General features: G+C 50.6%; 2 protein-coding genes across 2 annotated transcripts; one reads left to right on the top strand and one right to left on the bottom strand.

The window, feature by feature from the left end:
• Nucleotides 1-26,890: 26,890 nt before the first annotated feature.
• On the top strand, nt 26,891-36,335 carry HAS1 (hyaluronan synthase 1; the record flags this gene model as incomplete). Its single annotated transcript, XM_080704687.1, has 4 exons — nt 26,891-27,605; nt 29,522-29,747; nt 30,436-30,568; nt 35,660-36,335. The coding sequence occupies exons 1-4, from the start codon at nt 27,000-27,002 to the stop codon at nt 36,333-36,335; spliced, it is 1,641 nt and encodes a 546-aa protein (XP_080560813.1). The 5' UTR covers nt 26,891-26,999.
• A 7,674-nt stretch (nt 36,336-44,009) lies between these two features.
• Nucleotides 44,010-54,900, bottom strand: SPACA6 (sperm acrosome associated 6; the record flags this gene model as incomplete). Its single annotated transcript, XM_080703701.1, has 9 exons — nt 44,010-44,043; nt 44,697-44,907; nt 44,998-45,154; nt 45,439-45,548; nt 45,659-45,736; nt 46,135-46,158; nt 46,796-46,864; nt 54,297-54,374; nt 54,687-54,900. 9 exons carry the CDS (start codon nt 54,898-54,900, stop codon nt 44,010-44,012), a joined length of 975 nt encoding a protein of 324 aa, XP_080559827.1.
• Between the last annotated feature and the right edge of the window lie 15,587 nt (nt 54,901-70,487).

Below are 70,487 nucleotides of genomic sequence, written 5' to 3'. Positions count from 1 at the left end.
TTCTCTAAATTATCATTTCTGACTATGAGTCGTTTTCACTCGAGAGACTTCTGATCGGGGCGGCAGCTTTTAGCGTGGAGTTTCCATGGCAACAAGTGGTATCCACTACCATTGGATACTGTAATTTTGTTCTGGTTTGAGGGGAGATTTCTGAGTTTAAACTGCACAGTGTGGTCTTCAGGAATGAAGCCCTTCTCTGGACTCCCATGATTTTGTACAACCCAGTGCGTTCTAGAGGCAGGTCTCGCATTACCACCTCTGGTACATTTACTTAATTTCCCCAACTAACCCCCGCGCTTCTGGAGGACATCTTTGAATGTTTACCTTCTCCCGGCCTAGGAAAGGCTTCAATACATGATGCTTTAACCACCTCTTTTGCTTCTGTAGCTCTTTTCCAATTACCCAGGTAACTTGCATAGCCAGTAACTCTGGAGATCACCAACCCCCTGAAGTCAGCTGTTTCATCGTTGTGACCAAAGTACCCGACGAAAACTTAGAGGAGGGCTTATTGGGCTCACGGTTTCAGAGGTTTCGGTTTATAGGGCCATTCAAGGCACACAGAGAGATGCTGCTCTGTTATTTTGGAGCCAGAAGAGGGAGTAGGGGAAGAGGCACGTGTGGACACATACAGCCCCCCAAATCACACCCACAATGGTCTACCTTCTCTAGTTATTCCTTATCTGCCTAAGTTACCACCCAAAAAATTTGTTAAAATCTTGTTTTTAGTTAAAGTTCTTTATTTTCATTCCAACTCGTTTTATTTACTTTTACTGGCATGTTATAATTATATATCACAGTGAGATTCGTGATATATACATGTACACAACACTTACATACAAACCTTGGCTTTCTGAGACTGGTTGATCTCAGCGTAACAGTTCTTAGTTCACGCAATGATAAATCCATTCAAATTCTTAAGCCAACAGTGGCTTTATCCACTGATGAGATTAGAACCCTCATGATGCGATTATCTCTGATGACCTCTGGTCATCTTTGTATTGCTGATACATGAGCTTTTCCAGCTTTTTGACAGCCATAACATTGGCTGGCTTTTTCTTCCTATGTTGACTCATGAGGAAGGATGTGGTAAGCTGAGCCCAAGACAGAGTTAGAAGACAAGACTGCCTTCGTTTATGACACACACTACAAGTTTGGAGGGTTCCCCCAAAGGCCCTGTGGTTTGATAATTTGTTAGAAAGACCCACAGAGAGGGTGGAGCAAATGACCTGGAGAAGAATCGAGAGATAACAAAGGAGCCTCAGATGGCCAGAGGCAGAGAAGCCATTGATAAAATCGATTACCCCAAGGCCTAGATTAAATTAGACAAGATATAAAAGGAGTCACTTTTCCCAGGTGTGGTGGCACATGCCTGTAATCCTAGTACTATGGAGGCTGAGACAGAAGGCTTGTAGGTTGGAGGACAGCCTCAGCAAATAGTGAGACTCTCATCAACCTAGTGAGACTCTGTTTCAAAAAAAAAAAAAAAAAATAGGGCTGGGGGTGTGGTTCAGAGATAAAACGCCCCGGGCTCAATCTCCAGTACCACAAAACAACACACAAGCACTTTTGAAAAGACCTCAGTCTTTCTTGGATGTATTCTCTGTAATTGGCTTCTTTTAAATTCCTTTGTTTCTCCCAATATGTATTTTTAGGGAATGGAGTACTAGGGATGAGACCCAGGGGCATTCTACCCCCAAGCTACACCTCCAGCCCTTCTTCATTTTTTTATTTTGAAAGAGAATCTCACTAGGTTTCTGAGAGACTCACTAAGTTCCTGAGGCTGGCATTGAACCTGAGATCCTATCTCAGCCTCACAAATAATGAGATTACTGTTAACTACCACCATACCTGGCTACCAATATACTTTTTTTTTTTTTTTTTTTTTTTTGGTGGTATTGGGAATGGAACCCAGGGGCCTTCTACCTCCGGGCTACACTCCCAGGTCTATTTTATATTTTATTTGGAAACAGGGTCTCTTAAGCCAGCTGAGGCTGGCTTCAAACCTGCGCGATCCTCCTGTCTCCGCCTCTTAAGTGCAGGGATTACAAGCGTGCACCACCACGCCTGGCTTTCCAACGTACATTTTTAACTTGAGCCAGCTTGAGTGGGTTTCTGTAAATTGAAATTAATGATGCATTCCTAAGACACTGATGATACCAGTCAGAATGGATACAGGCTAGTGTTTGAGACTGAGGTCGGCCACGATGAAGGAACTAGGAAGGAGATGTGGCCTGGGTGATGGATATCACTCCCCATGCAATTTGCTGGGGACCTCAGTCTTGCCTGAACCAGAAACAAAAGAGAAGAGGGAATGTCCTTTGACGGAATAAAGAATAAGGACAAACCAGGTGCTATAGTGCAGGCTTGTGGCAGGAGGATAACAAGTTCGAGGCCAGCCTCAGCAACTTAGCAATACCCTCATACCCTTGGTGGGATGCTATTTCAAAATAAAAGATAGAATAGGGCTGGGGTATTTCTCAGAGGTCGAATGCCCTAGGTTCAATCTTCAGTCCCCAAATGAATAAACAGTTCCTATTCCCAGCACTCCTAAAACCATTGTCATTTCCTGAGTTGTAGGTGTGATGGGTGCACCTTCTGCAATAGTATTTGGCCTTAGTCCCTGATTCCCAACAGAACAGCCTCTAAGACATTTGGAATCTTTGTAGTAAAGAGAGAGAGAGAAGACCACTGGTAAGCTCATGAGATAAATAGTGGCTGGGAGGGAGGGGGTCCCTAGATAGCTGATCCCCAGGAAGACCAAGACCAAGGCAGTATTAAAGGATAGAGTCAGCCGGGCGTGGTGGCGCACGCTTGTAATCCCCGCACTTGGGAGGTGGAGACAGGAGGATTACGCAGGTTCGAAGCCAGCCGCGCTGGTTTAAGAGACCCTGTTTCCAAAAATAAAATAGGTCTGGGAGTGTAGCCTGAAGGTAGAAGGGCTTCCAGGAACCCCAGTACCACCAAAAAAAAAAAAAAATAGAACCTCCATAAAACCCTAAAAGGCAGGGTTCAGATAGATTTCCTATTGGTAAACTTATCCATGTGCAGAGAGGCTGACACACTCCAGTTCCGCAGGGATGAAAGCTCCGATACTCAGGACCCTGCCTGAGCACTTCTTGTGTACCTCTTTTTTCTTTCTTTCCTTCCTTTCTTCCTTTCCCTTTGTGATACTAGGAATTGAACCCAGAGGCATTCTGCTTCTGAACTATACCCACAGCCCTATTTTTTGTTTTAAAACAGGGTCTCACTGAGTCACTGAAAGGGCTCACTAAGTTGCTGAGAATGTGCTCGAACCTGCGATCAGCATCCCAAGTACTGAAATTACAAGCATGCGTCACCATGCCTGGCTTGTGGACCTCATTTTTTACTTATTTTTTTAGTGTGTGTGTGTGTGTGTGTGTGTGTGTGTGTGTGTGTGTGTGTAAATAATGGGGGATTGAACCCACCAAGGGCGTTCTACTTCTGAGCTACAACCTTAACCCTTTTTATTTTTTGTTTGAAAACAGGGTCTTGCTACATTGCTGAGACCGCCCTCATACCTACAAACCTCCTGTCTCAGCCTCCTACATACTGGAATTGCAGGCGTGCACCACCACGCTCAGCTCCTGTGTACCTCGTTTTTTACATTTTATTTTATTTTATTCTTGCAGTACTGGGGATTGGATCCAGGGACATTCTACCTCTTAGCCACACCCCCAGCTCTGCTTTTTATTCTTTATTTTGAAACAGGGTCTCACTAAGTTGCAGAGGGTGTCACTAAGTAACTTAGGCTGGCTGTGAACCTGCGATCCTCCTGCCTCAGCCTCTCGAGTACTGAGAATACAAGCGTGTGATACCATGCCCGTCTCCTCTTTATGAGGTTGTTCATTGTATCTTTATGATATCCTTTATAATAAACTGGGTTTTTTATTTTTATTGGTGCATTATATTCATATATCATATTGGAGTAAAAAACTTGTGTGGACATACATGTACACATCACCCATAATAAACTGTTAATAGTAAAGAAAATGTTCCCCTGAGCTTCATGAGCTGTTACAGAAAATTGCTGAACGTGAGGAGGGGTGACCGTAGCCCCTTATTTGTAGCTAAGTCAAACAGAAGTGTGGGTAACCTGGGGACCCACTACTTACAATTTGAATGTAAAGGAAAAGGCAATCTTGTGGGACCAAACATTTTTTTAAGTTTTTTTTTTTTTTTTTTTTTTTTTTTTTTTAGGGGTAAAATACCCCAGGGTTCTACCTCTGAGCTGCTCATCTCTTTTTATTTTTTATTTTGAAACAGAGACTCACTAAGATGCTGAGAGTCTTGTTAGGTTGCTGAGGCTGGCCTTGAACCTGCGATCCTCCTGTCTTTGCCTCCCAAGTACTGAGATTATAGGCCTGCGCCTCCGCGCCCTGCAGAGACCGATCGAGCTTTGTTAACCTGTGGGGGCTTCGCTAACTCAGGGTAGTTAGTGTCAGAATCAAATTCAATTGTAGGACACCCAGTTTGGTGTCCACGGAGAACTGCAGGATGCTGTAAATAGACCAGGTCTTTTCTTCTTTTAGTTCCCAGCCCAGGAGATGACAAATTAACCCCCAAAGGACCAGGAGACAGATGTGTAGGTTTTCAGGAGACCCCAGCTTGCCCACAAATGGTGCTGACACCCTTGCACCACATCCCCGGCTGCTCAGAAACCAAGAGGAACCTGTTTCTGTCACTTAAGCAACCCCAAGTCCTGTTTCTTCAACTCTGCCCAGAAATCTAGGCAGGTAAGATTGCCTTTTGTTTCACATTCAAGTTGCAAGCTTGTGACATGCCCCCAAAATGACTGAAACTCAGAGAAAGCCCGGGACAAGGACCGCAGTAGGAAGGGGCCTGGGCCGGAAATAGCTGCCCCTCCCCTAGGTAGGGAACATAGAGGCTCAGGGTGCTGAGTGTCTGGGACTGAGGGCTCTGTCCCTGTGAGCTTATGCCTTCTCATTCTTAAAATGAGTATATAAACAATCTTCCCAGACAGGATCCTCTGTATAATATGGAAACAGTCTATTAGTCTACAGGGAGGAGAGGGGTCCATCCTAACTACATGAACAGACACAAGGTTGAGCGAAAGGTGCAAAAGAAGACACACAGTATGTAAGTCTGGCATGGTGGCACACATCTGTAATGCCAGTACTTGGGAGACTGAGACAGGAGAATCACAGGTTCAAGGCTAGCCTCAGCAACTTAGCGATACACTCAGCAACTTCTTGAGATCCTGTTTCAAATTAAAAATAAAAGCTGGGCATGGTGGCGCACGCTTGTAATCCCAGCACTTGGGAGGCTGAGACAGGAGGATCCTGCTTCGTGGCCAGCCTCAGCTACTTAGTGAGGCCCTCCGCAACTCAGTGAGACCCTGTTTCAAAATAAAGAATAAGCCGGGCGTGGTGGCGCACGATTGTAATCCCCGCGCTTGGGAGGCTGAGTCAGGAGGATCGCACGGGTTCGAAGCCAGCCTCAGCTACTTAGTGCGGCTCTCAGCAACTTAGTGAGACCCTGTTTCCAAATAAAATATAAAAAACGGGTCTGGGAGTATAGCCCGGAGGTAGAAAGCCTCTGGGTTCCACCCCCAGTACCACAAAAAAAAAAAAAAAAAAAAAGAATGAAAACTAGGGCTGGGGGTGTAGCTTGGAGGTAGAATGCCCCTGGGTTCCATCCCCAGTACAATAAATAAATAAACAAATTAATTAATTAATTTTAAAATAAATTATAAAGGGCTGGGAGTGTAACTTGGAGGTAGGATGTCCCTGGATCCAATTCCCAGTATCAAAACAAAATGATACTGGCTCCATTACTTCTTATGTGACAAGTCACCTTCCTCTTTGAACTTCAGTTTCTCTCTATCCCTATCTCTATCTCTATCTATCTCTATCACTATCTCTCTCTATATATGGTGCTGGGGATTGAACCCAGAGGCACTCTACCTCTGAGCAACACCCTATTTTATTTCTTATTTCTTATTTTGAAACAGGGTCTCACCGAGTTGCAAAGGGCCTAAGTAGCTGAGGCTGTCCACGAACCATGATCCTCTTGTCTCAGCCTCCCAAATGCTGGGATTGCAAGCGTGCGCCCCCACTTCCAACTCAGAGTTTCTCTTCTTTAACAAGATATGACGGTCACGTGTGAGGAGGTCATGAGAATCAAGTAGGTGGCCCCGACCCGGCACGTGTCATGAGCACCATTAACATTAAGGTCATTTCCACCTGCTGGAGGCAGCCCTGCCCGCCCTCTGGGATCCCGGCCACAGAGACTTGGCACTTCCTGTCTTACCCGCTCTCTCTCATCTTTCCTGTCTTCCTTCTTTGTCATCTCTCCTTTTAGAAATCAATGTGCCTCAGCTACTTAGTGAGACCCTGTTTCCAAATAAAATATAGAAAAATCGCTCTGGGAGTATAGCCCAGAGGTAGGAAGTTCCCTGGGTTCCACCCCCAGTACCACAAAAAAAAAAAAAAAAAAAAAAAATCAATGTGTCTGAGATCCATTCATCAGACTGTTATTTATTTATTTATTTATTTATTTATTTATTTTGATATTGGGGACGGAACCCAGAAGCCTCTACCTCTGAGCTGCACCCCCAGTCTTATTTTATCATTTTATTTTGGAACAAGGTCTCACTAAGTGGCTGGGGTTGGCCTCCAATCTGTCTCAGACTCCCAAGGATTACAAGCATGTGCCACCAGGCCTGACTTGGCAGACTTCATTTTTAAAATCCTCAGACCTGGGACTGAGGGAGAGAAAACCCACCTAGGTACCCATTCTGGTCCACTGGCCTTTGAAGAGGAAGATCCTGGTAAACTTATCTAAGGCAAAGGCCCTATCACATGCTCACGTGTGCCCGGTCTGGGCTGGTGTATTTGTCCGCTACAAGCACTGTAACTCCTTACCACACACCACGCGGCTCAAAATCACAGAAATGTATAATGTCACAGTTCTGAAGTCAAGAGGTCGGCAGGGCTGTTTCCTTTCAGAGGCTCCGAAGGAGAATCCCTCTCCTAGAGGTCCACATCCCTCCCTTAGTTTCAGGGGCTGTTGGAAACCCCTTGGTGAGCCACAGTGTTATACACACTGAATTGTACCCTTCTCATCCCATCCCTGTGTTGAAGTTCTAACCCTCAGGACCTCAACATGTGTCCTCCTATGGAAACTGGATCTTGCAGTGTTTTGTGACACTGGGGTTTGAAACCAGGGGTGTTCAGAGTTACATTCCCAGCCCTATTCTATTTATTTACTTATTTGGAAACAAGGTCTCACTGAGTTGCTGAAGGTCTTGCTAAGTTTCTGAGGCTAAGGTTTCTTCGAACCTGTGATTCTCCTATCTCAGTCTCCCAAATGTTAGGGTTATAGGCATGGGTCACCACGCCCAGCAGATATAATTATTTAAATTAAGATGAGGTCATAAAAGAGCAGGGTGGGCCCCAAATCCAATTTGCCTGGCATCCTTGTGAAAAGCGGAAATTTGGACATAGTCCCAGGCACAGGAAAAACACTGTGTGACGAAGAAGGCAAAGATGTCAGGGATGGGTATACAGGCCGAGGAGAGCCGACCTCGATCAGCAAACCTCCCGAAGCCAGCCGGGCATGGTGGCATATGCTTGCTATCCCAATCCTAGGGAGGTTGAGGCAGGAAGACTGGGGTTTAGCAATTTTGAAAAGCCCTCAGCAACTTAACAAGACCGTTTCAAAATAAAAAAATAAAATAAGGCTAGGGGCATATGTCAGAGGTTCAATGCATTCCCCAGTACCACAAAAAGGAAAAAGAAAAAAATAAATAAAATAATGAAACCACCAGAAGCTAGGCACGAGGCTGAGAGTAAGTTCTCTGTCCCAGGCTGGGAAGGAACCGGCCCTGCCAGCAACCCTGGATGTCTTTCTTTCTTTGTTTAAGCACTGGGGATGGAACCCAGGGACATTCTACCTCCAAGCTACACCCCCAGCTTTATTTTTTTTTTAAATTGGAAACAAGGTCTCTCTAGGTTGCTGTAAGAGGCCCGCTAAGTTGCCAAGGCTGGCTTTGAACCTGTGACCCTCCTCTCTTAGCCTCCCAAGCATTGGGATTACAGTCATGCGCCACCACGCCCAGCTTGACATTGGATTTCTAACTTGTGGAACAGCTAGATGACACATTTCTGTGATTGAAGCCACGCAGATGGCAGTCCCGCGTTATTATGGATACCCCAGAAGACAAATACGCTTAGCTGACAGGTACTCCAGTCTCTGCCTGTCTTTTCTTTCTCTTTGGTGTCTAGAGGATAATTGTCATTGAATTTAGGGCCCACCCTAAATCAGGATCTCAGAGTCCTTGATTCTACAACATCTGCCAACAAGGCCAGTGATCAGGGGCTCTGGGGGTTAGGGCTTGGAAGTATCTTGTTGGGGGCCGTCAGCCAACCATGACATATGGGGACTCACATGCATTGCCATGAGTGAGAACTTGCTCTCGTGTCAGAGGCGGGCAACTGAGAGTTTGAGAGAATAAATCACTGTCCCAAACTCAAATGTTGGAGGTGGTATTAAGAAGCAAATCCTTCTGATTCACTGATATGTCATGCTCTGTTCCAGAGGAGGCTACAGGAACCATGATGAGTGAATGAATGAGTGAGTGAGTGAGTGAATGAATGAATGAATGAATGAATAAAGCAACTCAATTATAAGCAGGTAAGTTAATATTTCTTAGGAATATAAAATTATTGATGAAAGAGTTTGGAGTGGTGCATACCTGTAATCCCATAGTTGGGAGGCTGAGATAGGAGGATCAAAGGTTTGAGGTCAGTCTTAACAACTTAGCGAGATCCAGTTTCAAAATAAAAAATAAAATAAGGCTGGGGGTGTAGCTCAGAGGTAGAATGCCTCTGGGTTCCGCCTCCAATACCAAGAAAGAAAGAGAGAAAGAGAGAGAGGTAGGGTAAATGATTTTTAGGGGAGAAGGACGGGCCGGGAGAACAGATAAAAGCCAGGGGACAACGTTCATCTGAGCTCTGGACTTGGTGTCTGACTTGAGTCCCCTCTGTGCTCTGTGTCTAATTTTCCTTCATTGATGAAATAACAGGAGAGGTAAAAGGGAACTGCTTCCTTTTGATGAATCCTGACTTCAAGTAGATGAGGGAACTTCAGAGAAAGCCCTTCCTTGTGCTTAGTGCCCCCCCAGAACTCTCAGTTTGAAGTCCCAAGTGGTATAATTTGGAGGCTGGGTACTAAAGATCGAATCCAGGGACATTCTACCTCGGAGCTACACCCCTGGCCCTATTTTTTTTTTTTTAACAGGGTCTTGTGAAGTTGTTAAAGTTCTCACTAAATTACTGAATCTGGTCTTGAACCAGGGATTCTCCTGTCACATCCTAAGTACTGAGTGAATAGTTGAAAATAGGGTTAGGGGGTTTAGGAGGGAGGTAAAAACACCAACCGGGTTATCAGAGACCGCCGTTTTATTAGGCCCCAACCTTAGTACCCTCCGGAGAGTCAGCCGGCCGGGGGAAAGGGACCGATAGGCCACACGTCTGGAGAGTTGCGCATAGTCCTGATCGGCGGCTGAGTCACGTGGCGGATCGGAGGCACCGATGTTTTATAGGCATGCGGATTCTCTCCCGACATCTGTAGCATCGTGATGTTTGGATGTCTGGAGTCTCGCGATATCTCCGCTTCTGACTTCCAGGGTTCCGTTGCAAGATCACCTGGGGGAGGGACCCAACTTATCACTGAGTTTGCAGGCGTGTGCTCTTCCAAGCAAGCTTCCTGCTGCACAAGTTCCTCCAACGGCCCTGAGTAAGAGGGTCTCCTCGCGCCACACAGAAGTGAAGAGAGAGCTGAGCCCACAGATCAAGCACTTCTGTCCACTCATGTAACTGCAGTGATGGGCTCTCCCGGTCGGACAGGGTGCTCAGGCCAGGAGGTGGTTTATCAAGGCTGCAATCTTTAGACTCAGCTGGACTCCAGAGCACAGGCTCCTCCCAGCCCCACCTGGCTGACTCCTCAGATGAGGGCTGGGCTACTCAGGGGGGTAAAGTGCTCCCCAATTGTCACCTGAGTTAGTCACAAAGACCCTCAGCTGCTGGTGGTCCAGAAATCGCTAAACTTAGTGAGGCATGGCAGCACACACCTTAATCCCAGTACTTAGGAGGCAGAGACCGGAGGATTACCAGTTGGAAACCAGTCTTGGGAACTTAGTGAGACTCTCAGCAACCTTGGGAGACCCTGTTCCAAAATTTAAAAAATGTAAAAATGGCTGAGGGTGTAGCTTGGAGGTAGAATGCAACTGGACTCAATCCCCGGTACCAAGAAAGGAGGAGGAGGAGGAGGAGGGGGAGGAGGAGGAGGAGGAGGGGGGGGGAGGAGGAGGAGGAGGGGGGGGGAGGAGGAGGAGGAGGAGGGGGAGGAGGAGGAGGAGGAGGGGGGGGAGGAGGAGGGGGGGGAGGAGGAGGAGGAGGGGGAGGAGGAGGAGGAGGGGGGGGAGGAGGAGGAGGAGGGGGAGGAGGAGGGGGGGGAGGAGGAGGAGGAGGAGGGGGGGAGGAGGAGGAGGAGGAGGGGGGGGAGGAGGAGGGGGGGAGGAGGAGGAGGAGGAGGGGGAGGAGGAGGAGGAGGAGGAGGAGGAGGAGGAGGAGGAGGAGGGGGAGGAGGAGGAGGAGGAGGAGGAGACAGGTTTGATGGCACATATCTTGTATAATTCCAGTACTTGGGAGGCTGAGATAGAAGGCTCACAGGTTTGGGGGAAACCTAGTGAGACCTGTTTCAAAACAATAAAAATAAAAAGGGCTGGAGGGTGAAGCTCAGAGGTAAATGTCCCTGTGTTCAATCTCTAGTACCACAAAATAAATGCTAGAGGAAGGAAGGAAGGAAGGAAGGAAGGAAGGAAGGAAGGAAGGAAGGAAGGAGATATTTTTTTCAGTACTGGGGCTGGAACCCAGGGGCATTCTATCTCAGAGCTACACCCCCAGTCCTATTTTTTATTATTTATTTTGAAACAAGGTCTCACTGAGTTGCAAAGGGCCTCACTAAGCAGCTGAGGCTGGCTGCGTACCTGAGATCCTCCTGTCTCAGCCTCCCAAGTACTGGGATTACAAGAGGATTTCTTTTTAAACTCACTCCGAATGGGGCCCAGAATTTCAGGCCGCCAGCCCTGTCCTCTGGTCCCCTTCCTCCACCTGTTGTCTGCACGACTGTGGTGCTCCTCCTACAGAAACCTTTCTTAGCTGTGACACAGGTGATCCCAGGACCCAAAGTAGACAATGAATCACTGGGGGTTGGGTGGAGAACATGGCAAAATCCAAGTGTGAAGGTATAACCAAGACCTGGGGACTTTATCTTTGAGAGCACAGAAAGGATAGAGCGAAGAGTCCAGGGGTCCAGTCAATAGACAGAGACCCTAATCCCCATTACCTGACTTTATTTTTTTTCAATACTGGGGATGGAACCCAGGGGCATTCTACCTCCAAGCCACAGCCTCAGCCCTATTTTTTATTCTTTATTTTGAAACAGGGTCTCACTGAGTTGCAAATAGCCTCACTAAGTAGTAGCTGAGGCTGTCCGCAAACCGCAATCCTCCTGTCTCAGCCTCCCAGATGCTGAGATTACAAGTGTGTAGCCGGCTCGCTGCCTGTATGCTGCATTACTCTAGACAGGAAACTACTCTTCTCAGGCCTCAGTTTCCCTTCCTGTAAAATGAGACTGCTCCTCTCTTGCTTCCCTGGGGGTGGAGAGACACCTCCCCACCCTACAGCTGCTGGGTGCAGGAGCACACACCTGTAACCCCAGCACTTGGGAGGCTGAGGCAGGAGGATCACAGGTTCAAGACCAGCCTCAACAACTTAGCGAGATCCTGTTTGTTTCAAAATTTAAAAAATGAAATGAGGTTGGGGGGGTTGCTCAAAGGTAAAATGCCCCCCCCCCGATAAAAAAAGTTCCAGAGACACCACCTACAGGCAAAATGTGGATATACAGTCATGTCGCTGGCTTCCCTTCCTCTCTCCCTCCCTCTCTTCCTCCCAGTTTCCCCGGAATCTTGGAGGCCAAGGTGTTTCCCAGAATAGGGGTGTGTGGGAGGAACGGCCTGGTTTAACTCCAGCCCAGCCAGGGCTCCACTGGGAGCCTGAGGATTCCAGCCCACTGAATTCCTGGAAGTCCAGAAGCCATCTGCTTCCAGATCTGGGATCCCTGCGGATCCTGAGGATTCCCTGTTGGAGGTCCCACCTCCCTGGGCTCTTCACCCCATCTTCTCCAGACCAGCCACTCTGAATAGTGGCCACAGAGCTATGGGGTGGAGCGGGACCCCAGCTGGGGGGCCTCTCCCTCCTCCCTCCCCTCCTCTTCTCACCCCACCTCCATCTCTTTGGGGAAACCCAGGATGTGAGGACTTGGCTCAGCCAGGGCAGAGCTCCAGGGCAGAGAGGAAGAGGTGGAGCATAGGGGATACAGAAGACTCAAGGACAGAAAAATGAAGTCAGATAGAAACACCAAAGGGAGGCAGACAGAGAGAGGGGGGCAGCCAGACAGACACAGATGCAGAGAAGTGCTTACGTACGGTCAGGCGAGGTGGCACATCTGTAATACTCAGTGCTTGGGAGGCTGAGACGGGATGACTGCAGGTTGGAGGCCCGCCTCAACAACTTTGACCCAAGGCAATTTAGCAAGACCTTTTCAAGGGGAAAAAAAAGGTCTTATGGTGTAGCTTAGAGGTAGAATGGCTTTGGGTTTAATCCCTAGTACCAGGAGGATGTAGTGAGACTGAAGGACGGACACACACACACACACACACACACACACACACACACACTAAGAAAATCAGAGAAAGACACTGAGAAAGTCACAGAGTAAAATAGTCAGGGAGAGCCGGGCGTGGTGGCGCACGCTTGTAATCCCTGCACTTGGGAGGCAGACAGGAGGATCGCGCAGGTTCGCAGCCAGCCGCGCTGGCTTAAGAGACCCCGATTCCAAATAAAAATATATTTAAAAAAATAGGTCTGGTAGTGTAGGAGTGTAGCCTGGAGGTAGAAGGGTTCCATCACCAGTACCACCAAAAAAAAAAAAAAAAAAAAAAAGTTCGGTACTATCTGTTGCTTTGGGCGTCCGCTGGGGGTCTTGCAAACTGCGTTCCCCATGAATGCAGGAGTGGCTGGGGAATGCTGGGGAACTAGGGAGGGCGAGGGGCCCCTGGGAAGTAACTTGAAGAAGTCTGTGTTTTATTAAATGCTTGGATCTAGGTTTATTAAATACTTTGCTAGGTGTCCTGAGTTGGAAAGGAAATGCTTTGAGAGAATCCAGATGCGGAGAGATCGGACAAGAGAGAGATGAAGGGAGGGAGGGAGGGGGGCGGAGGGAGCAGGCTTACCTGACCACCCTGTTTAATATGGAAATGTGTCCCGCTCCTGGATTCCTGACCCTCTTAATCCACCTCTGCTTTTTGCTTTCTCCCCCATAGCATTAATTCCCCTCCTGCATATTGTGTACACTTGTTCATGGTGCAGTTTTTGTGTGTAGTGTGTGTCTCTTGTATTAGAAAGCAAGTTCCACACAGACTGTGGTCTTTACCTATTCATGATTCTCTATGCTCAGAGCCAAGCACCTAGAAGCTGCTCAATAAATAAGGGTTAACTGGGCGAGGAGTTAACGCCCAAACTAACAGATAATACCAAACTTTTTTTTTTTTTTTTTTTTTGGTATTGGGGATGGAACCCTTCTACCTCCGGGCTACACTCCTTTTTTTTATGTGTGTAGTACTTGGGATGGAACCCAGGGACATTCTACCTCTGAGCTATACCCCCCCCCCAGTCCTATTTTTTATTCTTTATTTTGAAACAGGGTCTCAGTGAGTTGCAGAGGGCCTCACTAAGTAGTAGCTGAGGCTGTCTGTGAATCACAATCCTCCTGTCTCAGCCTCCCAAATGCTGGGATTACAAGTGTGCGCCACCACGCCTGGCTTCACTTTTTCACTTAAAGAAAGCCCTTTGCAGCTTCTTTTGGGTATATCCAAATTACCAGCATCGCCACTCTTGTGCTTTGAGGTTATGTTTACACTTGATTTTAGCTAAAAGGCTGAGAATGATCATGGGTCATTTTAAAATAAAATACAATGTACTAACCGGGCATGGTGGCGCACACTTGTAATCCCAGCCCTCAAGAGACTGGGACAAGAGGATCGTGATTCTTGGATAGCCTCAGCTACTAAGTGGGGCCCTCTGCTACTCAGTAAGACCCTATTTCAAAATAAAGAATAAAAACAGGGCTGGGGTGTAGCTCAGAGGTAGAATGCCCCTGGGTTCCATCCACAGTACGGCAATATATATGTACAGATTACATGAACACAACTACAACCATACAGCAAGAGTTAATTTGATAACCTAGATGGCCATGTGGCTAAGAGGTGGGTACTGTATACCGTGTGGATACGGTAGACAAAGAGAAGATTCACATCCAGGAAGGAGGGAGCAGAACAGTTGGATCTATGGTGATTTTCAGAACAGTACAAAATTTAAAATATATTGCCAAGGGTGTGGTGATGCACTCAGTACTTGGGAACCTGAATCGGGAGGATCACAGGTTTGAGGACAGCCTCTGCAACTTAGTGAGACTCTCATCAATCTAGTGAGACCTTGTTTCCAAATAAAAAAAAATAAAGAGGGCTGGAGATGTAGCCCCGAGGTAAAATGCTCCTGGGTTCAATCCCTAGTACAAAAATAAATTTTTAAAACTTATAGCTGGAGCCAGGCATGGGGACATATTCCTGTAGTCCCCGTACTTGGGAGGCTGAGACAGGAGGATTGTAGGTTCAAGGCCAGCCTTAACAACTTAGTGAGCACCTCAACAACTTAACAAGACCCTGTTTCAAAATAAGAAAACAAAAAGAGTTGGGAATGTAGCTCCAAGGTAGAATGCCGTACCTGAGTTCAATCCCTAATACAAAAATAAATAAATAATTTATAGCCAGATGCGGTGGTACATGCCTGTAATCCCACTTCTTGGGAGGCTGAGACAGGAGGATCACAGATTTGAAGACCACCTCAGCAACTCAGTGAGGCCCTCAGCAATGGAGTGAGACCTAGTTTCAAAATAAAAAATAAAATAGGAGCCAGGCGTGGTGGCACGTGCTTGTAATCCCAGTACTTGGGAGGTTGAGACAGGAAGATCATACAGGTTCGAGGCCAGCCTCAGCTACTTAGTGAGGCTCTCAGTAACTTAGTGAGATCCTGTTTCCAAACATATATATATAATAGGTCTGGGAGTGTAGCCTGGAAGTAGAAAGCCTCTGAGTTCCATCCCCGGTACCACAAAAGTAAATAAATAAAGTAAAATAAAATAGGGCTGGAGGACATAGCTCAGAGGTAGAATGCCCCTGGGTTCCATTCCCAGTACCAAAAAAAGAAAAACTGATACAAGGAGTGGTCTAGCTGGGTCACAGGGTGGTTCCAGTCCCACTCTTCTGAGGAAGAAGACCTCCATAATGATCTCCCTAGCAGCTGTACTAATTTTTACTTGTTCAATTAAATAAAAAGGTTATTTATTTATTTATTTATTTATTTATTTATTTATTGGTGGTTCTGGGGTTCCTGGAAGCCCTTCTACCTCCGGGCTACACTCCCAGACCTATTTTTACATTTTTATTTGGAAACAGGGTCTCCTAAGCCAGCGCGCGCGGCTGGCTTCGAACCTGCGCGATCCTCCTGTCTCCGCCTCCCAAGCGCGGGGATTACAAGTGTGCGCCACCACGCTCAGCAAAATAAAAAGTTTTTAAAAGCCCTCCCTGCATGGGCAGACCCTGCCTCTCCTCCTCCCCAACCTCCTCCTGTCACCGGCATCAGTCTACCCGGCTCTGTGGACTGGCTGAACCATTCCGGTCTCAGAGACCCTTTTCCCACTCCACCTTCCAGCCCCCTGACAGCGGCTCACTCCTCCTCCCGGAAGCCCTCCCTGGCTCTGGCTGGGATGGATGGTCCCCTCCTGCACTGTGTGCTCCTCTGTTTACACAGCTGTCTCTGCCACCAGATGGGCACCTCGCAAGGGCAGGGCCCCCTGAGTCATCTCTGAGCCAGGGCATCACCCAGCCCAGAGCCCCTCCGCCCAGCAGCCCCTGAGGTGTCCCCACAATGGACACACACTGCTTTTGCCCTATCTCCCCCACCTTTCGCTCCTTCCACACTTGTGAGCTTTTCTGATGGGAATTCAACATCTCCAGAGGGCTGCCGTGCACCCAGGACAGAGACCAGAAAGTGGCCACCATTGGAGGGGAGGCTTGGGGGAGACATGGCTGCTGGTGAGGGGTGCTGAGGTCCCTGGCCCATCTGCCCTTGTCCTTCAGCGTGTCTTCACTGGTTTTAGTCTTGGTCAACTCTACCTGAAAGAACTCTGAAGGCCTGGACCCCTAGGTCTGAGGGAGGAGGGCTGGCCCTGGACCCAGGGTCTGTGGGAGGAAGGCTGGACCTGGACCCCTGTGCCTTAGGTAGGAGGGCTGGGCCTGGACCCTGAGTCTGAGGGAGGAGGGCTGGGCCTGGACCCTGGGTCTGAGGGAGGAGGGCTGGGCCTGGACCCTGGGTCTGAGGGAGGAGGGGTGGGCCTGGACCCTGAGTCTGAGGGAGGAGGCTGGGCCTGGACCCCTGGGTCTGAGGGAGGAGGGCTGGGCCTGGACCCTGAGTCTGAGGGAGGAGGCTGGGCCTGGACCCCTAAGTCTGAGGGAGGAGGGCTGGGGCTGGACCCCTGGGTCTGAGAGAGGAGGGCTGGGCCTGGACCCTGGGTCTGAGGGAGGAGGGGTGGGCCTGAACCCTGAGTCTGAGGGAGGAGGCTGGGCCTGGACCCCTAAGTCTGAGGGAGGAGGGCTGGGGCTGGACCCCTGGGTCTGAGGGAGGAGGGGCTGGGCCTGGACCCTGGGTCTGAGGGAGGAGGGGTGGGGCTGGACCCTGAGTCTGAGGGAGGAGGCTGGGCCTGGACCCCTGGGTCTGAGGGAGGAGGGCTGGGCCTGGACCCTAAGTCTGAGGGAGGAGGGCTGGGGCTGGACCCTAAGTCTGAGGGAGGAGGGCTGGGCCTGGACCCCTGTGCCTTAGGGGGGAGGGCTGGGCCTGGACCCCTGGGTCTGAGGGAGGAGGGCTGGGCCTGGACCCCTGGGTCTGAGGGAGGAGGGCTGGGGCTGGACCCCTGGGTCTGAGGGAGGAGGGCTGGGTCTGGACCCCTGGGTCTGAGGGAGGAGGGCTGGGGCTGGACCCCTGAGTGTGAGGGAGGAGGACTGGGGCTGGACCCCTGGGTCTGAGGGAGGAAGGCTGGGTCTGGACCCCTGGGTCTGAGGGAGGAGGGCTGGGTCTGGACCCCTGGGTCTGAGGGAGGAGGGCTGGGGCTGGACCCCTGGGTCTGAGGGAGGAGGGACTGGGACCTAGTCTCCTGGGCCCTGGAGGAGACAACCGTTGGGGCTTGAAGTTCTGCTGCTGGGCTGTCAAGCACACTCTGGTTTTAGAAACATCTGGTTTTATACAGCTCCACCCGGGCAGGGTGGGGTGGGGACCCGGCAGTCCAGTGCCCGGCTTCTGGGTGGAGCCTTGGCTGTGCCCTCCCACCGGTAGGGAATCCACTCCCCCCTCATCTTTCCCCCTCGCTCCCCACTCCGGGTTGGTCTTGGTGGAGGAGGAGAATCAGAGGAGGAGGATGATCCTCCAGACACCGCCAGACACCAGCTGCGGGCTCCAGGCAACGGCGTGGTACACAGCCGGCCGGCCGCCCCGGCGGGTGGGCGGGGCCCTGGCTCAACTCGCTTCTCCCAGATGCTCAGACTCAAACCCAACCTGGCGCGGGCCCCCAGCCCTGCTTAGGGGGAAACCCAGGGTGTGAGGGCTCAGCTCTGCAAGAGGAAGCGCCAGGATGGGCAGGAAGAGATGGAGCAGAGGAAGAAAGCCTGCCTGAAACAGGGAAAAGGGAACAGAGAAGGGTGGGGGGTAGATATGGATGCAGAAGGGGAGAGGCGGGGAGGTAGAGACTGAGGGAGGAGAGGGGCAGATTAAAACAAACAGAAACAGATACTGAAAGGATGGGAAAGTCAGGAAGAGACCCTCGGAAAGTCATAGAACAGGAAAGTCAGGGAGACTGAGAGTTATAAATATAGAGACAGGCAAACATAACCCAGGAAGAAGCAGAAAGAAAGGGCCAGAGATAAGCCAGGCGTGGTGGCGCACGCTTGTAATCCCAGCATTTGGGAGGCTGAGACAGGAGGACTGCAGTTTGAGGACAGCCTCAGATACTTAGGACCTTTGCAACTCAGGGAGGCCCTGTTTCAAAATAAAGAATAGAAAATAGAGCTGGGAACTGGGCATGGTGGTGCACGCTTTTAATCCCAGCATTCAGGAGGCTGAGACAGGGAGATCGTGGTTCGTAGACAGCCTCAGCTACTTAGTGAGGCTCTTTGCAACTCTGTGAGACCCGGTTTCAAAATAAAGAATAAAAAATAGAGCTGGGGGTATAGCTCAGAGGTCAAATGCCTCTGGGTTCCATCTCCGGACCCGCAAAAAATAAAAATAAAAAAAAAATAGAAAATAAGGCTGGGGGTGTAGCTCGGAGGTAGAATGCTCCTGGGTTCCATCCCCAGCACCGCAAGACAGAGAGGAGGAAGAGGTGATGATGGTAGTGACGATGGAATACAAGACACAAACCCAGGCAGACAGGTGAATGGAAAAATAGAAGCAGAGAGTTAGAGACAGAATGAGAAAGATTGAGAGACAGAGGCCTAGAGAGGGGGAGGAAGGAAAAGAGACAGAGAGAGATGTACAAAGATAACCAGAAGCGCAGACACAGGGAGACCCGGGCACAGACACGGAGGCAGAAGGTAGATGTTATCGGTTCAGAGTAAAGGAAGTAGTAAATAGTCTTAGCTGGAGTTTAAAAACAAAAATCAAGGCCGGGCGTGGTGGCACACTCTTGTAATCCCCGCGCTTGGGAGGCGGAGACAGGAGGATCGCGCAGGTTCGAAGTCAGCCACGCTGGCTTAAGAGACCGTTTCCAAATAAAAATATAAACTAGGTCTAGGAGTGTAGCCCGGAGGTAGAAGGGTTTCCAGGAACCCCAGCACCACCAAAAATAAATAAATAAATAAATAAATAAATACAAAAATCACAGAAAGAGGAGGTAGAAGGGTTTCCAGGAACCCCAGTACCACAAAATAATAATAATAATAATAATAATAATAATAATAATAATAATAATAATAAATACAAAAACCACAGAAAGAGGAGGTAGAAGTGTTTCCAGGAACCCCAGTACCACCAAAAATAAATAAATAAATAAATAAATAAATAAATAAATACAAAAATCACAGAAAGAGGAGGTAGAAGGGTTTCCAGGAACCCCAGTACCACACACAAAAATAATAATAATAAATAAATAAATACAAAAATCACAGAAAGAAGAGGTAGAAGGGTTTCCAGGAACCCCAGTACCACCAAAAATAAATAAATAAATAAATAAATAAATAAATAAATACAAAAATCACAGAAAGAGCCAGGCATGGTGGCGCACAGCTGAAATCTCAGTCAGCACTTGGAAAGGCTAAAGCAGGAGGAACGCAGGCTCGACGCCAGCATATGGTAACCTAGCAAGATCCTGCTTCAAAACAGAAAATAAAAAGGGCTGGAGGTGAAGCTTGGAGGCAGAAGGCCCCTGGGTTTCATCCCCAATAACTAACACGCGCGCGCGCGCGCGCGCGCGCACACACACACACACACCACAAAAAGAAACGCACAGAAAACAGTGACATGTATCAGTGGTCTTCTGGCCCGTAGGGGGCTGAGAGCTCAGGCACCACGGGTTCCCCATCACCCTCCTCTGACTCAGTTTCCCTGATGGCTCTGAGCACTGGCTGTGCAGGGAGCTGGCTGGGGGCAGCTGAGCAGCAGCTCTGAGTTCACCCTCGAGTCCCTGGAGAGACCAAGCCCAGCACCCCAGCCCCCGGCGCAGCCAGGTACAGACACACACGCATGCAGACCCACGTCAGTCAGGCACAACGCGCAGACGCTCACTCACAGCGCTAGTTCCAGGCAGCCATGCCTCACAAGCCAGCACACACGGTCACACCCACAAACACACACGCATGTGCGTTTTATTCCATCTGCCAGTTGCTGAGACATGTCCCTGGGGGACCCAACTGGGATTCACTCTGCGGGTGGAGGGGTGCAGACGGGTAGGGGGTAACGGGGAAAGGAGAGGGGCAAGGGGAAAGAGGGGGGAAGAAGTGAGTAGAAAGGGAGGAACAGAAAGAAAGAGCTGAGAAGAAATACAGAAAAAGGAGCTACACCAGCATGGTGATGTATGCCCATGATCCTAGTACTTGGATTTCTCATTTGAGGTCAACCTCAGCAATTTTGTGAAGCCCTCAGCAAATGAGAGAGATCCTATTTCAAAATAGAAAGTGCTAGCCGGGCGTGGTGGCGCACGCTTGTAATCCCAGCATTCGAGAGGCTGAGACCGGAGGATCGCGGTTCGCGGACAGCCTCAGCTGCTTAGTGAGGCCCTCTGCAACTCAGTGAGACCCGGTTTCAAAATAAAGAATTTTTAAAAGGGGGCTGGAGGTGTAGCTCGGAGGTGGAATGCCCCTGGGTTTCATCCTCAGTACTGCAAAAAAAAAAAAAAGAAAGAAAGAGAAAGAGAAAGAGAGAGAGAGAGAAGAAAGAAAGAAAGAAAGAAAGAAAGAAAGAAAGAAAGAAAGAAAGAAAGAAAGAAAGGGCTAGGAATGGAACTCAAAGGTAGAATACCCCTGGGTTCAATTCTCAAGAGCAAAAGAAAGTAAGAGAGAGAGAGGGGGGGGGGGGGGGGATCTGGCTGTAGTGGTGTGCACCTGCCATCCTGTGCTCGGGAGGCTGAGACGGGAGAATCATAAGTTTGAGGCCAGCCTCAGCAACTTGGGGAGATCTTCAGCAATGTAGTGAGATACCTTAATCTAAAGTAAAATAAAAAATTCAAAGGGCTGGAGATGTAGCTTGGAGGCAGAATGCTCCTGGCTTCTATCCTCAGCGCCAAAAAAAGAAAAAGAAAAAGAAAAAAACAGAAAAAGAAAGAAAGGGAGGGAGGGGAAAGTAAAAAGGGAGGAAGGAAAGAAAAAGAGAGCCAGATGGGAAAAAGGGAGATAAGGAGAAATACAGAGAAAGAGAAGTGGAAAGGAAAAAAAAAAAAAAACAGAGTCGGGGCAAGACAGAGGTGAAGGGAATCCCCAAATGCAAGACAGGAGGAAAAGAGAACAGAGAAACAGAGGAGGGGCCGGGCGCTGGGGAGGAGGCTCTGAGAAGGGAGGCCGGCCTGGGGGGAGCGGTGGCGGGAACCGGGTGGAGCTGCCCGGCTGTGTGACCTCAGAGCCCCTGGCCCGGCTGAGCCTGACGTCAGCCCTCGTCCGCCCCCGCCTGTGCTGGTCTTCAAATGCCCCCCTCCAGTCTCCAGCCACAGACACGGGAGCCAGCCGGAGAGGAGAGGCCAGCAGGACCCACAGCCATGAGACAGGTGCGTGCGACTGCGGCCACGGGGACCGCTGCCCGGTGTGCCATCGTGTGTGCTGGGGAGCTGTGTCAGTGAGGCTGTACCCACGTGTGTGTGCGTGTGTGCGTGTGTGCATGTGGGAATGACTTCATGTGAGTTCTCATGTGCGTGACAGTGACCACATGTGTGTGGGACCATGAGCTTGCGAGGACTTCCATCTGTCTCGCTTAGCTGCGATGTGTGGGTGGCCGTCCTCGGTAGATGTATGTGAGACGCACCATGTCTGTGCTTCTGTACATGTTTAGCTTGCCACTCCACCTGTCAACCAGGTGTGGTAGCGTACACCTGTAATCTCCTGAGACAGGAGGGTCGCTTGTTGAAGGTCAGCCTCAGCAATTTAACGAGACCCTCAACAACTCAGTGAGACCTCGTTTCCGATTAAAAAAAAATAAAATAAAATAGGACTGGGGGCGTAGCTCAGAGGGAGAATGCTCCTGGGTTCCATCCCCAGTACCAAAATAAAATGAAATGAAATAAATCCACGTATGTGTGTGTTCCCTAGGAAGGGGGAAAGAAAGAACAAGACAGTGAGCAAGCCAAAAAAAAAGGGGGGGGGCGAGAGAGGAAGAGAAGGCAAGACTTGCCTAGAACACATGAGTTTGGGTTTCAGCTTTATGCGTTCAATAAATGTTCAATTGGACTAAATAAAATCACTGGCATTCAGCTGCTCTTGACCTGTAAAAATGTCAGTGTCAGTTTCATATGGTTCGATCTCATCTTAACCTTTAACTACTTTCTTTTAAAATCTTCCTTCTCCCTCCTTTTGCCCCGGCCCCGCTGATGTGTGTCTGTGTGTTCCGTGCTGTGTGGGATCTCTTCTTCTTTCCCGTGTCCTCCTTTGATGGTGAAGGGCATGTGTTGGCAGGTTCGCCAGTGAGGCTGCAGGATCACTGTGACCTTGGGTGTGTCCAGGGCTGTCTGGTGTAGCAGAAGTGCGTTTAGTCAGTACGTCACTCGTCATGTGTGAGCATGCGTGAGGGTGTTTGTGCGCGCGCGTGTTTGTCCGTGTTGCTGGACCTATAAACCTCCAGATCCCCACTTGTCTTGGCCATGCCCAGCATGAGTAGGGCCACCCCCCGGAGCTCGGGCAAGGTGGGTTTGGGATAGAAGGACAGAGACAGAGGTTCTTTTTTTTTTTTTTTGGTGGTGGTACTGGGGTTCCTAGAAACCCTTCTACCTCCGGGCTACACTCCCAGACCTATTTTATATATTTTTTTTGAAGGGGAGTAAATGGTTTATTGGAAACAGCAGGGAATAGGGAAAAGTGGCCGAACACCCCAAAGGGGCTATCAGAACTCTGGTGTCCAGTAGCTGCCTTCAGGTCACTACCCGAGTGTCGCCCATGCCAAGTGCCGTCAATTGCAAACTACTTTCATTCCAGGGTCCACGTGATCTGCCAGAAAAATGCAGGTCACCCCTAAGGGCCCTGGTCAGCCTTGATGTCCAGCAGAGGCCTTCAGGTCACTACTCAAGTGTAGCCCGAGCCATGTGCCCTCATTTGCACTCTGCCTTCTCTCAAGGCTAACACGACCTGCGAGAGAGAGAAAAGCTCCCCAAAAGGGGAGGGGTTCCCTGAGAGGGGAAAACCCCCCTATTTTATATTTTTATTTGGACACAGGGTCTCTTAAGCCAGCGAGGCTGGCTTTGAACTTGCGTGATCCTCCTCTCTCCACCTCCCAAGCGTGGGGATTACAAGCGTGCACCACCACGCCCAGCCTAGAGACAGAGGTTCTAAAAGGAAGAATAATTGTTATTGCGCAATCAAACACTCTACCTTAAGCAGGTCTCCATACACTTGTAGTCCCAGTGATCCATGAGGCTGAGGCAGGAGAATCCCTTGAGTTCAGGAGTTCAAGGCCAGCCTAGGCAACACAGATCCCATCTCAAAACAAAACAATCACATAGAAACTCTACTTGGTGTTACCCTACAGAATTACAACACGAGTGGCAATGTAGGATTTCAAATCTTAAGCTAGGCCTGGTGGTGCAGGCCTGTAATCCCAGTACTTGGGAGGCCGACACAGGAGGATCACAGGTTCAAGACCAGCCTCAGCAACTTAGCAAAGGCCCTCTTTCAAAATAATAAAAAATAAAAAGGGATGGGGGTGTAGCTCAGATATAGAATGCCCCTGGCTTCAATCCCTAGTAACAAAAAATAAAATAAAAATTCCCCCTCCAAAAAAAAAAAAACTACTTCTTGAAAAGGAAAAAAGAAATGGGTTGATAATATATTTTACTGAACCCAGTGTGTCAGGGACACATTTTCTTTGAAACACCAGAGAGTAAACTTTTTGAGCCAGGCACGTTGGTGCACGCTTGTAATCTCAGTACGTGGGAGGCTGAGACAGGAGGATCCGAGTTCCCAGCAAGCCTCAGCTACTGAGTGAGGCCCTCTGCAGCTTAGTGAGACTCTGTTTCAACATGAAGAAAAAAGCCGGGCGTGGTGGAGCACACTTGTAATCCCCGCTCTTGGGAGGCAGAGACAGGAGGGTCGAGCAGCAGGTTCAAAGCCAGCCGCGCTGGCTTAGGAGACCCTGTTTCCAAATAAAAAAATATAAAATAGGTCTGGGAGTGTAGCCCAGAGGTAGAAGAGTTTCCAGGAACCCCAGTACCATAAAAAAAAAAAAAAGGAAGAAGGAGGAGGAGGAGGAGAAAAAATTGGGTGGGAGATGCACCTTGGAGGTAGAATGCCCCTGGGTTTCATCCCCAGCACCACAAAAAAAAAAAAAAAAAAAAAAAAATTGAGGATTTGGGAGCCATCTGGCCTCTGTCAGTAATACAACTTTGATGCTGTAGTGCTGGGTTGGCCACAGACAACCCATAAAGAGAGGAATGAGATTGTGTGCCATAAAATTTGCTTTATGGACACTGCAATTTGAATTTCATGTAACTTTAATGTGCCACAAAATATTTTCCTTTTGACTTTTTTCAGCCCTTTGAAAATGTAAAAAGCTATTACTTTGCAGGTCTTAGCATGCCACTCTCTGCTATGTGTAAAATGTACAATCATTTCAATATGTAGTCAACAGAAAAAAAAATATATATATATATATATATATATATGGTGGGTCTGGGGATGGAACCCAGGGGCATTCGACCTCTGAACTATACCCCCTGCCCTATTTTTATTCTTTATTTTGAAACAGGGTCTCTCTAAGTTGTGGAGGGCCTCACTAAGTAGCTGAGGCTGTCTGCGAACCACGATCCTCTGGTCTCAGCCTCCCGAATGCTGGGGTTACAAGCGTGCGCCACCACGCCTGGCTCAATAGAAAATATTAATCAGATATTTTGTTTGCTTTCTCTCAGACTCATGCTTCAAAACCCCGTGTGATCTGGGTGTGGTGGCGCACACCTGTAATCCCAGTACTTGGGATGCTAAGACAGGAGGATCACATGTTTGAGGTCAGCCTCCGCAATTTAGCGAGACTCTCAGCTACCTAGCAAGACCGTTTCAAAACAATATAAAGATCTGGGGATGTAGCTCAGAGGTAGAACGCCCCTAGGTTCAATCACTAGTACCCCCCCCACACACACACACAATCAGTGAATATTTATAACCCAACCCACGCAGATGCTACAATTTCATGGGAAATAAGTGATCTGGGTTAAGTTTTCATGGTATTTACAGTTGCAATAAAGAAGCTTCAAGTCGGGCATAGTGGCTCATGCTTGTAATCCCAGCATTTGGGAGACTGAGATAAGAGGATCATGGTTCGTGGACAGCCTCGGCTACTTAGTGAGGCCCTTTGCAACTCAGTGAGACCCTGTTTCAAAATAAGGAAAAAAAACATAGGGCTGGGGGTGTAGCTTGGAGGTAGAATGCCCCCTGGGTTCAATCCCTAATACCAAAAAAATAAATAACTAAAAGAAGAAGCAGCAGCTTCATAGACCAAGCTTGTCCCAAACTTATTTAAAATCTTCCTGGAGTGTAACTGGAGTGTAAATCTTAAATTTAAATTAACTGAAATTAAACATTTAGAGTCAGCTGGGCGTGGTGGCGCATGCTTGTAATCCCAGCATTTGGGAGGCTGAGACCGGAGGATCGTGGTTCGTGGACAGCCTCAGCTACTTAGTAAGGCCCTCCGTAACTTAGTGAGACCCTGTTTCAAAATAAAGAATAATAATAATAAAAAAAAAATAGAACAGGGGGTATAGCTCGGAGGTAAAATTCCCCTGGGTTCCGTTCCCAGACCTGCAAAAAAAAAAAAAAAAAAAAAAAAAAAAAAGAAAAGAAAAGAAAATTTAGAGTCAGACATGTGGCATATGCCTGTAATCTTAGTATTTGAGAGGCTGAGACAGAGGATTGCAGGTTTGAGGTCAGGCACAGCAATTTTGCAAGGCCCTCAGCAACTTAGTGAGACTGTTTCAAGATAATAAACAAACAAATGAACAAACAAACTGAGCTGGGAGTGTAGCCTCGAGGTAGGTTCAATCTCCTGTAAAACACACACACACACACACACACACACACACACACACACACACAAGTTTAGACTCGGTTATACTGGGTACACTTTTTTTTTTTTTTTGCAGTATTAGGGATTGAACCCAAGGGCATTCTACCTCCCAGCTACATCCCCAGCCTTGTGTGTGTGTGTGTGTGTGTGTGTGTGTGTGTGTGTGTGTGTGGTGTGTGTGTGTGTGTGTGTGTGTGTGTGTGTGTGTACTGGGATGGAACCTAAGCAGGGGCATTCTACCTCCAAGCTCCACCCCTAGCCCAGTTTTTATTCTTTATTTTGAGACAGGGTCTCCCTGAGTTGCGAAGGGCCTAAGTAGCTGAGGCTGGTCGTGAACCTACGATCCTCCTGTCTCAGCCTCCCAAGTCCTGGGATTACAAGCGTGCGCCACCATGCCCAACATGGCTATGCTTTAAGGGCTCAATAGCCACGTGTGATCAGTGACACCTGTATTGGACCTCAGAGACCTACAACATAACGATTGCCAGTCAGCCTACGAGGCAGGGTCAGGGATAGAAGAGGTTGTTAGAGAACCGTATCTGGCTTGTGGAAGGTGCTAGATACATGAGGATTTAGATGTTGAAAATGTAATCAGCCAGCCATGCCTGGTGATGCACGCTTGTAATCCTAGTACTTGGGAGCCTGGGACAGGAGGATGGCAGGTTCGTGGCCAGCCTCCGCTACTTAGGCCCTCTGCAATTCCGTGAGACCCTGTTTCAAAATAAAGAATAAAAAATTGGGCTGGGAGTGTAGCTCAGAGGTAGAATGCCACTGGGTTCAATCTCTAGTGCCCCCCCCAAAAAAAAGAACAACTGTAATCAGCCTAGATAATCGCCATATTTCTTTTCACTAATGCAAATAACTTTGCAGTGCCCGGGGGTGCTTCTTTACCAAAAGGGAACACTGGCGTTGCGGGACGCTCACGACCCTCCCTCCCCTCCCCAGCAGGACGCGCCCAAGCCCACCCCAGCTGCGCGCCGCTGCTCGGGCGTGGCCCGGCGGGTGCTGACCATCGCCTTCGCCCTGCTCATCCTGGGCCTCATGACCTGGGCCTACGCCGCCGGCGTGCCGCTGGCCTCCGATCGCCACGGCCTCCTGGCCTTCGGCCTCTACGGGGCGTTCCTGTCCGCGCACCTGGTGGCGCAGAGCCTCTTCGCCTACCTGGAGCACCGGCGGGGGGCGGCGGCGGCGCGGCGCGCGGCGGCGCGGGGGCCCCCGGACGCGGCCACGGCCCGCAGCGTGGCGCTGACCATCTCGGCGTACCAGGAGGACCCCGCGTACCTGCGCCAGTGCCTGGCCTCGGCGCGCGCCCTGCTGTACCCGCGCGCGCGGCTGCGCGTGCTCATGGTGGTGGACGGCAACCGCGCCGAGGACCTGTACATGGTGGACATGTTCCGCGAGGTCTTCGCCGAGGAGGACCCCGCCACCTACGTGTGGGACGGCAACTACCACCAGCCCTGGGCGCCCGCGGCGGCGGCGGGCGCGGGCGCGTACCGCGAGGTGGAGGCGGAGGACCCGGGCCGGCTGGCGGTGGAGGCGCTGGTGAGGACGCGCAGGTGCGTGTGCGTGGCGCAGCGCTGGGGCGGCAAGCGCGAGGTCATGTACACCGCCTTCAAGGCGCTGGGCGACGCGGTGGACTACGTGCAGGTGAGTGCGGGGCCCGGCCCGCCCCAGCCCCGCGCCCGGGTCCGCGGGCCCTCAAACATTCCTGGAGAGGCTGGCCTCCACTCGTCCATTTACACCCGATCGTAGCTATGGAGCGTGTGCCTTCTACTGGTTCCGTGTAGAGACTTTCCTTCCTTCCTTCCTTCCTTTCTCTTTCCTCCTCCTCCTCCTCCTCCTCCTCCTCCTCCTCCTTTCCTCCTCCTCCTCCCCCTCCTCTTCTTCCTCCTCCCCCCTCCTCTTCCTCCTCCTCTTCCTCCTCCTCCTCCTTCTCTTCTTCTCCTTCTCTTCTTCTTCTTCTTCTTCTTCTTCTTCTTCTTCTTCTTCTTCTTCTTTCCTCCTCCTCCTCCTTCTTCTTTCCTCCTCCTCCTCCTCCTCCTCCTACTCCTTCTTCTTTCCTCCTCCTCCTCCTCCTCCTCCTCCTCCTCCTCCTCCTCCTCCTCCTCCTTCTCCCCTTCCAGGAATTAACTCTCGTGTGTGTGTGTGTGTGTGTGTGTGTGTGTGTGTGTGTGTGTGTGTTACTGAAGATTTAACCCAGAGGCATTCTGTCTCCAAGCTACACCCACCCCCACCCTATTTTATTTTGAAACACTGTCTCACTAAGTTGCTGAGGCTCCTCTCAAACCTCTGATCCTCCTGTCTCAGCCTCCCAAGTACTGGGATTACAAGCATGCACCAACATGCCTGGCTCAAAAAATTTACTCTCTGGTGTTTCAAAGAAAAAAGTTTGTGCCCCTGACACACTGGGTTAAGTAAAATATACTATTAACCCGTTTTTTCCTTTCAAGAGGTGTTTTTTGTTTTGTTTTGTTTTGGGTTTTTTTTAATTTTATTTTTTGTTACTGGGAATTGAAGCCAGGGGCATTCTGTCTGAGCCACATCCCCAGCCATCCAGTCAATGAGTATTTTCTCATTCACCCATTCAGTTTGGAAATTCATTTACTCCTGCCTAACATTGGATTTCTGTTGTTGTGCCTGGGTCTCATCTAAGGCTCAGGGTCTTGTTCACAGCTCACGTGTTTGTTGGCAGAATTTTTTTCAGCCGTAGAACTCACTGTGGTTTGTTCCTTCAGGGCCAACAGAAGTCTCTAACTTCTAAACCCTCCTTGAAAGGCTTCACTGACCTTAATCAGTCTGGCCCACCAGAGATAGTTTTCCTTTTGGTTAATGTATAGACAACAGATTCGGGGGTCTTATTTTACATTGCAGAACCTATTTACCATTTTTGTGTAAGGTAAGATAATCATAGGAGTTACAGCCCATCACTTTTTTTTTTTTTCTTTTGCAGTACTGGGAATGGAACCCAGGGCCATTCTACCCCCGAGCTACACACCCAGCCCTATTTTTTAGTCTTTTTTTTTTTTTTGAAACAGGGTCTCACTGAGTTATAAAGAGCCTTGATAAGTAGCTGAGGCTGTCTGCAAACCACTATCCTCTGGTCTCGGCCTCCCAAATGCTGGTATTACAAGCGTGGGCCACCACGCCCAGCGATCCTATCACTCTTGCCATATTCTGTGGATCAGAAGCAAGTTACAGGCATCACCCATACACCACAGTAGGACATCATACAAGGGCGTGGATCTTGGGGTCTATCTTAAAGTGTGCTTAGACAGCTGGGCGTGGTGCCGCACGCTTGTAATTCCAGCATTTGGAGGCTGAGACAGGATTTTGGTTCAAGGACAGCCTCAGCTACTACTTAGGCCCCTTGCAACTCAGTGAGGCCCTGTTTCAAAATGAAGAATCAAAAATAGGGTTGGGGGTGTAGCTCGGAGGTAGAATGCCCCTGGGTTTAGATTGTTTGCAGAAGATTCCAACTGCCCTTCACGACCCTAGACGCCCTCCTTCTAAGCACCAGCCCTGTGTAGAGGACTGCTCTGATCTCAGCCCCTTCCACTTCACAGGTCTGTGACTCAGACACGAGGCTCGACCCCATGGCGCTGCTGGAGCTGGTCCGGGTGCTGGACGAGGACCCCCGGGTCGGGGCTGTTGGGGGAGACGTACGGATCCTCAATCCCCTGGACTCCTGGGTCAGCTTCCTAAGCAGCCTGCGGTACTGGGTTGCCTTTAATGTGGAGCGGGCCTGCCAGAGCTACTTCGACTGCGTGTCCTGCATCAGTGGTCCCCTGGGTAAGTGTGTGCAGGGCTGAAGAGGGCCACAGATGGATGCAGAGGATCCCAATGGAGCTGAAGAAATTCTTGAAGTTGGGGACAAAGAAACCAGGCATGATGGTCTATGCCAGTAATGCCAATACTTGAAGGCTGATACAGGAGGATTGCAGAGTTGAAGCCAGCCTCAGCGACTTAGCAAGACCTTGTTTCAAAAATAAAATAGGGCTGAGGGTGTAGTTCAAAGATAGGATGCCCCTGGGTCCAATCACCAGTACCCTCACACACATGCACAAATAGGGTAGGAATTGGGTGTGGGAGAAGATTGGGAGTTGGCAGTGGGGATGGTGTTTGGGCTGGGGCTGGGTTTGGGGAGGGAAGTAAGGTAGAGAAAGGCTGTGTCTGGAGAAGGGGCTCAGGGAAGGGGTTGCAGTGGGCTGGAGACAAGGACAGGGCTGGTCTGGCTTGAGGCTAGAGGTGGACTTTGGACAGCACTGAGAATGGCCACGGCCCTGGAGATGAGGCTGGGCGGAGTTACGGTCAAGTGGTCTGGTGACAGGCAAGTTGGAGTGGGTATGGGGTTGAGGACAGGACTGGGATTGGGATGGGGAAGCCAAAGAATGGGGTTGGGATTGGAGACGGGGAGGGGGATGGAGCCCAACCTGAAGAAGCCAAGGTTGATGCTCCAACACACCCCTCCCTCCCTTAGGCCTGTACAGGAACAACCTCCTGCAGCAGTTCCTGGAAGCCTGGTACAACCAAAAGTTCCTGGGCACCCACTGCACTTTTGGGGATGACCGGCACCTCACCAACCGCATGCTCAGCATGGGCTACGCTACCAAGTAAGCTGAGGGCTCCGATGGGTGGTTGGGTGCCTGAGGCGGCCAGTGGATATCGGGTTGTGTGTGTGTGTGTGTGTGTGTGTGTGTGTGTGTGTGTGTGTAATTCTCCAAACCCAAAGTAACTTGCAAGACAGTGGGCTATACCAAATGAGACATGAGAGGAGAGAGGAAGATACCAGAGAGGGCATTTGCATTGAGCCAATGGGACTCTATCTATCTAGCGAGACCTTAGTAGAGAGAGAAGATAACTCAAGCCGGGCATGGTAGCGTAAGCTTGTAATCCCAGCATTCGGGAGGTTGAGAAAGGAGGATCGCAGTTTGAGGCCAGCCTCAGCCTCAGCTACTTAGGCCCTTTGCAACTCAGTAAGTTTCTGTTCAAAATAAAGAATAAAAAATAGGGCCGGGCATGGTGGCGTACGCTTGTAATCCCAGCATTCAGGAGGCTGAGACCGGAGGATCGCGGTTCGCCGACAGCCTCAGCTACTTAATGAGGCCCTTTGTAACTCAGCGAGACCCTGTTTGAAAATAAAAAGATAAAAAATAGGGCTGAGGGTATAGCTCAGAGGTAGCATTCCCCTGGGTTCAATCTCCAGTAACACACACACACACACACACACACACACACACACACACACAATGATACCGGGAGAAAGGAAGTCCATCTGGGAGACTCAGGAGAGTACAGACTCGATCAAGTGAAGGCCGGGAAGAACTTGTGATAGGCCAAGAGAACCGCTGGCACATTGTCAAATTCATTCACTAGGCAGATATTCAGTAAGCGCCTACTAAATTTTAAGCTCCGGGGAGGCAGCAGTAGTGAGAAAGAACTCAAATGCATGCTTAGGTCCATTGACTGAGGAGACACACACAAAATAAGATGAATGAGGAGACGATACAGTATGTCAGGATCGGTGCCGCGGAGGTGAACCTGGGGAGGGGGCGGTTCTGAAGAAGGGAAGGAAGGGCTCAGTGGAGTGCCTGGGTAAGGATGGGGTGAGGCTGAGAGTGGTGTGGCAGGAACAGTGAGGCAGTAGTTAGGTGGAGCGCCAGGGCACGGTGCACACACCTGTAATCCTAGTACTTGGGGTTGAGACAGGAGGACTGCGGGTTCGAGGTCAGCCTCAACAACTTAGCGAGGCTTCTCAGGAACTTCCTGAGACGCGCGTTTAGGAGGCCGAGACAGGAGGATCGCAGCATGCAACAGCCTCAGCTACTCAGTGAGGCCCTTTGTAACTTGGTGAGACCCTGTTTTAAAATAAAGAAGAAAAGCCGGGCATGGTGCCGGGCGTGGTGGCGCACGCTTGTAATCCCCGCGCTTGGGAGGCAGAGACAGGAGGATCGCGCAGGCTCGAAGCCAGCCGTGCGCGCTGGCTTAGGAGACCCTGTTTCCAAATAAAAATGTAAAAATAGGTCTGGGAGTGTAGCCCGGAGGTAGAAGGGCTTCCAGGAACCCCAGTGCCACCAAAAAAAAAAAAAAAAAAAAAAAAGCCAGGCATGGTGGCACACGCTTGTAATCCCCGCGCTTGGGAGGTGGAGACAGGAGGATGGCGCAGGTTCGAAGCCAGCCTCTCTAGCTTAAGAGACCCTGTTTCCAAATAAAAAATATAAAAAAATAGGTCTGGGAGTGTAGCCCGGAGGTAGAAGGGCTTCCAGGAACCCCAGTACCACCAAAAAATAAAATAAAATAAAGAATAAAAATAGGTTGGGGGTATATGTAACTCGAAGGTAGGATACCCCTGGGTCCCATCCCCAGTACTGAAAAAAAAAAAAAAAAGTCACAGGGGTAGTTCGGAGATAGACTGCCCCTGGGTTCGATCCCTAGCATAAAAAAAAAAAAAATGCAGTGTCAGGGAGACAGCACAGCACAGGAGAGGATGTGAAATTGGCAGAGTCCACTCCTGAAGGGATTATAGGACTTGTACTAAGATGAGGGGGCCGCCGGGAAGCAGAGGACTGACAGTAACAGCATCCATGTGGCAGCTGTTTCAGGTACAGACCGCAAGGGTGGCAGCGGTGGCCGCTGAGGACACCAGGTGACACGGGGAGGGAGACTGGGACTCAGTCGAGCAGTGCCCTGGGGAGAGAATCATTTGACCTCTCCTAATGACCTGGCCGCTGTGAGCACCCCATGACGTTCCATGGACAGGATTCTATGTAGCCTGTGGGCTTGGCTGGACACCACGCAAGGACCAATTAACAATGTCTGCCACAGTCACAGGAAGGGGGCCCACCCCTTCCCTGGAGAACTTCTAACACACGGACAGCCTTAGGTAGCGACCACTGCCTGTCTCGTTCTTTACCGTAGGGCCTGCCAAAAACAGTAAGCAGTCATGTTAGCAATGTATTAGTAAGCGCGCCAGTCACCGTCATGGCGTTACTAATACCAATAGCAGTGGAATTAGTCATAGTAAAATCAGAAGTAGCTGACAGTCATTGAGTAAGTGCCACAGACTAATCCTAAATTCCTGGCACCTGATCCTCATGCAGGCCTCACGACAGACATCCTTATTAGATGAGAACTTTTATTGATCCTATTTTTTTTTTTTTTTTTGGTGGTGGTACTGGGGTTCCTGGAAGACCTTCTACCTCCAGGCTACACTCCTAGACCTATTTCATATGTTTTAAATTTGGAAACAGGGTCTCTTAAGCCAGCGAGGCTGGCTCCTAACCAGCGCGATCCTCCTGTCTCTGCCTCCCAAGCGTGGGGATTATAAGCATGAACCACTGCGCCCGGCTTGACCCTGTTTTTATTTATTTATTTATTTATTTATTTATTTATTTATTTTTGGTGGTACCAGGGGTGGAACCCAGAGGCTTTCTACCTCCGGCCTATACTCCCAGACCTTTTTTATATTTTATTTGGAAACAGGGTCTCGCTAAGTTGCTGAAAACCTTACTAAGTAGCCGAGGCTGGCTTCGAACCTGTGTGATCCTCCTGTCTCAGCCTCCCAAGTGCAGGGATTACAAGCGTGCGCCACCACGCCCGGCTGTTGACCCTGTTTTAAATAGGAGAAAACAGGCCCAAAGAGGTTAAGAAACTTAGCCAGGCGCAGTGGATGGCACACACTTGTAATCTCAATACTTGGAAAGCTAAGATAGGACTTTGACAAGTTGGAGGCCACTGCCCAGTAACTTAGGGAGACCCTGTTTCAAAATAAAAATATTTTAAAAGGAAGGGCTGGGGGTGTAGCTCAGAGTAGAATGCCCCTGGGCTCAATCCCTAGCACAAAAGAAAAGAAGACCAACATTTGGGAGGCTGAGACAGGAGGATCGCAGTTTGAGGACAGCCTCAGCTACTTAGTGAGGCCCTAGCAACTCAGTGAAACCCTGTTTCAAAATAAAGAATAAATAATAGAGCTGGGGGTGTGGCTTGGAGGTAGAATGCCCCTGGGTTCCATCCCTGTTACTGAAAGAAAGAAAGAAAGAAAGAAAGAAAGAGAGGAAAAAGGAAAAGAAGAGGAGGGGAGGGAGGAGAGAGGGAGAAGGAAGGCCTTCACCAACCAGCCAGCCACCAATACTTGGGAGGCTAAGAAAGGCAGATAGCAGGATTGAGGCACACTCAGCAGCCTAGTGAGACCCTGTTTGGCGTTCTTTATTTTTACTTTTATTTTGTTGTGGTACTGGGGATTGAAGCTAGGTGCATCCTATCTTTGAGCTATACCCCAGCCCTTTTTATTTTTTGTCTTGTTTTGCTTTGTTTTTTCAGTACTGGGGATTTAACGCAGGGGCATTCTACCTCTGAGCTACACTTGAGCCCCATTTTTTATTTTTTTATTTTTGAAACAGGGTCTCCCTAAGTTGCAGAGGGCCTAAGTAGCTGAGGCTGGCCACAAACCTGCAATCCTTCTGTCTCGGCCTCCCAAGCACTGGGATTACAAGTGTGTGCCACCACTGGCTTATTTTTTTTGTTTTGTTTTGTTTTGAAACAGAGCCCCAAGCTGGGCGTGGTGGCACACACTTGTAATCCCAGTGCTTGGGAGGCTGAGACAGAAGGATTATAGAGGTTCAAAGCCAGCCTCGGCTACTTAGTGAGGCTCTCAGCAACTTAGTGAGACCCTATTTCCAAATAAAGTATAAAAATATAGGCCTGAGAGTATAGCCTGGAGGCTAAACAAAAGAAAGAAACAGCCTCGCTATGTTGATGAGAGTCTCAGCCCTTCCTGAGGCTATCCTCGAAACTGTGATCCTTCTGTCTCAGCCTCCCATCCCATGTATTGGGGTTACAGGCATGTGCCACCACCCTAAAAGCCAGGCGTGGTGGTGCACACATGTAATCCCAGTACTTGGGAGGCTGAGACAGGAGGATCACATAGGTTCAAAGCCATACTCAGCTACTTAGTGAGGCTCTCAGCAATTTAGTGAGACCCTGTTTCAAAATAAATTATAAAATAGGTCAGGGGTGTAACCTGGAGGTAGAGGCTCCAGGGTTCCATCCCCAGGACCACACAAAAAATAATAATAAATAAATAAAATAAAAGCCAGGCATGGTGGTGCACGCTTGTAATCCTCGCACTTGGGAGGCTGAGACAGGAGGATGGTGCAGGTTCGAAGCCAGCCTCAGCTGGCTTAAGAGACCCTGTTTCCAAATAAAATATAAAAAATAGGTCTGGGAGCCAGGCGTGGTGGCGCACGCTTGTAATCCCCGCACTTGGGAGGCAGAGACAGGAGGATCGCGCAGGTTCGAAGCCAGCCGCACGCTGGCTTAGGAGACCCTGTTTCCAAATAAAAATGTAAAAATAGGTCTGGGAGTATAGCCCGGAGGTAGAAGGACTTCCAGGAACCCCAGTACCAAAAAAAAAAAAAAAAAAAAAAAAAAAAAATAGGTATGGGAGTGTAGCCTGGAGGTAGAAGGCCCCTGGGTTCCATCCCCAGTACCACCAGAAAATAATAATAATTAATAATAATAATAATAATAATATAAAAAGGGCTGGGTGTGTAGCTGGAAGTAAAATGTCCCCGGGTTTAAGCCCCAGGACTTGGGGGCCTGGGGGAGGTTTGGGAGGAAAGTTTGGGAAGAGAAAGTAATGCCCCAGCGTGTGCACCAGCCTTCTCTGCTGGCTCCAGAGCTGACCCGGGTTTCCACCTGGCCAGGTACACCTCCCGGTCCCGCTGCTACTCGGAGACGCCGTCGTCCTTCCTGCGCTGGCTGAGCCAGCAGACGCGCTGGTCCAAGTCGTACTTTCGCGAGTGGCTGTACAACGCGCTCTGGTGGCACCGGCACCACGCGTGGATGACCTACGAGGCGGTGGTGTCGGGCCTCTTCCCGTTCTTCGTGGCGGCCACGGTGCTGCGGCTGTTCTACGCGGGGCGCCCCTGGGCGCTGCTCTGGGTGCTGCTGTGCGTGCAGGGCGTGGCGCTGGCCAAGGCGGCCTTCGCGGCCTGGCTGCGCGGCTGCCTGCGCATGGTGCTGCTCTCCCTCTACGCGCCCCTCTACATGTGCGGCCTGCTGCCCGCCAAGTTCCTGGCGCTGGTCACCATGAACCAGAGCGGCTGGGGCACCTCGGGCCGGCGGAAGCTGGCCGCCAACTACGTCCCCCTGCTGCCCCTGGCGCTCTGGGCTTTGCTGCTGCTCGGGGGCCTGGTGCGCAGCGTGGCCCAGGAGGCTCGGGCAGACTGGAGCGGCCCCTCCCGGGCAGCCGAGGCCGTCCACCTGGCAGCCGGCGCCGGCGCCTACGTGGGCTACTGGGTGGTCATGCTGACCCTCTACTGGGTGGGCGTGCGGAGGCTCTGCAGGAGGAGGACCGGGGGCTACCGCGTCCAGGTGTGAGTCTGGCCACACCCGCTCAGGAGCTGCAAGGGGAGACCTGCCTGAGGCCCTCCGGGAGCCACCAAGGCCCTGGAGGATTCTCTGGGCCTCAGTTTACCTCCTCCTTGCAGCAAGGAGGCCCACCCAGGGCTCTGCAGTCTGGACTATATGGAAGCCTAGAGCTCTGGGTCGCTGGGAGAAGGGGGGGTATTTATTGATCAGGGTGTGGGTTTTTTAGGATCAGGGGGAAAGGCTACCCGCCTTCTCCCTGTTCTTATTTAATCTCTATTTGTACTGTGATTCGGATGTAATAAATAATTTTATTTATTTTCTTCCGTCTCTTTTTTTTTTTTTTTTTTGGTGGTACTGGGGTTCCTGGAAGCCCTTCTTCCTCCGGGCTACACTCCCAGACCTATTTTATATTTTTGAAACAGGGTCTCTTACACCAGCACGGCTGGCTTCGAACCTGCACGATCCTCCTGTCTCCGCCTCCCAAGCGCGGGGATTACAAGCGTGCGCCACCACGCCCGGCTCTGTCTCCTTTTTATTGAAGAACTGAGGGAGCTGCGTGAAAACTGGGGACAGCCGGGCGTGGTGGCACACGCTTGTAATCCCAGTACTTGTGAGGCTGAGATAGGAGGATCGCAGATTCGCAGTCAGCCCCAGCTACTCAGTGAAGCCCTCTGCAGCTTAGTAAGACCCTGTTTCAAAATAAAGAATAAAAAAATAGGGCTGGGAGCCGGTTGTGGTGGTGCAAGCTTGTAATCACAGCGTTTGGGAGGCTGAGACAGGAGGATTGCAAGTTCATGGCCAGCCTCAGCTACTTAGTGAGGCCCTCCACAGCTTAGTGAGACCCTGTTTCAAAATAAAGAATAAAAAATAGGGTTGGGGTGTAGCTCGGAGATAGAATGTCCATAAGTTCCATCCCTGGTACCACACACACACACACACATAAATAGGACTGGGGGTGCAGCTCAGAGGTAGACCGCCCCTGGGTTCCATCCCCAGTACCACAATAAGAAAAAAGAAAATTGGGAGCCGGGCATGGTGGCGCACACTTGTAATCCCTGTGCTTGGGAGGTGGAGACAGGAGGATCACACAGGTTCGAAGCCAGCTGCACTGGTTTAAGGGACCCTGTTTCCAAATAAAATATAAAAAATAGGTCTGGGAGTGTAGCCTGGAGGAAGAAGGGTTTCCAGGAACCCCAGTACCACAAAAAAAATAAATAAAATAAAATAAAATAAAATTGGGGGCTCTGGGATAGGTCTAGGGTATTGGCTTTTTGAACCTGGACAGGACCCCCTCCTTCCCAGGAATCTAGGTTCATCCATGTATGTGTTCCATATAACTCTGATTTGTCCCTTCTTATTGCAAAGCAATATAGCATCATTAGCATCATATGGCTCTATCACATCTTGTCTATCTGTTTATCAGCTGATGGACATTTGGGGTATTTCCACTTTGGGGCTACTTTGAACGATACTATTATGAACATTCATGCACAAGTTTCTGGGCAGACACAGAGTTTGACTCATTTGAGTATATACCTAGGAATAGAATTGCTGAGTCCCTACAGCAAGACTACATTTAATTTTTTTTATGGTGACCCACCAGACTGTTTTGGGCTCCAATATTTTTATTTGTATTTTGTGGTACTGTGGGTTGAACTCGGGGACATCCTACCTCCACGCTACACCCCCAGCCTTAGCCCCATTTTATTATTATTATTATTATTATTATTATTATTATTATTATTATTATTGTAGTACTGGGGTTCCTGGAAGCCCTTCTACCTCCAGGCTACACTCCCAGACCTATTTTTATATTTTTTATTTGGAAACAGGGTCTCCTAAACCAGCACGGCTGACTTCGAACCTGCGCGATCCTCCTGTCTCCGCCTCCCAAGCGCGGGGATTACAAGGGTACGCCACCGCGCCCAGCTTTTATTATTTTTTAGCTTGAAACGGGGTCTCAGTAAGTTGCTGAGCCTGGCCAAGAACCTGTGATCCTCCTGTCTCAGCCTCACAAGTATGGGGATTACAGGCGTGTTCCACCTTTACATTGGAGAAACCTTCTTATCCTCTTCACTTACCTGTCTACACTCGCTTCCCCTATGTAGCCAGTGTTATGGTCCCAAGTGTCTCATTCAAGCCTGGAGACTCCAAGCCTTTCATTTTCAGATAAGCCCTCACCCCTAAATTCTAGACTTGTATATCCAACTTCCTCAGAGATGTTTCCACTTGATACCTAAAGATACCTCACACCCAGCCCCAATCTCTCCTCCCTTTTCTCCCCTAATGCCCACCAGACCTGCTCCTCCAGCATCTCTCTGTGTCAGTAAACAGAACATCATTCCGCCCGCTCAAGCCAAAAACGCCCGTCCACAACAGAAGCCACTACGAAATGCAACTACATAAAATTTTCACTTATTCACCCACTGAGTCACAACACAGATTTGCCAGATACCTAGTGCCTTCCACATGCTTTTCCAGGTCTACGAGAACAGAAATGAGTCATAGAGCCTGCCTTGAAGGAGCTCCTAACCAAGTAGACAAAGTGGGGCCCATAGTTAAGAGTCTCTGGACATGTCTCTGTGGCTCCCGCAGTCTGGGAGTAGGAGCTATTTAAACTAACAAACGCTTCCCAAGGTTATAAACTCAGCTCCTCCCACAAGTGCCTTGCGGCCACGGGTGGCTGGAGCTGCCTTAATGGGCAGATGGAGAACATGTGCGTTATGACAGGGGTCGTAGTCAGTGCCGCTGTAGCTACTTGACTTTTCTCTTTCTCTCATATCCCACATTCCTATCCACCAGCAAATCCCACTAGTTCTGTCTTCTGGGCAGACCTGGACTTTCTCCTGTGCACCTTCCCGCTCATCACCGTGTGGGCAAGCTTCCTCTTGGTCCCGGATTACTGCAGCGCCTAACAGGGACCTCCGCCTGCAGCCTCACCCTGTATCCTGCTATCCACACAGCAGCCTTAGACGTCAAATCATGCATGGCCTTGCTTGGCTCAAAAACTGGCCGTGACTCTCATCTCAGACAGAGGAAAACCCAGACCTTGCAGTGGCCAGCATCTTGCGCCATCTGGCCCCCATCCCCACCAGGCCCCTGACCTCATTGGTACTCATTTCCTTTAGTCCCGCTCCAGCCACATGGCCACAAGGGATATTGCTCCACCCTCCCGGCTTTCCCTCCTGCTCCTTTGGCCCGCAACACTTTTTTTTTTTTTGCGGTACTGGGGATGGAACCCAGGGGCATGCTACCTCTGAGCTACACCCCAACCCTATTTTTTTCTTATTTTGAAACCGGGTCTCACTAGGTTGTAAAGGGCCTCACTAAGTAGCTGAGGCTGTCTGTGAGCCTCGACCCTCCGGTCTCAGCCTCCCAAATGCTAGGATTACAAGCATGTGCCACCACGCCTGGCTAACACTTTTTTTTTTTTTTTTAACTGTGGTACTATGGACTGAACCCAGGCACTCTATCTCTGAGCTATATCCCCAGCCCTTTTCTTTCTTTCTCTCTTCTTTTCTTTCTCTCTTTCTTTCTTTACTTTCTATTCTTTATTTCTTGCAGTACTGGGGATGGAACCCAGGGGCATTCTACCTCCGAGTTATCCCCCCAGCCCTATTTTTTTTTCTTCTTTATTTTGAAACAGGGTCTCACTGAGTTGCAAAGAGCCTCACTAAGTAGCTGAGGCTGTCTGTGAACCGCGATCCTACTGTCTCAGCCTCCCAAATGCTGGGATTACAAGTGTGTGCCACCAAGTGTGGCTCATTTTTTTTTATTTTGAAACAAGGAGGGTCTGTCTCACTAAGTTACCAATGGTCTCACGCAGTTGCTGAGGCTGGTCTCAGACCTGTAGTCCTCTAATTTTAGCCTCCCAAGTACTGAGATTACAGGCACAGGCCACCATGCCTGGCCTAGAACACTTTTTTCTTTTTATTCCTTTTTTTTTTTTTGGTGTGTGTGTGTGTGTGTGTGTGTGTGTGTGTGTGTGTGTGTTGCTGGGGATTGAACACAAGGCCTTGTACAGGGCTGGGCAAGTGCTGTACCACTTTCTCTGCCTCATCTTTTCACATGTATTATCATATGCCTGGAGACGTATTTTTATCATGCTTAATTTCTTATCTGTCTATGACATAATAAATACATGTTTGGTATCTGTCCTTAGTTCCTGGCATAGAGCAATGCAAACCTTTATAATTTTCTGACCGATACAACTGGAGCATCTTACATAGAGCTTCTAAATCCCCTGGAATTTCCTGGGTGGCAGAAGCATCTTTTGTTTGGCTGCTGGGGGTCTTGGTGGGCTCCTGGATGGGTCTGGTCACTGGTAGGACTTAAGCCATGACCGGGCACAATGGAACTTTCTTTTTTTTTTTTTTTTTTTTTTTTTTTTTTGCGGATCTGGGGATAAAACCCAGGGACATTCAACCTCCGGGCTACACCTCCAGCCCTATTTTTTATTCTCTGAGACAGGGTCTCACTAAGTTATTGAGGACCTCACTAAGTAGCTGAGGCTGTCCATGAACCGCGATCCTCTAGTCTCAGCCTCCCAAATGCTGGGATTACAGTGTGTGCCACCAAGCCCGGCTCACAATGGGACTTTCAACCTCACCTGTCATCCCCAGGGAAGAGAAAAGGGTTGGATAGTGAGTTGATAACTGATAATGCCAACATCACAAAGCCTCCATAAAAAACCCTCACATAGAGCCGGGTGCACGCTTGTAATCCCCGCGTTTGGGAGGCTGAGACAGAAGGATCACACAGGTTCGAAGCCAGCCTCAGATACTTAGTGAGGCTCTCAGCAACTTAGTGAGACCCTGTTTTCAAATAAAAATATAAAATAGGTCTGGGAGTACAGCCCAGAGGTAGAAGGCCTCTGGGTTCCACCCCCAGTACCACCAAAAAAAAAGAAAGAAAGAAAAAAAACCCCTCACATAGCTGGGCGTGAGAGCGCATGCCTGTAATCCCAGTACCTAGGAGGCAGAGGCAGGAGGGTTGCAGGTTCAAGGCCAGCCTCAGCAACTTAGTGAGGCCCTCAGAAATTTAGTGAGACTGTTTCAAAAGAAGAAAATCAAAGCCAGGTGTGGTGGAGCAAGTCTGTGATTTCAGTGCTTGGGAGGCTGATCCAGGAGGATCGCAGGTTTAAGCACAGCCTCAGGAACATAGGGACAGTCTCAGCAACCTAGTGAGACCTTTTTGCAAAAAACAAAAAGCAAAATGGACTGGGGTACAGCTTGGAGGTAGAATGCCCCCGAGCTTTAATCCCCAGTACTACAAAAAGCAAAACAAACAAACAAACAAACAAATCTTGTGAGGTTTGACACTAACTCTGGGTAGTTCAGAAATAAATGAAATTACAGAACACTCAATCAGTGTCCAGAGAGTTGGGAAATTAGTTGTTAAAGGGGATAAAAAAAAAACAATCCCACACATACGGCACCAGAAGTGTCATGACCAAATTCCCTTTACCATCTGCTAGAATCTAAGTTCAACAACACATGTTCTCTTCTGATTTCTCCATTGCTGGTTCTAGAAAACGCTTGCCATAGAGTAAGTACTTAATAAATGCACAATGAATAAGTGGATGGTGGAGATGTACAAGCACATGCTCAGCAGCTTCCCGTTAGACAAAAACCAAAGGGAAAATGAGTGAACAGTCTGTGCAGATGAGTTTTATGCAGGCTAAAGCAGAGGGTTGTTAAACAGTCACAGGGAGCAGGGGAAAGTCCAGCGACGGAGCTGGGATCTGTGCAGTGAGAGGGAGGCCTGCTACAGCATCTCATGCAGATCTTGAGAAAGCTCGATCAGGGGACCCGCAAAGGCGCAGATCCCCCATGAAGTATGTCTAGCATTCCTCTCTTCAAAAAATTATTTTAGGATTATTTGGATCAATATGTATAATTGGAATTTTATGTCTAAGCATTATAACTAAAACTGATGGGCAGTGGCTTGTGAGAGACTCAGGCAGCAAAGATTTTTTTCCCAAGGATAAAGTTTGGGCCAAAGATTAAGTTCAAACTGACCTTAGTTTAGGCCAATATATAAGATTAAGTTCAAGCTGGCCTTGTGATGAGACAAAGCACACTTTCTATGATTATTTAAATGTCTGGCACCCTGCCCTTAAGTCTATAAAAAAACTTTTCCTGTCCTTGAAGTTCCCGTTTGCATGACTATAAAGATTGTAACAAATCCTGAAAGATAAAAGTAAGAAGAGAAGTAAGTAGTAAGAAAGTAGTAAAAGAAGTAAGAGAGAAGCTGGAGAAGCATCCATCAGAATAAAGTTGGAGAAGCTGCCGTCTGGTCCCGTGTGTCGGTGTCTTCTCTCTCACGACCTCGACTCTCCTCTCACCAGCACACGAACCTCGACTCTTGCTAGAGCTGGACCCCAGCAGAGGTCTGTTCGTGGAGGTTCTCTCCGGAGCCCAGCCCTCTTGAGAGGAGGGCTAGGTACAAAAAAAGTCCTTTCAAGAACCAAGAACAGAGCCAGGCGTGGTGGCGCACCCTTGTAATCCCCACGCTTGGGAGGCTGAGACAGGAGGATCGCACGGGTTCGAAGCCAGCCTCAGCTACTTAGTGAGGCTCTCAGCAACTTAGTGAGACCCTGTTTCCAAATAAAATATATAAAAGGTCTGGGAGTATAGCCCGGAGGTAGAAAGCCTCTGGGTTCCACCCCCAGTACCACCAAAAATAAAAAAAAAAAATAAAATAAATAAAACTAAGAACAGCACAAGTAAAGACCTAAAGATGGGACTGAACACTAAATGTTCAGGAGACCAGAGATGGAGGCCACTGGAGCTGAACAGTCACAAGGGGGTGGAGCAGGAGGTAAAGACCTCATAGAGCTGTGACGGAGATTAACTGGGTTAATACATGTAATGGCTGCTTGGGGGTCAGGGAGGGAGGGAAATAGAAATTATTCTAGCCAGGAATCAACATGCAACACAATCCTGGGGCTGGTGAGGAGAATCACGATGGACAGAGGAACCGCAGGGTAGAAAGATGATCCCCTTTTGAAGTTGGGGATCAAGGTTTGCAAGTCAGCAAGACTAGAAACTGGGGAGCCTTGGAGGGGCCGGCCAGGAACTGAATTTTTGTTTCAATGCCAATAAGGAACCACTGAAGGATGTGGAGCAGAGAAGTGGCCCAGTCTGACACACTTAAAATATAGTATTCCAGCTGTTAAGTGGCAAATGGACTGCAGTGGAGGCGAGGCCAAACAAGGGAGGGAAGCCAATGTGGAGGTGCTCCAGTAATCCAGACAGGAGATGTGGACACTGGGACCGCCTAGTGGGCAGCAACGTGAGACACAAGACTTGGAAATGGGCCTGAAGAAGAGGAGGAATTAAAACACCACTTTTAGGTTTCTGGTGTGAACTTCTATGGGGAATGGGAGAACTCTGCTAGGAGGAAAGCCTTGGGCTTCAACAGCCTTTGTGGGCAATATCTAGGACTCTATGTGTCTTTCTGCAGGGGAGATGTCAGGAGACTGCCGGCGATGGGGAGGGGTCTAGGCTGGCATCCAAGGCCCTCCGCTGTCACCATGGGGGCTGTAGCCATCTGACCATGTGTGGGGTGTGCTGCTCTTCCTCCTGAATTAGGAGTGCCCACCTTCAAAAATGAAAGACTCCAGAGTAGAAATACAGTCTTTATTTCAGGGTTAGGAAAAAAAAATAAGGGATACCTTTGTTAATTGCCGCTGAAGTACCATCGAAAGAACATCCTGGGGGCACAAGGAGGCATGTGTGTTGAAGGGGGCCTGGAAGCCTGAGATTCTGGATCTCAAAGGTGGATAGAGAGGGCCTGGATCTCTGGTCTGAGGGAAGAGGGCTGGGCCTGGACCCCTGGGTCTGAGGGAGGAGGACTGAGGCCTGGACTCCTGAGTCAGTGGGAGGAGGGCTGGGCCTGGACCCCTGGGTCTGAGGGAGGAGGGCTGAGGCCTGGGCACCTGGGTCTGAGGGAGGAGGGCTGGGCCTGTCTTCTGAGTCTGAGGGAGGAGGGCTGGGCCTGGACCCCTGGGTCTGAGGGAGGAGGGCTGGGCCTGGACTCCTGAGTCAGTGGGAGGAGGGCTGGGCCCGGACCCCTGGGTCTGAGGGAGGAAGGCTGAGGCCTGGACCCCTGGGTCTGAGGGCTAGACACATGGATTTAAGTGAGGGAGCATGAAGGTCGGATCACTGGATCCAAGAAAGCCTGGGGCCTGTACTCCTGGGCCTGAGAGAGGAGGGTTGGAAACCCGGACCTCTGGGATCTCAGGAAAGAGGGGCTGGGCCCTGGACGGCTGTGTCTGAAGACAGAAGCCCGGGCTCCTGGATCTGAAGGAGGATTGAGGTCTGAACTCCAGGGCCGAGGACGAGGGAGCTGGATGCCGGGACTCACCAGGCCAGCACAGTCGCGGCTGCTGACACGAGGGCCGCGATGGCCGCAAGCAGACACAGGTTGCCCGGCGTCAGGGCCTCGGGCCTGGTCAGCAGCTCGCCCAGGCTGGGCCTCCAGGGCTCGATCATCTCCACGTCCCGCGGAGCCCAGCGCGCCACTTCCCGGAACACCACCTGCAGCTCGGTCTCGCGGCGCGGGGGCGGGCCCGTCACTGCGGGGCGCGCGCGTCACCGGCCAGGCCCCGCCCCCAGGCCGGCCAGGCCCCGCCCCCGGGCTCGGCCAGGCCCCGCCCCGCCCGCACCGTTCAGGAAGAAGTAGAGCCGCGCCAGGGGGAGCTGCTCGTGCTGGATCACGCAGGAGAAGGTGCCGCGGTGCCTGGGCTCCACCGGGCGGATCCGCGCCAGGTTCCCCTGGGCCTCGGGCAGGTCTCGGAAGAAGGCCACGTCCTGAGTCCGGATCTGCGGGACCGAGTGCTGAAGCCGCGGGGAGCGGGCCGGCCGGAGCCCGGCCCCCTTCCCAGCTCGCACAGACCCGGCGGCGGCCACAGGCCACGCCCCGGTTCCGCCTCGCTCCGGAAACCCTGATTCTCCATCCTGAGCCTCCACCTCGCGGGGAGCACGGGCCTGCCCTTTGCAAGCATCGAGACGAGCTCCCCACGTCCTCCCGCAGCGCGCACCCCCGCCCCGCAGGGAAGCCTAACCTGCCCCCCTCAGACTCTTCGCCTGGCTCCGCCCCGACTCACACCATCTCCCGCGAACTTCCAGGAGTAGGTGATTTCCTCCTCCGGCAGCTGGAAGCCCACGGCGCAAGAAAATAGAGCCTGTTCCCCCCGACTCACTGTCACGTCCTTAACTGAACACGGAGAGGGTGGCTCCAGCGGCCGACCCCAGGCCACGCCCCTTCCTCACACCCCTCCAGTTTTCCCAGCAGGTGGTCCAGGCGCCTCAGGCCCCAACCCTCACTTGGACAGTCCAGCGGGTAGTCGCAGATGGAGGAGTAGCACCCGCGGCAGAGGAAGCGCCGGGCGACCTCCTGGAGTCCTGTGGGGGTTGGACACGGAGTCTGGGCTTCAGCGGGCATTCCCCGCCCTTGTCCCTTTGGCCAATCTTAGGTCTGAAAGGGCTGTCAGGGTCCTGCTGTCGACTTGATGGAAACTAAGACGGCCTTCCCTGCGACATTCCTTTTTCTTTTTTTATTTAACAAGGGTCACTAACTAGCTGAGGCTGGCCTTGAACCCCGGATCCTCCTGTCTTAGCCTCCCAGCACTACAATCACAAGTGTGGACCACCCACCACACCAGGCCCGAAACGGTCTTTGGGAATTCACTGGGAAGAAGCCCACCTATTCTCTGCCACCATACGTCTCGGGTTTGGAGCCTGAGGGCTCCCCTTCTCCCTCCCCCTTGGCCCCCAGATTCTTTTTAGGATCAATTCCTTACCGCAAGGAGGGACACAGTCCTGGGCTGCAGAAAGAGAGGAAGCATTACTACCCCAAAGTCCCTGTAAGGACCTTACCTAAAGCTTCTTTCCAGGAACTAGCACACCTTCCCCGAGGGGGTGGGGCCAGGCCTACAGTACGACACAGGGGTGGGGTCAGGTGCCTGGGGTTCTACCCAGGGGCGGAGCCAGGCCCACAGTGCTCCCTATAAGAGGCTGAGGCTCAGCCTTGGGCTGGAGCTGCTACCCATCTCAGTCGGAGTGAGGGCGGTTACACATTTGTGCCGAGGAGTGAGGGTCTATTCCTGGTATATTCCACCGAGGGGGCGATCCTAGAGGAGCCAGGTCCTAATTAGGAAGAGGTTCAGTTAAGGCAAGTATGGCCGGTCTAGAAGTAGTCCGCTAAGAGGCCCAATTGAGAAGACATCCAGGAAGAGGCCTGCGCAAATTTGAATCAGGACTGTCCTAAGAGGGGTTTTAGTTGGACCCGAAACCTTCCACCTAAGGTGTGGGGCTAGATGAATCAGCAGTTACCCACCAAAGGCTCCGGCTCAGAGGTCCAGTCAGGAGACTAAACGGAAGGGAGCGGAGGACACTCTCAGGAGTGGGAGTCTCTAATTTTGTGTGTCTGGGGCCAGGGAGGAGGGCTGGAGTCTATTTTACCTTGTTTAAGTTGTAAAATGACGTTTTTCACGTTTTCAGCGGCAGCAGAAAAGGCGACCTCAAAGGACCCTGGAGAATGGAGCAGGCCCTTGGTAGAAATCCCAAGGTCCTGTAGTGACCAGGTCAACAGGATTTGCCATTTTCCTGCTATAGTCTCTTACTACTCAGTCTCTTGCTAGTATATCCTTCGTTTCTCCAACCTCCTTCCATGTTCACTTGCCCTCTCAGAAATCTTCCTCTGGCACATCTGTATTTATCTTGGGAAGAAAGGAGAGGATACCTCCTGCCCACTTTCATTTCCCTTCATTTGAAAAGAACCACATTCCCTGCACCTTAGGGCCTTTGCACGGTGCTGGCTTGTTTCTAGCACAGCCTACCCTTACTACCAATCTTCCGCAAGTGTCACCCCCTCAAGGGGTTTCCCACGGCCACACCACATCCACCGTCTTAATTGAGGTCCCTCCTGGCACCCTCGTCATTTCCTAAACAGCTCTCACCAGTTTGCAAAGACCTGTCTTTATATATGCTGATCGTTTAAGTCTGTCTAATAAGATGTCCTTCTTCAGCGCTGTGTCCTCAGAACCCACAAGGGGGCCCCGAGTCTTAAAAGAGAGCTCAGTAAATATGGGAGCTATGAACTCCAGAACCCAGCTCCAACCGGAGAGACCACAGCGGTGGCCTATGGCCTAAATCCACTCCTTGGATGTTATATTTGGCTTGGAAAGTGTCTTTAAAAAATTCGAACGGGTTGCCAACATATAAAATTTGGGAAAGTCACATAAAACATTTGGCATCATTTTAAAGATTTTTTTTGGAAACGCTGTAGCACAGAGGCCACATTTCCATAAGGCAGCCATTAGATGAAGGTTGAGGGCAGCCGCTCCCTTTATACAGGGCACCCCTACCCCTGCCTCTTCACCACACCCCCAGCTTCTATTGGCTATTATTATTATTATTATTATTTTATTTATTTATTTAGTATTGGGGATGGAACCCAGGGGCTTTCTACCTCTACGCTACAACTCCCATACCTACCTATTTTATACTTTATTTGGAAACAGGGCCTCACTAAGTTGTTGAGATCCATTTATTTATTTATTTATTTTTGGTACTAAGTATTGAACCTGAGCTACACCTCCACCATTTTATTTTGTTTTATGTTTGGCACTGGGGATGGAAGCCAGGGGCATTCTACCTCCAAGCTATACCCCCAGCCTGATTTTTTTTATTCTTTATTTTGAAACAGGGACTCACTAAGTTGCCGACAGCCTCACTAAGCTGCTGAGACTGGCCACAAACCTGGATGTTCCTGTCTGTCTCAGCCCCCAAGTACTGGGATCACAAGCACGAGCCACCCAGCCCTTTTTATTGTTAGACGGAAACAGGATCTCAGTTACTGTGAGCCTGAATAAATTGCTGAGGCTGGCTTCAAACCTGTGACCCTCCAATCTCAGCCTCCCGAGTACTGGGATTACAGGCCTATGCCACCATGCCCGGTTCCTTCTTTCCCTCTTCTATCCTCTCTGTTCCTGGAGTTTGGGTTTTGACCATCATCAGAGCCTCCATAAAGTTTCATAACTTTCTCCAATGAAGCTTTGCAGAGCAAATGGATGGCTGGGTTGATTTTTATGGTGGAAGTGGTTTTAGAAATCAGGAATACACAGGGGTTTTAGGGCTGACTTATGCTCCCTTTTATATGTAGAAGTTCTAATTCCCCAGTGCCACTGAGCATAACTATATTTTGAGAGAGGGTGTTTGGTTTGCTTTTGGTTCTGGGGATCGAACCCAGAGGCATTCTACCACTGAGCTACACCCTCCAGCCTCTTTTATTTTATTTTTTATTTCTAAAGAGGATCTTGCTAGGTTGCTGAGAGTTTCCCTAAATTGCTGAAGCTGGCTTCAAACCTGTGATCCTCCCATCTCAGCCTCCCAAGGACTGGGATTACAGGTGTGTACTACCGCACCGGCATAATCACCTCTTTCAGAACCCTCCAGCCAGGTTTAGTGGCACACAGCTGCCATCCTAGTACTTGGAGAGGATCACAGGTTTGAAGCCAGCTTCGGCAATTTAGGGAAACTCTCAGCAACCTAGCGATCCATTGTTTCAGAACAAAAAATAAAAAGGGCTGGGGGGTATAATTTAGAGGCAGAATGCTCCTTGGTTCAATCCCCAGCACCACCACCCCCCAAAAAAAAAAGTGAAGTTAAAATGAGGTCATCAGGGTGGCCTTAGTCCAGTATGATAGATGTCCTCATAAGAGGAAATCAAATGCAGACATGCACAGAAGGAACACACAGGAAGAACACGGCCATCTATGAACCAAAGAGAGAGTCCTCAGAAGAAAACAACCCTGTCCACTCAGAAAACCTCCATCTTGAACCTCAATCCTCCAGAACTGAGGGGAAAAAAATAAATTTCTGCCTGGCATGGTGGCGCAGGCTCATAATCCCAGTACTTGAGAGGCTGAGACAGAAGGATCGCGGGTTCGAGGCCACCCTCAGCAAGTAGTGAGAGGTTTATCAACCTAGCAAGACTCTGTTCCCATATAAAATAGCCTGGCGTAGTGGCGCACGCTTGTAATCCCCGCGCTTGGGAGGCGGAGACAGGAGGATCGTGCTGGTTCGGAGCCAGCAGCGCTGGCTTAAGAGACTCTGTTTCCAAATAAAAAATATATATATAAAAAACTAGAGCCGGGCGTGGTGGCGCACGCTTGTAATCCCAGCATTCAGGAGGCTGAGACCTGGAGGATCGCGGTTCGCGGACAGCCTCAGTTACTTAGTGAGGCCCTCTGCAACTCAGTGAGACCCGGTTTCAAAATAAAGAATAAAAAATAAGGCAGGGGTGTAGCTCGGAGGGTTCCATCCCCAGACCCACAAAAAAAAAAAAAAAAAAAAAAAAAAGGTCTGGGAGCGTAGCCCAGAGGTAGAAGGGTTTCCAGGAACCCCAGTACCACCAAAATAAAATAAAATAAAATAGGACTGGGGGTATAGTTCAGAGCTGGAATGCCCCTGGGTTCAATCCCCAGTGCCAAAAATAAAATAAAATTCAGTTGGTGAAGCCACTTGAACTATGGCACTGTTTTAGCAGCCCCAGGATTGTCCAGATATCTAAGTTGCCTCTTGAAAAACAGAGTGTTGTGTTTTAGCTGGGAGAGCACCGTCCTCCCTCTCCTAGCTAAGATTTCATTTTAAGGGTCTTCCTTGCAGACAGCTGTGGTCAGGTGAACTCGTGGCTGCTGAGACCCAAGCGGATCCGTCGTTAAGGGAGCCACGGGATGTAGCCTCACACGGGAGGGCTTGGCCCCTCGATGATCCCTTCTCCTTCCTCCATCCCGCTGCCTGAAACTCAGCTTTGATGGCTGGAGCTCCACACAGGGCCCTGAGGACCAGGGCTATACCTTGGGAGCCCAGAGCAGAAAGCTGGGAGGAGCCCAGGCTGCCAGCTGGAGCTCCCCTCAAGTGCCTAACTCATGACATGCTTTGTCGTGGAGAAATCGGCTTCTAGTTTGCTTAAGCTGCTGTGGGGAGGAAGGAAAGGTTCCTCTGCGACTTGAAGCCACACAAAGAGGAAGGGGACTTGAGGGTGTGTGCAAGAAAATGACTGAAGGGAGACTTAGCCGATGTATACTCGGCTAAGGAGAGGGACCACCGAAGCCGAGAAGTGGATCTGAAATGGAGTCAAGGGCTCAGAGGGCTCTCCTTGGCCACAGAGCGGGAATGCGGTCTAGAGACGGCAGAACGGCCAAGAGGATGTGGTCGGAGCGGGACGCTCGTGAGAGGGCAGCCACGCTGGAGGAGTCGCCCATGAACTCGCTAGGGAACAGGCCAAATGACTCACAGGGAGAGTGAGTAGGGGTTACACTAAGCGGGAGGAGGCGGCAAGGATAGAGAGAAAGGTCCCAAACCGGGCAAGGGGCACGGGCCACTGTGAGTGAACCCCCAGGTCCTGGGGGATGTCGTAAAGGCTCTCCCGAAGCGCGGTACGCTGGGAGGAGCTCCAGCTCTGGTTCTGTGAGCGCACCTGTCTTGCACCTGAGGGATCCTTCGCAAGTCCTCCTCCCTGTGTGACAGTGGCCCAGTGACTTACCTTCCTGATCCTTAGTCTCCTCATTTGTCAAATGGAGTCAATGATAGCAGTGATCTCACAGTGCCCAGAGGGAGGGAATTAAATGCCACAAACATAAAAGCATCCTCAGCTGGGCGTGGTGGCTCACGTTTGTAATCCCAGTGCTTGGGAGGCTGAGACAGGAGGATCGCACAGGTTCGAAGCCAGCCTCAGCTATTTAGCGAGGCTCTCAGCAACTTAGTGAGACCCTGTTTCCAAATAAAATATAAAGTAGGTCTGGGAGTATAGCCGGGATGTAGAAAGCCCCTGGGTTCCACACCCAGTACAAAAAAAACCAAAAAAACATAAAAGCATCCTCATCCTAAACTCGCTAATGTAATGGTACCTACCATTCAAGGCCTGCGGGAGGTAGGTGTCTATAAGCTTTTAGAATGACGAGCTTTGACAGGCACAAAGTGAGTGGTATTGAAAAGGGAGCTGCTAGTATTACCATTTCCAAATCTGAGCTGGGGAAACTGAGGCGTGAAGAAGTCAGGGAAGGCCAGGCGCGGTGGCGCACGCTTGTAATCCCAGGGCTTGGGAGACTGAGACAGGAGGGTGGCAATTTCGAAGCCAGCCTCGTGGCCACCTAACAAACCTATTTCCAAATAAATAAAATCGGGCTGGGGGTATAACTTGGAGGTAGAATGCCTCTGGGTTCAATCCCCAGTACCACACACACACACAAAAAAAAAATTAGTTAAGGAAGTAGTCCAGCATTGCATAGTTACCTCTGAACTTGGCAAGTCAGGCTCCTGTCTAATTATTCATGCAATCTAGTGACTTCTCGCTCCCACACAGCTTGGGTATCTTACCCAAAAGGCTTGAGACCAGAGGCATGTGTGGACTGAACCCAGGGGCATTCTACCCCTGAGCTATACCCCCAGCCCTATTTTTTTTTCCATTATTCTTTATTTTGAAACAAGGTCTGAGGTGCAGAGGGCCTCACTAAGTAGCTGAGGCTGGCCTCGAACCTGTGATCCTGTCTCAGCCTCCCAATTACGAGGATTACAAGCACACACCACCATGCCCGGCTTTCCACCCCTTTTTTATTTTTCATTTGAAACAGGAGACTTATGACTTTCTTAAGTCTCCTCCTGACTTTCCCATTGAACCAAGCATTAAGGTATCTATGTCCCCTGCCCCCTACCCCCCCCCAGTCATTACCTCCTAACTCAGCTCACCGCCTGTCCCCACTCTGGCTCTTTATCTCAGGAATGTCCTACAGCCCACCCAGGTGGGAAGCCAGACCCTAGGCACTGTCTTCAATCTTGCCCCCCCATCCCCCAAACAGCCCATCAGACCCAGGTCCCATCCCTCTGGGCCCTGACTTTGAGCCTGGCGCCTCTTCTCCATCTTCACAGCCCCAGCCCCAGCTCAGGCCTCCTCCTCTCTGGCCTGGACCATCACCCCCACCTCTACTCTCTGATCTCTATGCCTACAGGTGGTCCTAGGAGGTCTCCCACATCCAGGGCTATACTTATTTCTATTCTTTTCCAAACCCTCTGGGAGCCAGGCCTGGTGGTGTACTCCAAGGCTGAGATAGGAAAATCAGGCTTGAGGCTAGCCTCAGCGATTTAGCAGGACCCTCAGCAGCTTAGTGAGACTCCTGTTTTTATTTATTCATTTTTGTTTTGCGGTACTGGGGATGGAACCCGACGGCATTCTACCTCTGAGCTACATCCCCAGCCCTATTGGTTATTTTTTATTTTGAAACTGGGTCTTACTGAGTTGCAGAGGGCCTCACTAAGTAGCTGAGGCTGTCTGCAAACCGCTATCCTCCTGTCTCAGCCTCCTAAATGCTGGATTACAAGTGTGCGCCACCACGCCCGGCTGACCCTGTTTTTTTTTTGTTTTTTTTGTTTTTTTTTTTTTGTGTGTGTGTGTGTGTGTGTGTGGTACTGGGGTTCCTGGAAGCCCTTCTACCTCCGGGCTACACTCCCAGACCTATTTTTACATTTTTTTTTTTTTTGGAAACAGGGTCTCCTAAGCCAGCGCGCGCAGCTGGCTTCGAACCTGCGCGATCCTCCTGTCTCCGCCTCCCAAGCACGGGGATTACAAGCGTGTGCCACCACACCCGGCAGACCCTGTTTTTTAAGGTGAAAAATATAAAGGGTTGGGGGTGTAGATCAGAGGTAGAATGCCCCTGTGTTCAGTTTTCAGCACCAGAAATAAAAACAGGGCTCTGCGGCCCCTTCCCAATTCTCTAACCCAACCATGGTACCCCCTTCTGGCACATTCGTGGGACTGCCTCTTGTGGGCATGGAAACCACGTGTGATACCTACTAAAGCTGCCTCTTGATGACACATGGCCCCTGAGCCCCGAGGCCCCTCTGTCCAGCCTACTCTATTTCTCTGCAACTGTACATGTGTGTCCCACCCACCGAGGCTGACACATCCCAGCCAGTCTGGTCCTGCCTCTCTTCATGACTGTCACCTAAATGATCTGCTGCACTGCCCCCCACCCTGTTTTCCTGCCCCCTAATTAGCCTTGCACATCACAGCTCATGGACTGGTTTTGTTGATTATAAGCACTAGTGCATATGTGTGTGTGCACGCATGTGTGTGCATGTGTGTGTCTCATCTCTGTGGCCACCCTGGGAGGCTGACCAGCAGATTGTCCCATTTTATCTTTTTTTTTTTTTTTTGGCGGTACCAGGGATGGAACCCAAAGGCATTCTACCCCCAAGCTACATCCCCAGCCCTATTTTTTAGTTTTTATTTTGTTTTTTCTTTAAGTTTTTATTTTTTATTTTTTGTGGTACTGGGGTGGAACCCAGGGGTTTTTCTACCTCCGGGCTATACTCCCAGACCTATTTTATACTTTATTTGGAAACAGGGTCTCACTAAGTTGCTGAGAGCCTCACTCAGTAGCTGAGGCTGGCTTTGAACGTTCATCGTGCGATCCTCCAGCTGCCTCCCAAACACTGGGATTACAAGCGGGCGGCCACCATAGCTGTCCTTATTCTTTATTTTGAAACAGGGTCTCACTGAGTTGCAAAGGGCTTCATTAAGTAGCTGAGGCTGTCCTTGAACCACAATCCTCCTGTCTCAACCTCCTGAATGCTGGGTTTTACAAGCGTGCGCCGCCACGCTTGTAAAGTGGCTCATCCCACTTTACAGATGGATAAAATGAGGCCAGGCAGGAGGCATGGGCACATCCAGACCTCACAGTGAAGAAGAGGACAAGCCACGGCCAGGCCACATGTACCTGGCCCCACCAGGGTTGCAGACACCAGGTCATTTCCCTGCCACCCCGCAGCTCCTTGCCACCATCTGCGACCCTATTTACCTTTGGGGCACTTTTCCATTCAGGTTCCCTCCCAGGTGGCTGCCCAGCTCCATGGACCTCTCCTGGGGCGTGGGGGCCAGGCCTCAATTCCACAAGACACTCACCCTGGGCGGCAGCCACCTCCTGGAGGGAATATGTCATCTCTGTGAAGGCATCATGCAGGTGGCTTCTCTCCTCATAGTCTGAGGGAGGAGTGAGGGATGGGGCTGGGAGGCAGCTCCCCCCAGCACCAGGTGCCAGTGTAGACCTTCTGGCCCTGCGAGCTCTGTCCTGGCTCCGTCCTTCTCTGTCTCTGTCCTGGCCTCCAGCCTCCCGTCTCTGAGTAACCTTCCCCTTCCACACGTTCCACCTCCCTCTCTCTTTCCCTGTCTCAATCGCAGCCTCACCCTCTTTGGCCTTTCTGTGCCTCTGTCTGTCTCTCCCTCTCCCTAGCGTCTCCAGGCCTCGCCAGCCCCTCCACGGGGGGCCTGGCCCACGCGGGATGGTCTCCTTACTAATTTCTACATCTGAGAGACCCTCAAAGGCAGCCATGAATGCCTCCTGGCACTGGTGGAGCTTGAGGTCCTCCATCCCAACCAACATCTGGCAGATTCGGATGCGCTCATCTGGAGTCGTGAAGCAGAAGAGACAGGCCCAGGTGGATACCCTGAAGACCAGCAGAGGCAGGAGGGCAGATGGACCAGGGCTCGCCAGGGCCAGTGGGGCCATGGTGGAGGCTCTCAAGGCCTGGGGGGGGGGCTGGTGACCTTTATGAGGTCACTGAAGGGGGGAGGGGCCAGTGGCCTGTAGCCAGGGGTGTCAGCTAGTGGTCAAATGTCAAGCGCCTCCAGGATGGAAAGGTGTCTGTCAGGGGCGGGCCGGCCAAGTATCCCTAGGTTTGTGGCTGGGCCGGACGCCAGGCTCCCAAGAACCTCACCTGTGACCCTGGACATCCTCACAGGTTAAAGGGTCTCAGGGACCCAGAGGCCGGCAATGCGGTAGGTGGTGGCCCCCTGACAGGCCCTAGGGTTTGGGAGGGGAGAGATGGAAAGAGACACAAGAGACATAGAAGGACATGATGGGGAGTGCTGGAGACCCGGAAAGCCACAGAGACAACCTGTGGACACAGAAAGACCCAAGAGAGACAGAAGAAGCGAAACAGAGACCTCCTGATGACAGACAGACTCTTGGTGGAGAGGGTGAGGTCAGAATTCAGACACAGAGAAAACAGTGCGGCTCCTCCCAGGGTCCCTGGGGCAGCGGTGTGGGCCTGGGGGGGTCCCGCCGCCCCCGTCCCGTGCAGGGCGCAGCCTGGGGAAAGCTAGGAGGCCGTATAGTGATCTCCTTGGGTGTCCTCCTCAACTATACAACCTCCTACCTCAGCCCGGGGGGCGCGGCAGGTGGACAGATCGGACAGATGGACAGACGCAGGCCAGGAGGGACAGGGAGGGCGGGGAGGGCCGGGGAGGTCCCAGCCGCGATGGTGAGCCCCCGACACAGACCCACAGACACGAGCTTGTGTGCGGCGAAGGCCCCGCAAGGTCGGTTCTACGGGTGGGTGCCAGGACCCAAGAGTTCGGGCCCCCGGCCCCCTCCTCCCCAAGGAACCCAGGAGTTTAGGCCCCAGCCCTCCTCCCTCAGACCCAAGGGTCTAGGCCCAGCCCTCCTCCCTCAGACCCAGAGGTCCAGGTCCTGACCCCTTCTTCCTGAGAACAAGCCCCTCCTCTTTCAGACCTAAAAGTCCATGATCCAGCCCTCCTCCCCAAGGAAACCAAGAGTCCAGGCATCAGCCCTCCTCCCTCTGACCCAGGAGTCCAGCGAGGTGACTTCCTTCCTGGGTGAGGCACAGCTTCTAAGAGGATATCTGGCTTCCCCGGAGTGATGGAAGCTCACCTGCCTGGGGATTTGACCTGCTGGCCACATCCGCCCCCCATCCCCCAACAGGCTGCAGAGACCCCAGGCCAGGGTTGGGGGTCCCTGAGAATAGGAAAGCTTCTAGCCTCCTGGGCATTTCTTCCCGCTCTCATCTTCTTTTGGGTTCTTGACTTTTCCAGGGATGACAGCTTTGCGGGCCCAGCCCTGACACTGCCCTGCCCCAAACCCTGCTCCTCTCTCTGGCACCTCCCAGCCCAGAGCTGAAAGTGCTACCGAGACCGATTTTGCAGGTGGGCAGGTGAGGAGGCTGAGCCTGCCTAGGGAAGAGACTGGTCCAAAGTCAGCCTGCCTCAGGTGGGAGGGGCCCTGGGAACCCACACCCACCCACCCACCCCAGGCTCCACCGTCCACCTGGGAGTCTCTCCCCCACACCCCCTCTCTGGGGCCCCCCTCCTTTCGGTCCCTGGCTCTGGGTGCATCTTCCTGTGTCTTCCTCTCCTCCCATTTCTTTCTTATCCAGCCCTTCTCCATTTCTCCCTTTCTTTCTCAGTTTGTGTCTTACCTGGCTCTGACTTCCTCCAGCACTTGGGTCTGTCCCTCACTCTGCAGAGATCACTGGGTCCCTTCGCTGGGTCTGTCTGTCTCTCTCCCGCTGCCCGCTGCCCGCAGCTCCGGGCTCCGGTTCGCTTCCCTCTCGCCCTTTCTTTTGCTGGACCTTCTTCGGTCTTCCACCCTCCCTTCCTGGCTTTGTCTTTCATTCTCTTTGACCCTCCTTGGTCTTCCACAATTTCGGTCTCTCTCCCTCTCTCGCCTCCCTCCCCCTTTCTGTCTGGCCTCCCTCCCTCTCCCTCCTCGCGTCGCCCAGTCTCCTTCTCTCCCTCGGTTCGCCTCCCTTTCTCTCCCTTTCTCTCCCTCTTTCTCCTTCCCTCCCTCCCAGGCTTCTCCTCCCTCCCTTCCCCCATCTCCTCTCTTTCAGTCTCTCTCTCTTTCTCCTTCCCTCTCTCCCTCCCCCTCGCAGCTCGGAGCCAGGTCTGGAGCTGGGGGTGGGGTGGGGGTGGTTCGAGAAGGGGCCCCGGGCTGGGGTAGCGACCTGCTGAGGAGGGGGAGGAGAGGCGGGAAGGGGGCGGAGAAGGAAAGGGGGGGCGGGGGCCGGAGACGGGCCTGCGGTCCCAGCTCTCTTCCCCCTTCCCTCTCTCCAGCCTCCCAGACCCTCCGGCGGGGGCGAGAGTCAGGCCAAGGTGGGGAGGAAGGGGAAGGGAGGAGGCTGCCCCCCCCCAGCCAACCTGGCCCGGAGCCCGGGCCTGGGTTCCCAGCATGCCCCGGGGCTGCCTGGGGCCTGAGGAGGGGGGTGAGGGGAGCCGGGAAGCGAGAATCTTAAAGATTCCCGGGACCCGACCATCTCCCGCACACACACACCAGTTTCTCCTTGGGGAAACTGAGGCCCAGAGAGAAGGGTCAGGACCGGTTCAAGGTCACTGGACAAGGCGTTGGTGGAACTCCCCGGTTCCTTGGGCCCACTTTGGGGAAGGGGTTGGTGTCGGACTTCCCCCGGTCCTGGGTCCCCCTCCCCCTCTCTGCCGACCCTGGGGAGCCCCCAAGGGTCAGAGAGCAGACCCAAACAGTCTGGCACCATAGCAACCAGATGGCCCCGCCCCCTTAACCCCTGGAGGGTAGCAGTCCAGCTGGGGCTAAGGAGGAGGTGGGGACTCCTGGGTTCCGGGTCAGGCGCCCCCACCCCCACCCAGTCCTGACTACTCGGTAGAAAGACGCTGGGGTCTCGGACTCCTGGGTTCTAGAGGAGGAGGGGTTTGGCGGTATGCGCTCCTGGGGGGGAGGGACTGGGGTGCTAAACTCTGGGCTTTCCGAAGGGGGCGGGGGACTCCCATGCCTGAACGAAGAAACCTGGGGTGCCCAGGCTCCTGAGGAAAAGGAGGCCAGGGGTTAGGATTCTGGAATTCGGGGAAGGGGCTGGGTGGTGGAACTCACAGGTCTGGGGGAGGAGGGGGCTGAGGCCTGGAATCCCGGGTCCCAAGGGAGCCAGGACGCTGGGCCTCTCCTCCGCCAGACATCCCCTGCCCCCGGCGCTGACCCGGGCCTGTCTGGCAGCCCAGACAACCTCCCCCTCCTCCACGGCCCCCTCCCACTCGCACGGCTCACCCTTGACCCCTCAAAGCCCCGCAGCCCCATCCCTGCCCCTCCCCCCCTCTCGCCAGACATTAACCCTTCCGCCGCCGGAGGCACCTCCGAAGTCGGCTCGCCTTCCTACACCTCCCCAGGGGTCTCGGGCTTCTCGTCCCCAGACCTCTCGGCCCTCGGATTCTACCTATCTCAGCCCCATCTCTCTCCTCCCTCCCGAATCGGGGGGTGTTCCCAGCTTTTGTAGCCTCTGGACCCCGGAATCCAGGTCCCCAGCACCCTCCTTCAAGGATTCAGGAGTCTGGGCTCCCCAGCCCCCGCCCCTCCCCGAACCCTGAAATCCAGGCTTTGGCCGCCTCCTCCCCAGGGACCCTGGAGTCCGGCCCGGGCCCCATCCCCCCACCGGTTCCGCAGACTCACGGCACCCGCGGCTCCCGCGTCGGGGGAAGGGGTCCCCTCCGCCAGCCTCCGGCCGAGCGGGAGGCCGGCGGCCGCGAATCCTCTCCATCCTCTCCCGCCTCCGCCGCCCGCGGCCTCTCCCCTTCCTCCCGCCGCCCAGCCATCCTCCTCCCCGGTCCCCGCGCCCTCCGGCCCGCGCCTCCGGCTCTGCGATGCGGGGCTCCCCTCCCAGGACCCCGCCGGCCGCGCGGCTCGGACCAGCCCCCTCCCCGGGGGGCCCCCGCCCGGCCCCTCCTCGCCGCCCAGCCCAGTCCGGCCTGGCTTCCCCCCTGCCCCGGAGCTGGCCCCGGTCCAGGGGAAAAAATTCCATCCAGCCCGAGGAGGAGGAGCGGGGCGGAGGAGGGAGCGGGGAGGGGAGGCCGGGCCAGGGGAGCATGACGCAGGGAGGAGGGAAGGGACAAAAGAGAGCCCGGGAGGCGGCGGGCGGCCGGCGCGCCCACCGCTCCCTCCCTCCTCCCCGGCCAGCCCGTCCGAGCCGCGGCGTTCCCCCGGTCCCCTCCGCCTCTCCTCCCTTCCCGGCCCGCCGCCTCCTCCCTCTCCCGCCGCCTCCCTCCTCCTCGCTCGGCGCGCGCTCCTCCCTCTCTCTGGCCGTGTCCTTGTGTCTTTCTGTCCTCGCCCCTGTCTCCGTGTGTCTGTCCTTTCTCTCTCCATCCTTCCCGCTGTTTCCGCGGGCCTTCGGTCATTTTAGGCTTGCTTTCTTCATTTTTTCTTGTCTGTCTCCCCCCCCCCCCCGTTTTCTCCCCCAGTGTCCTGTGTGCCTGCTTCTCGGTCTCCATCCCTCTCCACCCCCCTCTCTCTCTGGCTTTCTTCTTCCTTCCCTGCTCTTTCTCCTTACCCCCTCCCCAGGCAGGGTCTGGCATACCAGTCCCCCCTTTCCGCTCTCCCAGCCTTCGCCCCCCACCCCCTCCCTTCCACGGGGAACTCAAAGGTAAATCACCCATCTGCTCTGCAGCGGAGTTCACTGTGTGATGGAGACAGACCCGGCCGCAGACAGTCCCGATCCGGGTGCTGGGGCGTGCCCGAGGGCGAGACCTGGGGCTGCGGAGCCTGGGCAGGCGAAGGAATCCCCGCAGTAGGTCCTCCCGGGAGGACCTCCGGGGAAGGCGTGGTCGTAGTGTGGCCTCGGAGCAGCTGGAGTTAGACCCGAATTGTTGGGGGGTGGGGGGCAGCCGGCAGGGCGGTCCAGCCCCGGGGCACAGTTTACCCGGAGGCCCCAAGGCAGGAAACCCAGGTGATTCCGGACCACAACAAAGCAGTCGAGTCTGCCTAGAGCAGTGGGGGCCGCGAGCCAAGGAGCGTGGAAGGAGCTGGGGTGAGTGGGCGGGGCCGCTCTCGGCAGGTCCAAGGCCAGGCTGGGAACTTAGTCTTCAGAGAGTGACGGGGAGGATGCCAAACCTTCCTGGGGCCGCAAGGAGGCCTCCTATATCCAGTTGGGGAGCCAGAACCAGGGGGCAGAGAGGAGTGGGTGGGGCCCCATAGCTAGAGGCTGGAGGGTCTGGGAACTGCTGGCTTGTGGGGAATCGAGCAGAGGGTAGAGGCAAGGATGCTGGAGCCTGGCCTAGGCACTGAGGGACGAGAGGAAATATGGAAGAGAGAAGATGCTGAGGGCAGCTTAGAATCTAAGTGGACATTAGGCGCGGGAAACATCTAAAGAGGACATTCGGGCAGTGGTGAATATATGATTCTGGGGCTCCCCTCCCACCCTGGTCTCCCAGCCATCCAGTTCTCTTCTCTGGGGACAACTCATGTTTAATTTATTGTAAATATTTCCAGAGGAATTCTATACATCTCTACACATAGGTTATACCATTTTTTTTTTTTTTTTTTTTTTTTTTTTGCAGTACTGGTGATGGAACCCAGGGGCATTCCACCTCCGAACTGCACTCCCAGCCCTGGGTTTTTTTGTTTTTTTTTTTTTTTTTTATTCTTTATTTTGAAGCAGGATCTCACTGAGTTGCAAAGGGCCTCCCTAAGTAGCTGGGCTTGTCCTCGAACCACAATCTTCCTGTCTCAGCCTCCCAAATGATGGGATTACAAGCGTGCGCCACCACGCCTGGTTTACCATCTTCTTTTTGTCTCCAGATGAAATTACATTGTTTTTTCTCAACTTTTTTTTGGACTGTGATTGAACCCTGGGCATCATTCTACCTCTCACTGAGTTGCAGAGAGCCTCACTAAATAGCCGAGATTGTCCACAAACCGCGATCCTCCAATCTCAGCCTCCCAAATGCTGGGATTACATGCATGCACCGCCATGCCCGGCTCCCTTTTTATTTTCTTGAGACAGGGTCTTGCTAAATTGTCAAGGCTGGCCTCCAACCTGTGATCCTCCTGTCTCAGCCTCCCAAGTATTGGGATTACAGGTGTGCACCTCCTTGCCCGGCTTGCACCTTGGCTCCTTTTTAACATCTACCCCAAAGATTGCCTTGTATCCATATTGTTTGAGGTACCTCATTTATTTTAGTGACCATATATTACTTCATTTATTTATCCATAATTTACTCAGTCACTTAGAAGACTGGGAGTTTTTTGACATAAATAAATTAATGAATATATGTGCCTATTCAAATCATCTGGGTTTGTTTTGTTTTGTTTTTGTTTGCTTTTTTTTTTGTGGTAGTGGGGTCCCTGAAAACCCTTCTACCTCCAGGCTACACTCCCAGACCTATTTTATACTTTATATTTGGAAACAGGGTCTCTTAAACCAGAGAGGCTGGCTTCGAACCTGCGCGATCCTCCTGTCTCCGCCTCCCAAGCGCAAGGATTACAAGTGTGCGCCACCACGCGCCCAGCATGGGTTGGATTTTTAAAAAAATGATAGCAAGCCGGGTGTGGTGGCACAGGCTTGTAATCTCACCATTTGAGAGGCTGAGACTGGAGGATCGCGGTTCACGGACAGCCTCAGCTATTTAGTGAGGCCCTTGGCAACTCAGTGAGACCCTGTTATCAAAAAATAAAAAGACTAAGCCGGGCATGGTGGCACAAGCTTGTAATCCCCGCGCTTGGGAGGCGGAGACAGGAGGATCATGCAGGTTCGAAGCCAGTCAGGCTGGCTTAAGAAACCCTGTTTCCAAATTTTAAAAAGTATACAAAATAGGCCTGGGAGTGTAGCCTGGAGGTAGAAGGGCTTCCAGGAACCCCAGTACCACCAATAAATAAATTAATAAATAGATAAAAAGACTAAAAAATAGGGCTGGAGGGGAGGTAAAAATAGGGTGTGGCTCGGAGGTAGAATGCCCCTGGGTTCCATCCCCTGGTACCGCAATAAATAAATAAATAAATAAATACATACATACATACATACATAAATACATAAATACATAAATAAATAAGATTGCAGGCTGGGTGACACACACTTGTAAATCCAGTACTTGGGAAGCTGAGAGAGGAGGATCCCAGCTTCCCATCCATCCTCAGCTACTTCATGAGGCCTTCTATAACTTAGTGAGACCCTGTTTCAAAACAAAGAATTAAGCCTGGCGTGGTGGTGCACGCTTGTAATCCCAGCATTCAGGAGGCTGAGACCTGAGGATCGCGGTTCGGGGACAGCCTCAGCTACTTAGTGAGGCCCTCTGCAACTCAGTGAGACCCAGTTTCAAAATGAAGAATAAAAAATAGGGCAGGAGGTGTAGCTCAGAGGTCGAATGCCCCTGGGTTCCACCCCCAGACCCGCAAAAAAAAAAAAAAAAGAATTAAAAAATAGGGCTGGGGGTGTCGCTCAGAGTTGTAGAATGCCCGTGGTTCAATTCCCAGTACCATAAAAAAAAATTTTGTTTCATATTTTCAAGCCTCTGAAATCAGCAACTTGATAAGTACTTCTAGATCTTTGGGGGGTCTAATTACCACAGTAGTCCTCTCTTATCTACAGTTTTATTTTTCAAAGTTTCAACTACCCACAGTTAACTTCAGTTCGAAAATATACATAGAACGGGTGTGGTGGTACACACCTATAACGTCAGTATTTGTGAGACTGAGACAGGAGGATCACAAGTTCAAGGCCAGCCTCTGCAATTTAGTAAGACCCTACTAATAAGTAAATAAATAACAACATAGGGCTGGTTGAATGCCCCTGGGTTCAATCCCCAGTACTGTGTGTGTGGGGTGTGTGTGTGTGTGTGTGTGTGTGTGTGTGTGTGTGTGTGTGTTTTATTAACACAATCAATTCATAAGTTTTAAATTATACATTGTTCTGAGTAGTGCGAGGAAATCTCACATCATCCCACATGGAACTAAATTATCCCTTTGTCAGGTGTACCCCTCCTGTATATGCTATCCACCCATTAGTCTTTTACAAGATTTTTTTTTTTTTTTTTTTTTGGTGGTACTGGGGTTCCTTGAAGCCCTTCTACCTCCAGGCTACACTCCCAGACCTATTTTATATTTTTGAAACAGGGTATTTTTTACGCCAGCGCGGCTGGCTTTGAACCTGCGCGATCCTCCTGTCTCCGCCTCCCAGGCGCGGGGATTACAAGCGTGCGCCACCACGCCCGGCTTGAGGCTATTATTTTCATCAGTTCCTGACACCCAAGTGCCTGTTTGGCCATCTGTTGGCAGAGCATCCCAGTGGAAATTAGATACTTCTCTCCCTTCATCAGACCATCCTCAAGCCTTTGAAACAGGAATGGCTAAACTGGAATATGCTTGCCCTGGACCTGGCCCAAACTAGGTTTAAGTTAAGGACTTACATGTCAATTTCATCAAAACAGGCACCACTAAGTCATGAGAGCATCAAAGCAGCAGAGAAGCTTTCTGTGTGAGGGATCAACCTCCAAACCCAGGATAATCCCCGAGCAGCACATAATCCTTACAGGTGGGATGATCTTCAGACTGGGAGAACACAAAAACACAGATCATCCCAATGCAGCAGATGTTTTCACTGCACTATTTTAATAATCCAAGATGCAAACTGGCTCGTGGTGGACTTGTAGGATCGGAGACAGGGGCTCTGTCTTCTGCGGTACTGAGGATAGAACCCAGGGGTGTCTTACCTTCGAGCTACACCCCCAGCCCTATTTCTTATTCTTTATCTTCAAACAGGGTCTCACTGAGTTGCAAAGGGCCTCACTAAGTAGCTGAGGCTGGCCGCGAACCACGATCCTCCTGTCTCAGCCTCCCTAGTGCTGGGATTATAAGCGTGCGCCGCCACGGCCGGCTAGGGGCTCCGTTTTCTATGTTGGGGCTGCAGGTGAGAGGATAACAAACCTCATGTCCACTATTAACTCTTTTTCAGATAAGGCACCTGGGGAAGTTACTGTGGTTATTTGGGGAGCTTCCTCTTTGCAATGGGCCATATCTTCTCATGGTGAGCAAAGGGTCTAGGACTGCTCTTCTCTTTACATCCCCCTCCCCCCCCCTTTTGGTACAAAACCCAGGAGCATTTTATCTCTGAGCTATATCTCTCTCAGCCCTGTTTTTTTTTTTGGGGGGGGGCAGCGTTGTGCTAGGAATTGAACCCAGGAGCATTCTACCTCTGAGCTACACACTCAGCCCTATTTTAACTTTTATTTGGAAACAGGGTCTCACTAAGTTGCTGAAGGCCTTGCTAATTCACTGAAGCTAGGTTCAAACCTGAGATCCTCCTGTCTCAGCCTCCCAAATGCTGGTATTACAAGTGTGTGCCACCACGCGCAGCTTATTTATATTATTATTATTATTTTTTTTTTTTTTTGGTGGTACTGGGGTTCCTGGAAGCCCTTCTACCTCCGGGCTACACTCCCAGACCTACTTTTTTACATTTTTGTTTGGAAACAGGGTCTCCTAAGCCAGCGCGCGCGGCTGGCTTCGAACCTGCGCGATCCTCCTGTCTCTGCCTCCCAAGCGCGGGGATTACAAGCGTGCGCCACCACGCCCGGCAGTTATTTATATTATTTTGAAATGGTCTCACTAAGTTGCTAAGGCTGGCCTTAAACCTGCAGTCCTCTTATCTCAGTACTGGAATTATAGGCACATGACGCCACACCTGGGCCCTTCTCTTTGCACTGAAGGGAAGGCTATGTTGAGGTGCTAGGAGACTGGAGTGGGCGAAGTTTTGCAAGCCCATCAGCTGCCATTTGCTTCTCCCACCTCTGGCCACAAAGACTCTCTTTCCTATAAGACACCCACTGCATGTGACTCTAAAAAGAATGTTTCATCCTGAAGACCCTACCTGCCCCCACAAACCCCCCCAAAAAACCCAAACAAAAAAAACTTGATCTGAACATATAAAACAATACAGGCCAATCAGAACATTAATTCATTTGTGGTTCCCTCCCTCCCCCAAGCAAAGCTATTTAGAACCCAATTTTTTAATGTTATTTGTATTGTTTTACTTTTTGCAGTACTAGGTATTGAACCCAGGACCTCCACATGCTAGGCAAGTGTTCTACCAATGAGTTACGTTCCCAGCCCTCAAGATTTTTTTTTTTTTTTTTTTGCAGTACTGGAGATGGAACCCAGGGGCATTGTACCTCCGAGCTACACCCCCAGCTCTATTTTTTATTCTTTATTTTGAAACAGGGTCTCATTAAGTTGCGGAGGACCTCACTAAGTAGCTGAGGCTGTCCGCAAACCGCGATCTTCCAGTCTCAGCCTCCCAAATGCTGGGAATACACGCGTGCACCACTGCGCCTGGATTTTTGTTCTTTATTTTGAAACAGGGTCTCACTAAGTTGCAGAGTGCCTCACTAAAGTAGCTGAGGCTGGACGCGAAACTGCGATCCTCCTGAACCAGACCCTTTTTCAAAATTAGGCTGGGGGTATAAAGCTCAGGAGTAGAATGCCCTTGGGTTCAACCCCCCAGTATAATAATAGTAATAATAATGATGATGATAATGATAATAATTTTTGTGGTATTTGTGATTGAACCCAGGGGCATTCTACCTATGAGCTATGCCCCTAGCCCTATTGTTTTTTTTTTTTTTTTAATTTTGAAAAAGGGTCTCATTAAATTGCTGAGGCTGGTCTTGAACCTGAGATCTGTCTCACCCTCTGTAGTATCATTATCATCATGGCTCCTTGACATATTACCGGAGGCCAAGCAGCCTAACACCACATCCTAAGGGTGAGTGCAGTGTGACCAGATATTTTGAGAGAGTTGGCACTCACATGACTTATTACAGTATATTGTTATAATTGTTCTTTGTGGGGAGAAGTACTAGGGACTGAATCTACCTCTAAGCTCTACTCCCAGTCCTTTTTTATTTTTTATTATTATTATTTTTTTTGGTGGTACTGGGGTTCCTGGAAGCCCTCCTTCCTCCGGGCTACACTCCCAGACCTATTTTATATTTTTGAAACAGGGTCTCTTACGCCAGCACGGCTGGCTTCGAACCTGCGCGATCCTCCTGTCTCCGCCTCCCAAGCGCGGGGATTACAAGCGTGCGCCACCACGCCCGGCCCCAGTCCTTTTTTAAAATCGTTTGTTTGCCAGGCATGGTGGCGCCCACTAGAAATTCCAGTACTTGTGAGGCTGAGACAGGAGGATCGCACAGGTTCAAAGCCAACCTCAGCTACATAGTGAGGCCCTCCGGCAACTTAGACCCTGTTTCAAAATAAAGAATAAAATATAGGGATGGGGGTGTAGCTCGGAGGTAGAATGCCCCTGGGTTCAATCTCCAATACTGAAAAAAAAAAAGGGGCTAGGGGTGTGGCTCAGATGTAGAATGCCCCTGGGTTTAATCCCCAGCACCACACACAAAAATAAAATAAAATAAAGTTGTTTTCTTCTTCTTTCTTTTTTTTTTTTTTGGTGGTACTGGGGTTCCTGGAAACCCTTCTACCTCGAGGCTACACTCCCAGACACGTATTTTTATACTTTTATTTTGAAACAGGGTCTTTTAAGCCAGCAAGTTTGGCTTCGAACCTGCTTGATCCTCCTGTCTCTGCCTCCCAAACGTGGGAATTACAAGCTTGCGCGCCACCACGCCCGGCTGTTTTTATTTTAAAACAGGGTCTTGGGAGTGCAAAGTAGTTCAGCTGCTAGGGAGATCAGTGTGGAGATTCCTTAGAAAACTGGGAATAGATCCACCATTTGATCCGGCTATACCATTTCCTGGGTATCTTTCCAAAGGGCTTGAAATCAGAGAGCTACATTAACATATGCATACCCATGTTCATAGCAGCACAGTTTGTAATAGCCAAACTACGGAACCAACCTAGATCTCCATCAACACATGAATGGATTGCAAAATTATGGGAAATACATACAATGGAATTCTATTCAGCTATAAAGAAGAATAAAACAATAGCATTTGCAAGAAGATGGAAGGAACTAGAGAACATTATGTTAAGTGAGATCAGTCAAGCACAGAAAGAGAAGGGACATATGTTTTCTCTAATATGCCCAAGCTAGGGAGTAGTGGTAATACCAGAGGGACTCCAGAGGATGGAGGGGAAATCTCAGCAAAGCTAGAATGGAAGGATAGGAGAGGATGAAAGCTGAGGTTGTTCAATGGAGGAGCTACATATGAATATGTGTAATAGTATAAATATAACATGGTTAACCTGGATGCTCTTTATTGGGAGGGGGGAAGGGAAATGGGAGGGAGGGCACAAAGCACAATCTAAATGTACACCATTTTCATTATGTTCCACATATAAATAAAATATGGAAAAATAAATAAATAATAAAAACAAGAAAGTAAAGAATTGAAAAAATAGACAACTATGTTCAAAGGTAAGAAAAAAAAAAACAGGGTCTTGCTAGATTGTTGAAAGTCTCACTAAATTGCACAGACTGGTCTTGCAAACCTCCTGTCTTAGCCTCCTAAGGCCTAAACGGTGAACTTTCAAACACTTCAATTTCCAACTTCCAGCAAATTTCTGTAAGGGACTAAATTTCTGGGTTGGTTGGTTTTGGTACTAGAGATTGAATACCAGGGCATTCTGTCCTGAGCTATACTCCCAGCTCTATTTTATTTTTTATTTTGAAATAGAGTCTTACTACGTTGCTGAGAATCTTGCTAAATTGCTGATTCTGACCTCAAACCTGCAATCCTCCTGTCTTAGCTTCCCAAGTACTAGGATTACAGGTGAGAGCCAACACGCCCAGCAAATTTCTGTTATTTTAAGTATGTTATTTGTGGTACTTTGTAACAGCAGCCCTAGGAAACCAGTGTTGCATCCATGTTAATCTCTGTGTCTCTCCATATTGTACTTCATGCCAGAGCACACACATGCATGTGACAATGCATATTCTTGGGTTGTATTAAAATTCATTTTCAGAGCCAGGCATGGTGGCGCACACTTGTAACCCCAGCATTCGGGAGGCTGAGACCGGAGGATCGAGGTTCACGGACAGCCTTGCTTTTTAGTGAGGCCTTCCACAACTCAGTGAGACCCGGTTTCAAAATAAAGAATAAAAAAATAGGGTAGGAGTGTAGTTTGGAGGTCGAATACCCCTGGGTTCCATCCCCAAACCCACAAAAAAAGAAAAAAAAATCATTTTCAGCCAGGCGTGGTGGCGCACGCTTGTAATTCCAGTACTTGGGAGGCTGAGACAGGAGGATCTGGGTTTGTGATCAGCCTCAGCTACTTAGTGAGGCCCTCAGCAGCTTAGTGAGACACTGTTTCCAAAAAAAAAAGAAAAGAAAATCAGGCTGGGGATGTAGCTCAGAGGTATAATCCCCCTGGGTTCAATCTTCAGTACCACCAAAAAAAAAAATTCGTTTTCAGCCAGGTGTGGTGGCACATGCTTGTAATCCCAGTACTTGGGTGACTAAAACAGGACAATTAGTGGTTCATAGCCAGCCTCAGCAACTTAGGAGGCTCTCAGCAGCTTAGTGAGACCCTGTTTCCAAATAAAAAATGACAGAGGTCTGAGGGTGTAGCTTGGAGGTAGAAGGCCCACGGATTCCATCCCCAGTACCACAGAAGAAAAACAAATCATTTTCAGTTTCAGTATTTATTCAAATTCTGTGTGTGTGTGTGTGTGTGTGTGTGTGTGTGTGTGTGTGTGTGTATTTGAAGCCAAAATTTTATTATGCAGCCAGGCACAGTGGATTACAGTATTCCTGTAATCCCAGGATTTAGGAGGCTGAGACAGGAGGATCACAGGTTCAAAGATCAGTAACTTAGCAAGATCCTCAGTAACTTAGTAAAACCCTGTTTCAAAATAAAAAGTCAAATAGGACTTGGGGATGTAGCTCAGAGGTAGAGTGAGCTCGGGTTCAAGCCCCAATACCCCCCTCACACACACAAAGTCATCATTCAACACACACTGAACTCTGTGTGTGTGTGTAATTATATAATTACAGAAGAGGCTGAAATAATTATTTTTTAATTTTTAATTTTTTAATTTATTTACTTATTGTGGTACTGGGATGGAAGCCAGGGGCCTTCTACCTCCGGGCTACACTCCCAGACCTATTTTCTATTTTATTTGGAAACAGGGTCTCTTAAGCCAGCTGAGGCTGGCTTCGAACTTGCGCGATCCTCCTGTCACAGCCTCCCAAGCGCGGGGATTGCAAGCGTGCGCCACCACACCCAGCTGACCTGTTTTATACTTTATTTGGAAATGGTCTCACTAAGTTGCTGAGAGCCTCACTCAGTAGCTGAGGCTGGCTTCGAACCTGCGCGATCTTCCTGTCTCAGCCTCCCAAGAGTGGGGATTACAAGCGTGCGCCACCACGCCCGGCTGAGGCTGAAATAATGATGACTGTGTAAACCTGTAGACTTTAGGTTATTCTTCTGGAGACTGACTCTGAAACAGATTAGAGTTCAACAAACTAACTGGGGAGCCCTGGGGGTCACTGGCATAGGGGTGTGAAAGGAACAGGAAGGGGCGTGGGAAGAGTTGGACCACAGCAGAAGCCTCATTCCACCCTACAGGGCGCTCTGGGCCTGGGCAGCTCCACAGAGGTACGGTGAGTCAGGATAGGGGCCTGGGCCTTATACCACACATTGACCTATTAAGCAGAAAGCTTTAGACCAACTAAACGAACCAGAGTTCATTTCCGAATGGGGCAGAATTGGGAACCAAGAGAGGTTTGCGAAGCTCTGCCCAGCAGCAGGAGCAGAGAGATTCCACAATGTAAAAGCAGAAGCAAAGCAGAGAAATCACTGGGCATGGTGGCATGTGTCTGTAAATCTAGTACTTGGGAGGCTGAGATAGGCAGATCCCAAATTTGATGCCAGTGTGTGGTAATTTAGCAAGACCTTGTTTCAAAATAAAAAATAAAAATAAAGGGCTAAGGATGTAGTTTAGAAGTAGAGTGCCGAGCCAGGCGTGGTGGCGCACGCTTGTAATCCCAGCATTTGGGAGGCTGATGCCGGAGGATCGCGGTTTGCAGACAGCCTCAGCTACTTAGTGAAGCCCTCTGCAACTTAGTGAGACCCTGTTTCAAAAAATAAAGAATAAGCCGGGCGTGGTGGCGCACGCTTGTAATCCTCGCACTTGGGAGACTGAGACAGGAGGATCGTGCAGGTTCAAAGCCAGCCTCAGCTACTTAGCGAGGCTCTCAGCAACTTAGTGAGACCCTGTTTCCAAATAAAATAGAAAATAGGTCTGGGAGTATAGCCTGGAGGTAGAAGGCCTCTGCGTTCCATCCCCAGTTCCACCAATATATATATATATAATAAATAATAAAAATATAGGGCAGGGGATGTAGCTTGGAGGTCAAATGCCCCTGGGTTCCATCCCCAGACCCTTAAAAAAAAAATAGAGTACCCTTAAATTCAATCCCCAGTGTCCTCCCCCACACATAAATGTAAATAAGAACAAGACGCAGAACAGCAAAGAGGAGATAAGATGGAAATCCACAGATGGTTTTTGTGCTGGGCAGCCTTTTTTGTGGAATGCTATTCTAGCTCTCCGATTACTTAAGAAAATCATCTCTAATAACTGTATTTAATTTTTTTTAGTTATTTGA

Source organism: Muscardinus avellanarius, assembly GCF_963383645.1.
Source record: "Muscardinus avellanarius genome assembly, chromosome: 10".
In the NCBI taxonomy this organism is placed as follows: Eukaryota; Metazoa; Chordata; class Mammalia; order Rodentia; family Gliridae; genus Muscardinus; species Muscardinus avellanarius.
The sequence above is the reverse complement of the archived record's forward strand: the minus strand, read 5'-3'. Positions and strand labels throughout refer to the sequence as shown.